General features: G+C 30.2%; 1 protein-coding gene across 1 annotated transcript; it reads right to left on the reverse strand.

Annotated features, from left to right (window-relative positions):
• Positions 1 to 28,314: 28,314 nt before the first annotated feature.
• LOC119604511 lies at positions 28,315 to 33,516 on the reverse strand. Its single transcript, XM_037957191.1, has one exon. It carries the CDS (start codon positions 33,514 to 33,516, stop codon positions 28,315 to 28,317), a length of 5,202 nt encoding a protein of 1,733 aa, XP_037813119.1.
• Between the last annotated feature and the right edge of the window lie 38,573 nt (positions 33,517 to 72,089).

Here is a 72,089-nt window from a genome sequence, read left to right on the forward strand (position 1 = left end):
CTGGTCCAGAAGATTTATTTATGTTGAGATCCGTTAAAACTCTTTTAACTGCACGGGCTCGGAAGAATATACTTGGCATGGTTACTGATACCCTCTCGAGCTCGAACAGTGGTTGATCGCATTCCGGCAAGCAAGAATTACATGCGAACATCTCAGCTAAAATGTTAGATTTACCAATCGGATTTGGTCGTCCTTGAAAAGTATCGGAATTGAAGAACTATCATTACCATTTACACTTTTTACGAACGACCAAAAGGTTTTGCTGCCTCTAGGGGCAGCAAATAATTCAATATCTTTGCCTTCTGTAAATGTGTGACTTGAATGGCGATGCCATGAGGAGTTGTGAACATTGAAATCACCAACAACTACAATTTCATTATTCGGACAACTCTCAATTATCTTTCTTTTTATCAATAACACGGGCCAATGATGAAAATTATTTGGTATTCTGATTCCGAATATGGAAATAAATAATTCGTATTACCCACCAATTTTATTTGTAACTGTATACTCGTGTCCCAAATATAAACTTCGGTAATTTTAAAGAAGTTGCGAAAAGTGGCCACCATCAGTATATATAAGTTTGAGGGTATAAATAAGTTTGTCATTCCGTTTGTAACACCGAGAAATATTAATCTGAGGCGCAACAAAGTACATATATATACATATATATATATATATATATATATATATATATATATATATATATATTCTTGGTCTTTATGAAATTCGGAGTCGATTTAGATATGTCCGTCTGTCTGTCTGTATAAAACACGCTCACGTTAAAACGAATGAAATTCACCCAAAATATTCATTGTTATCCTAAGCAGTTTCATTGAAAATCAGCAAGATCGGTAAAAAAGGTTCAGAGTTATGGGTAAAACAACCTCGAAAAAATTGTGATTTTTTACATATTTATTTGTGTTTTTTACAAAAACTATTGCAGATAAATTAATGAATTTTGTCAGAGATATAGTTCTTGGTGCCAGGATCAACATTGTTAAAAAAATTGGTTCACAATTTCATATACCTCCCATACAAATGTACATATTCCGGGAAATTAAATTATTGGTAATAACTTCCGTACTAATGGGGATATCTTTACTAATGGGGATATCTTTACAAATTTAAATTTTATGCCAATAGAATTATATAAAGAAACAATTTTCTGAATCGGTACATAATTGGTCATAGCTCCCATATAAGGTTCCCTTCCGAAAATCACTTAAACGCACATAACTCATTACCAAATTTGTATCCATACAAATATTGCTTTTATCTACAGAAATCTTACTATAATTTTTTTTAAAGATCGGTCCACAATTGGTTTTAGCTCCCATACAAGGTCTTCTTCAAATTCACTTAAACGGATATTTCTCATTACCAAATAAATATATCCATACAAAATTTAGCACAAACATTGCTTTTATATACAGGAATGATACTGTAAAATTTGTTTACGATCGGTCCGTAATTGATCGTAAATCCCATATAAGGTCCCCTTTCGAGAATCACTTAAACGCATATTACTAATTACCAAATAATTCAATAATTAATAATTCTTCAAAATCTTAAGATACGCATAAGCTAGAATTAGTCTAATTACACTTTTATAAAATCAATGTCTCATTGTAGGACTAAGACAACATTTCATGACTATAGTTTTCCTACATATCGCCCAGCACGTGCCTTTTTGATCCTATCCTCTAGGTGGTGTCTCCATTTTAATTTTCGGTGAATGGTTACATTCTGTCTATCACCAGTATTGTTCTTGCCCAAGAAACAGGGTTCAGTATTCTTAGAAATTGTGAAAAGACAGATACAAATTAATTAATCTTTATCTGTTTCACTTTTTGCCAACATTAAGAAAAAATAAAATAATAACTTTTATAACTAGAACCATTTTGTTTTTAATTGCAATGTTAATTTTTATAAACTGTAAAAAGTAGTAAAAGTTTTGTTTCAATTATAACATACCTTAATATTTCGAAGGCGTTGTTCACTATGCTCAACTGGCCATCGGTCGATCTCTTTACCAGGAAATTGGCTATGTCAACTGCAGCCAGATTGAGTGTAACTGGCAAATGGAAACATTGCTCCGTAGGCCATGCTAGGATCATAGATCTTATACCGAATAATCAGTACATTGTTGATTATTGTATTCCGGTACCGTCTCTAGTGAGAAAGTTCCATTATTATATCTCTTCGGAGTCTGAAGAATCTCTCCTTCCGCCAAATAATTGCTTCCGAGTGTATACAGACGGATCCAAGATGACGAAAGGAGTTGGTGGTAGCATTTTCATTGAGGAATTTGGAACGAAAATCTCCTTCCGACTAAATGATGAATGCAGTATCCTTCAGGTTGAAATATCGGCAATAAGGAGGGCGGTAAATTGGCTAAGGTACTATCGGATATCTAACAGGGATATCAGAATTTATACCAATAGTCAAGCTGCTATTAAATCCCTAACTGGTGTGTTCTCCACATCCAAAATTGTCCATGAATGCCGGACGTCTCTCAATGAGATGGCGAGACATTCGAACATCACCCTAATTTGGGTAAAGGGACACGGGATTTCGTATGGCTATGGTATTGCTGATACCTTGGCAAGAGCTGGCACTATGCTTAGCAGACTGTATATAGATCAGTTCTGCGGTATACCACTACTTGCAATAAAGAGGCAGATCACTGAAAACTGCCTCTGCATTGCTCGCGACAAATGGTCGCGTGAACACACGTGCTCAATATGTAGAGTACTGTGGCCACAAATGGATCCACACAGGTGTAAATATCTTCTTGGTCTCCAAAGACCGCAGTTAAGTAGGCTAATATCGATTATCACTGGCCACTGTAAATTTGGTAACCATGCTAGACGCATTGGTCTCCCGTCATCTTCTCTGCGATTGTCCTGCTTTGGCGGAGGCCCGTTTTCGGACGCTTTGATCGACCTATTTTAATGATCTATCCGAATTGTCAAACATTCAATTAGAACGTCTTCTAGAGTTCATTAATTTGTCAAAATGGGTGTGAATTCTATTACTCACACTATTAGTCCACGGCAGCTGCCCTGGCTTTCTTATTTCTCATCCTCTCCTTCTCTTTGCTACTGTCTCTGTTCTTCCACTCTTCCCTATCTCTCCTTCTCTTTTCTAACCTTATATTTGGATTTGTTTTACTAAATTTTAACATTCTTTCAATGATATGTATAATAAAATATTCGTAAAAAGTAACATTCAAATATTATTCGATTAATCGACAAAAATTGTTCGAATTATTCTTTATTCTAAATTGGAAATTTGTTATTCGTTCGAATAAAAACAAATTAATCGAAAAATTTTTATTCGAATGACAACCCTAGCGCCATAGGACCACGTTAACTGGTGGCACCACTGCTCCAAAGGGGAAAACAAAACAAAACAAAAATGTTGGCACTAAATTTATCTTTTTGGATTTTAACAACAAATAATTGGAATATGAGCAAATATGTATTTGATATGCCTGATACTAAGGTACACTGCATGTTTATATAAGTCGAAATAAAAAACTCATACTTCAATCTTCACCGCAAAATTATTTGAAATTTCATATCTCTTAGAGTAAAAAATGTTATTGTTTGGACTACTATTTATTTTTTAATATGTATATACGTAATTATAAATTGTCTTTAAAATAAATACTTTAATTAAAGCCTGAATGTTGTTTTTGCTGTAGTAGATTGTAGAGGTTTAAAAATTTAAAGTAACAATTGAATGGAATTATAAAGATATTTAAATTATTTATACGTTTGAGTACAATTTAGTTCTTGTTTATTGTTTGTATAATAAATGTTTAATGGCTTATATACAGAACAATTAAAAATAAATGTAGAATGTCTTTAAATGTAAATGATTTCTTAACACCCTACATGCGATTTTGAAACATTCTGTTAGATACATGTATACATGTCAAGGGAATATATTCAATAGTCTTTATCTCTCATGTTATGAGATTTTGATGGCAAAATATTTTGCAATCAATCCCACATCCGTAATATAAATTTTAGAGACAAAAAAATATTTTTGGCAATTTTATAGCATTTTTATATTTTTTTATCTTAAAAAAGAAAAAAAATAATGAAAAACTCTCTATCTCTCTAAAAATTGCATTAAACTCTATTATTTTGGATAATTTTCTGTTGTAAGTCTCTATTTCTCTAAAAAACTCTGTCTGTTATAAATTTGATAGGTATAAAGCCTAAATGGATTTCTTTATTTGTGCTGTCAAAGTCCAATAAAAATATTGGAAAAAGTCTAGGGCGTCAAATTTCTGAATTATTCATTAAGAAAATACTAAAAAGGTTAAAAATTTGTAAGAAAAAGTAGAATATGTAGAGCCATTTTTTATATAAACATTTTTTATTGGTCTTCCTCATAACCAGGGAAACCATAATAGGCAAATGTATGTTTTTATTGTGCTTCGTGTGGACTCACGGATAGGTAATTTACACGTTTCACACCAATTTAAGAATCTATATACATAAAAGAGTAGCTTTACTGACTGACTGATTCATCATCGCACAGCCCAAACGGCTGAACCTAGAATCATGAAATTTTGATAGTAGATGCGTTTTGGGTTATATTGATCCACTAAGAAGGGATTTTTGGAAATTTGTACATTTAAGGGTAAAAAAGGAAAAAAACGGGTGGAACAGGTTTTCTTATTTATCTTACCTAATATTAGTGATACAAGAAAAAATTTAAATGCACATGTATCTACTCTTGAAATAAGCAGATGGGTGTCTGGTACTTTTTTGAAATTCGTACTTTTAAGGGGTTAAAATGTGTAACAAAGGTGATTTTGGTACCTTTTTTGGCCCTTTAAAGCTTTTTAACTTATAAACAAAATAAATTTTTTGTAAATATTTTGAATATATCTCCTAAAATTAGGAGACACCTGTTTCGTACTCCTTTAAAATTCAGTCCTTTTTGGATGTAAAAGGGAGAAAACAGTATTTTTGGTACTTTTTAGCACATTAAGAAAACTTTTTCGATTTATTTAAGTATTAAATTACGGACTATTTGAAGTATTAAATTACGGACTAACTCTTTAATATTTGTTGAAGCAAAATTTTTGCTATTTCACTGGGGAAAATTTTTCCAAAAAATTTTTCAAACACATTGAGCCAATTTTTATAAAATTTGAAAAAGTAGTTTTTTTACTCACACAAAATAAGCTATTGGTATATTATTTTGGAACTCGACTACTAAGGCCTATATAGGACCAAATTCAAGTAAATTGTTTGGTACTTTTTGAAAGCACAATTTTTCTGGAACAAATGAATGCAGATTTGAATCGTTTGAGTTTTATATGTGATATATAGATTTAAATGCGGAACATTTTGTAAACTTAATTCTCAAAAAAGTTTATTTCGAAGCGAAAAGGGGAAAAATTGTACTATTTTTATTAGTACCTTCCACTAAGGTAGAATCATTCCACTTTTGGTACTTTTTCTTTATTCAAATGATATTCTTTGTGTGTGTTTTTTAATACTTTTTATCTCATAAATGGTACTTTTTTAATTTTCTAAAATATTCAACCTAGGAACATTAATTTTGAATTTTTTTACTAAATAATATTCTGTAAGTGGGAACTCTTTGGTACTTTTCCATTCTTCAAATGATACTTTTTGGATTATCTATAATGGTTAACTGGAACACATGACACACGGTCCATATTAAATGAGAATTTATTGAAAGAGATTTTTGTAATTTTTCGTTTTTCCGATGGTACATTTTGATGTTTTTACGATATTGAAAATAGAAATATAAAATTTAAAATATATAGGGATCTTAGTGAATGAGAATCTACTGATAGTGTCTTTTGGTACTTTTTCATTCATTCAAATTATATTTTTTTATACTATATACTTAATATTGAACATAGAATTTATAAGAGTTATTTTATAGTACTTTTTTCAAATAGTACTTTCGAAATTTTCTATAATGTGGAAGCTAAACGAATGAAACTAAAAATACAAGCTTCTTACTGAATGCGAATATATTCACTTGATATTGAACGTAAAGAACTGAAACATTAAAAATTTTTAATTAATTTTAATTTTCTATAAAAGTAAACAAAATTTTGTATGTATTTAATTATGGTTAGGGTAGCGAAGCACCCAGGGTATGCTAGTAAGAGCATAAATAAGATGCTAAATTAAAATCACTTTATCTCAAAATTTCGACGTATAGGAAAAAAATTATTGTGCGCCAAATAATGGTTTTAATCCAGAAAAACAATTTTCTTTTTGTGTGTATAAAAAACAGTTGATAGGGCCCGATCCAATAAAATAAATAAAACGGTAAAACTCAAAATAAAGTACTTACGTATCTAATTATATGTAAGTCATTATATGAGTACTTAAAGGTAATAGAGACGATATGTAGTAGTAATTTAAAAATTAAGTGGTTATATAAGTACAAGTCATTACCAAGTTTTTGCTGGAAATCTTTGCTATAGAAATTAAAATACATAGAATACTAAATTATATGGTTATCACTGTTGTCTGCTAATAAAGTAGATAAATAGTTAAAATTATAAAATACATAGAGTACAAAAGATTCGATAATGCCAAGTATAAAATTAACTCTTATTTTATAATGAGCAATTTATTTTTTACTCATGCTTACTCACACTACTAGTGTTATTGCGGTTGGCGTGCAGATGGAATTAATAAAAAAATTACTTGAAATAAATTATGTAGAACTCGTTATAAAATGTTCATAATTATTATACATTTTTGATTTGTTTAGTAAAAAGAGTTTTACCAGAAATTAGCTTGTATTTTACTATGTATGTATTTGTTTTTATACTTGTAACCACAAACTGCGTTTATGATTTGTTATTCTGGCGCCGCGTTTCTATTTTTATCCTTTTTTACTTACTACACTCCCCTCAAACATTTTAAAAACAATACTCTTGCGGATTACCAAAGGCGCCACGTCGGAAACACTTCTGAACGATTGTTAGACGAAAACACAGATTTAACAAAAACAAAATACATATATTGATTTCCAATTTTCATCTTCTAGAAATAAACATTTAAGCCTGAATGTTAGATAATGTTAGTTCAATAACAAAATACATTGTTTCCGAATTTTTATCTTCTTTGTGTGTATGTTTAAGTCACTTCTGGAAGATAGTTCGAAGAGTGCACACATAGCTATTTCATTTTAATCAACTAATTAAATTTTTTTAGGAAACGTTGGATAATATTGTACCTTTAATTAAAAGTATTTGTATGTGAATTTAATAATATAACATTTTGCGAAAAAATTATCAGGTATGTTACATAACCCTTATTTCATTATGTGGTACCATAAAAAAAAAAAAATATATATATATATATATATATATATATATATATATATATATATATATATATATATATATATATATATATATATATATATATATATATATATATATATATATATATATATAGAAAATAAAACAATGGATTTGACCATAAAAATAGTGAAAACAATTTTGTAAAGTATTATAAGCAATCTTAAGAAATACTAAAGTTTATTAGATATTAAATATAATTTTATTTTGCTTCATTTCTTTAAAAGATAATTGCGTTCTAAAACACAACAACTCTAAGAGAGTTGGATTGATCATATGCGGAACTAGGAAGTAAAATTGATTCCAATTTAAAATTTTTTGAAGTATACATGTCAACAGTTTAAAGTTTATTCAGATTTACTGCAATTTTTCTCATTACAAGGTACAAATTATAAGTTTTTTTATAACCACCATCAAAAAAGATGGATGATATATTGATTTTGTCACTCCGTTTGTAACATATCGAAAAATTGGTCGTAGACCTACAAAAGTATATATATTTTGGGTCCTTATTAAATTCTAAGACGATCTAGCCATGTCCGTCCGTCTGTCTGTTGAAAACATGATAGGGTTCGAACGGAAAGAGTTAGAGGGTTAACATTTTCCACAAATATTCCTTATACGTAAGGCTTGTTTGGTATTGCAAATGGCATAGAAGTGGCACCCCGAAAAACAGCTTTAACAATCCAAACTGTTTTAAAAATAAGAGTATAGCGATGAAATTTGACATAAATAAGTTTTATATGCGTCAAAATACCAGTATAGCGATGAAATTCGACATAAATAAGTTTTATGTGCGTCAAAATCTCTCTACCAAATTTTATACGGATCGGTACATAATTGACCCTACCCTCCATATAAGGTCCCCTTCAGATAATGACATTAACGCTCATTACTGGCTTAAAAATAAGAGTACAGCGATGAAATTCAACATGATCAAGTTTTGTATTAATGAAAATGGCACTACAAAATTTTATGAGGATCGGTCCACAATTGAACCTACCCCTCATATATAAAGCCAAAATGAGAAAATTACGAGTACTTCATCGTTGTTTTTTATTATAATTCTTCATTCCGAATTTTATGAGGATTGGTATAACTGACTATAGCCAACAAAACTAAATCTATGTACACAATTTTATAGGTATCGATTCATAATTGTCCCTACCCTCACATATGGTCCCCTTCAGATTATTACTTTCACGCTGATGACAGAATTAAAAATACGAAAACAGCAATGAAGTTCGAAACGAATTTCCCATATATGTTCATGGTTAAAAAATTGGACAAAAATATTTTGTTTTTAAAAATTAATATTTTGTTAATTCGAAGATCACGTACATTATTGACTTAAGCCTGATCGCCCTGATGTTTACAGAGGAGCATTCCTTTTACGGCATACGATTTGATGGTGGGTATATATGTAAGATTCGGCATAGCCGAATATAACACTCTTACTTGTTGATTTATTTATTTTGTTTTTTAATTATTGTTTATTAGATATCGATATAATATTTTTTCTGCTATTCCAATATGTGTTATTTAGCTTTATTTTAATTGATTTTATGTTAGCGAGTGAAAACTCATCTTCTAGAATATAACTCATTTTCTAGAATATAGATGTATCCCTAATCTAGATGACTTTGAGGGAATATAGAAGAGTCTTTGTCAATAGCTCACTTCCTAGAATCATCTCGACTTTTTGTTTCTGCGGGTCTTCCAGAAGTATCTTCCACTTTACGCTTAAAAGTTTCCTAGCTCGGAATCAGTTCTTGCCGACCGGTGACAAGAATTCGAATACATCTGCAATATCGCTAACGAGCTTTTTGAACGTTTGGAAGTTTCACACGGGTAACTTCCGCAATAGAAAATGTTTTCAGGGCTTTATTTCGTTTTTATATAAATATGTATGTAAGTGTGTATGTATTTATATTAGTATGTGTGTATTCGTATGTACATTTTGTTTTTATTATTTGGGGAGTCACCCCCTTCGGTTTATTTTATTATTGTAACTGTGTGTATTTATTATAGCTTTATGTTGTTGTTGTCTTCCATCATGCTGTACGATATTTTAATGGAATAATGAATTAATTAAAAGAGATTTGTTTGTGGCTTTTGAAGGATTGCAGACGCTATAGAACGGAACCTCACAAATTAATTAATTTCAAGAGGAAACTTCTTACTTATTTACTTATTTCATGTAGAAGTAGAATTATTATTATTATTGTTACTGCTGCTGCTTTAGTCGATGTCCTTATTGTTGTTGTAGTTATTTCTATTGCTGCTCCTGCTGCTTGATATTGCTGTCATCTTACTAGTTACCAACATTGACTGTATAACAAACCCATTCCCATTATAAAAAATATGACTGACAGTCGAAAGACCACTCGACTCAAATCTACTAGTTACTCCGTTCAAAATGTGTCTGCAATTTGTGGTTATAAAAAACATGAATGAAATGTACTTAAGAAGTATTTGTACTCGGATTTTATTTTAGTATAGTACCATAAGTTCTTATGATGACTGTAAAGAATGTAGTCATTTGATTTTAAACTTTTAAGTGTATGAACGCATTTTTGTATGATTTCGAAAATATGTAATTTGTTGCATAGAATTACCTGTCATGAAAAGTTTTTTTTTTTAATTTTTAATAACCCAGAAAAATTTGTATTAGTTCCACAACGCATTTTTAAGGCTGTTCTCGTTCTAGTTTGTCGTTCAGACCAATTATTTTTGTTCGAAACTACTAGTTTTTTAATCAACAAATTTGTCAGCCTCGGAACTAGTTATATTGGGAAGGTTATCTATAGCTTCCCTATATAATACGCTATATTTATTTAAAAATAGTTCTATTATAAGTGTTTTTTATTCGAAATTAGTAAGATTAGGACCAATTTTGAGAAACTGTTAGGGAATTAAATTCCTTATAGTTTAGTTGTATGCAGAAATATACGCATGAATGCGATTTCTTCTTCGATAAAAATATGTTTTTTTAAATTATATGTAATTTTTAATTTTTTCAACTGATTCTAAGATGTTGTTCAGGAATGAGTATGCGTTCCATTTAACTAGTGTAGTACCGATGTATAACTTACGTCAAAGACCTAGTTCCTTGAAAACTCGTTAAAAGTATTTTAGAACCACAATATTCCGAGGAACTAGTTCCAGAAGTAATAACAATATCACTAGTTCTAAAGTTGTTTTTTAAGAATCTGAAGTGATTCTATTTGCACTCGTTCTGGAATTAGTTTTTATAAAACAACTTCTAAAATTTTTGCTGGGTATTTCCTTTTCATACCCTCCACCACATCAGTGGTGCATTATTTTTTCATTGCAATGATATTTTGATATCATAATATTTTAAACTCGCAATTTTTAAACCCTTGATGGTGGGTTACATTGGGGGGTTACATTGATTTTGTCATTCCGTTTGTAAAACATCGAAATTTTGGTCATAGACCCATAAAAGAATATATATTCTGAGTCCTCATTAAATTCTAAGACGATCTAGCCATGTCCATCCGTCTGTCTATTGAAACCACGATAGAGTCCGAACAGAAAGAGAGTTGAAATTTTCCAAAAATATATACAACGATGAGATTCGACATAAACACTCTTGACTAACGGATCAGTAACTCACCCTACTCCCATATAAGGCCCTCTTCAGAAAATTACTTTAACGCTTATTACTTGCATAAAAATGCGATTACAACAATGAAATTCGATACCAACACTCTTGACTAAACTAAAAATACGAGTTCAGTGATGAATTTCGAAACAAATAAATGTCATACGAACCGAAATCTATCTACCATATTTACGACAATCGGTCTATAATTGACTCTACACCCATGTATGTTCATGGCTAAATATTAGATAAAAATATTTTGTTTTTAAAAATTAATACTTCGATAATCCGAAAGGGATGTGTCCATAATTGACTTAAGCCCTAATCCAAATATCAACCTAGTGTTAACAGGGGAGCATTCTATTTACGTCATATGGTTTGATGGCGGTTATATCGTCAACTAAAATGCAAAGGTGCGTAACAACCAAAAATATGAAAATTATTTAAAACTCCGACATTATTATCAAAATTCAAAAGGGCGTAATAACAAATTAGTTTTTTCGCAATTAAAAGGGCGTAACAGCCAGATATTATATACAATTTTGGCAGAACTTTCGAAATAAGATCTTTTTCTTTGTGTTTTTAAATAATGAAATAATAAAGGTATATATAGGTATGCTCTATCGAACTTTTTCATAAAATCGATATTAATAATAGAGTTTTCAACATCAGAGTAATTTTTAAAAGAGGTCCTTCTTTGAGGTCTCAGTTCAATTATAGGCTGAACTATACAGGATTTGAAAGACAAAACAAAAAACAAATTTATTTCGAATATAGAATTCGAATTCTAAAGTAAACTAATTGTTATTACCTTATAGCTGAGTCAATTATAGATATTATAGGTATTCATACAATTTGAGTGATATAGTTCACATAAAACGTGTCTTTGTTCCACTTTATCGCGATTCACATATGCCTTTGTAAGTCAATTATAAATGTTAAAGGCGATATGGCAAGAAAGAAGATGTCTATGTGAAGATCATTAGTATGTATTATTGCGAGAATTTAATGGTGTAGTGGATATGACGTAAAAAAGCAATCGAGAGGATTTAAGAACAAATCCTGTTTCTTTCTTGACAATCTTTATTTTTTTGTGAAAAACAAAACAACTATTTTGGACGTAGATTTTGTAAAAAGTACACCGAAATGGGCGAAAGAGATAGATTTTTTTGAGGTTGTGTGAAATTTTTACTCATATCTCGGAACCTATTAAACCGATTTTACTGATTTTCAATACCAAACTGTACAGGATAGCAATGAATGTTTTGGGTGAGTTTCATTTATACAGACAGACGGTCATGGCTAAATCGACTCAGAATTTCATAAGGACCCAGAATATATATACTTTGTTGGATCTCAGCTGAATAATTCTTCGTGTTACACACGGAATGACAAACTTATATATACAGTCTATCACCACTGATGGTGGTGGAGGGTATGACAAATAAAACCAATGTCGTGTCCCGCGTCCTGATTAATGAAAATGGTGATATTTTATACAGTCTATCACCACTGATGGTGGTGGAGGGTATGACAAATAAAACCAATGTCGTGTCCCGCGTCCTGATTAATGAAAATGGTGATATTTTAAAACCACACTTTGATTCAACAGAACTTAATCTATCATAATCATGAATTAAAATTGAGAGGAGCCATGCTTATGCTTCAATAATCTGGTGGAATTCATTGGACAAAAAGTTTAATATTAAACTACCGCAGGTAGTAGGAGAAGCCTTTTCAAAATGAGCAAGTCTGAGGTTTGTATGATGGTACGTATTCTGAGTGGAGACACAGGTTTACGGGCACAGTTATACAAAATTGGACGTATGGATTCAGACGAATGTAGAGCATGTAGAGAGGACAGTGAATCTCTGGAGCACTTTCATTGCCCCTGTCAAGCTTTCGCCGAAATTAGATCCAAATATTTATCTTGTGAGTAATATTATTCCGGATACTGATTGGAAAATTCTTAGGAATTACGTCCAGGAAACTGAATTTCTGAACATCGGACGATAATACATTCAGTGAATACCATGTAAGGTTTTTGTTTTTTATCAACAAACATTGTCCATGAAAAGGAGCGTATAACAGTGCGATAGTGCCCGAGGTGTATTTCTTCGGATTTGGTGTTGATACATCCTAACCTAAATGCTTAAATTCAAGTTGTTTAGACTGTTCTAAGAATGCATGATACTTTGAGGAGTTTTTATTCAACGTGTTTACAATTTCCTGCAGTTTCTACATTCATACAAAAACATTAAGCATTACTTCGAAGAAAATGTCCAAAAACATTAAAAAGACAAAAAGAAAAAATTGCATGGCTTTAGAATATTTTCGTTGGACCTACATTCATATATTTGTGTATTTTTTCAGCTGATAGCAGCAATTTAGACGATTACAGCGATGATTTCTGTGCGCGAGGATTTTATATGGCTCATTGGAGAGTTGTCTTGTTGGTTGGTTACATGACTGGATCTCACTTCTGTGTGTTGCATGAACATGCATTGTAATGTAAACACTGTTCCATGCACTACATTTTCTTCTTCCCACTACACCCTATCATGTTATATATAGTATATATGTATATACATATATAATCTTTCGTGGTAGTATCTTAAGAATCCTTGCAAAATAAAAAAGAATGACATACATCTGGTCACAAACACTAACTAATATTGTTATGTCATACAGTTCTCATTCGTATGAAATACACTGGGGAATTTTGGTAAGATTGGCAAGACACGTACCTACATTTAAATGTATTTGTTAGTGGTATAAAGACTTTTATATCAACGTGTGTGTAGTAACATCCCAGCAAAAAAAGTACTCCCAAAGAAGTAGAATTTACTCTATGGAAGCACTGAAAAAGACCTGTGGAAGCGGTGATTTTAACACAGGCTTGTCATAGGAGGGATGTCCTTTTTATTTGATTCCAAATTCACTACTTCTGAAGTTATTCTCAAGATGTAATTTTTATGTTCTTTTTTTTGAAGTAAAATTATAGCATTATAGAATACAATTAATTCGACTTAAATAATATAGGGAAATAGACACATTTAATACAAAAGCCACATAGAAAAAAATATATATTTTCATCATTGAAAACATATAATTATTTTCGCTACTTCCACAGAAGGTAAAAAATTTACTTAGTGCTACTTTTCAAGTGGTGATAAATGTTATTCTTTTGGAAGTACTTCGTTTTATTTTTGCTGGGATACTAACAGCATTGTTTGTTTGTAGCTCATACATGTGTATGTTTAGTTGAATATGTATGTATGTATGTACTTCAAAACAAATGAATTTACCATGCCCAGATCTTGGAAGGGGACTTAAGAACATTTTCTACACTTTAAGTATTGTGATATCATCATGGATAAAAAAATGCAACATCATTGTCAGTTGTAGGTGATCGATACATAAGGCTTGGGTTTAATCATCGTGTTTCACTATTTCTTGTTAATTTTTTACAAAAAGTAATGCAGATCAATGATGAGTTTTGTCCGAAATTAATAAAGAATTTATAATTATATCTCCACCACCATCAGTGGTGATAGAGGGTATATATAACTTTGTCATTCCGTGTGTAACACAAAGAAATATTCATCTGAAACCCAACAAAGTATATATATTCTTGATCCTTATGAAATTCTGAGTCGATTTAGCTACACATGTATGTTTTATTTCAATGTTGCCAGTTCTATGTTCTGACCACTGCACCATTCATTACATTTCGTATTGTTTGTTAACTGGTGATTTTTACATAAAAGAAGAAAGATTACAAAAAAATTCGCACATTGGGAAAACGTAACTGTTTCATTTTTATGCAATTCAGCAAGATCAGTGTCGACAAATGGTATTCAGCAACTGTTTTTTACACACGCAGAAAAGAATATAGTATTTTTATATGACAAACATTAGTTATTGAAGGGAAAAGTAAATCAGCAGTGTTGTGGGTAGAACAGTGAAATGAGAAGTATTGCATAAGTGGTTCGAATCTAGGTCAGCTCAGTCTAAAAATATTTTAATTTTGTAAGAAACAAAATTAATTGTCGCAAAATTTATAAGTACTTTTGTAATTCCTCTTCCAAAAATTTGATTTCTGAAAGGAAATCTTCTGTCTCTTTTCAAAATTTTATTATTATAACCTCCACCACCATCACTGGAGCATGCTTGTTATTCTGGGTGTAACACTGAGAAATATTAATCTCAGACCCAACTAGGTATAGACATATACATATTGTGGGTCCTTATGAAATTTTGAGTCGATTTAGCTACATATGTACGTTTGAATAAATAGTGTTTAAATTTAGTGAATCAAATTAATTCTTTAAAGTATTTTTTTTTTCATACATGGGAAAAAATCAGAAATCACACTTCCTTCAATTTGGAAAATACAGCAAAAATAAAACTAATTTCTTCAAATGAATTAAATTTTTCTGTCGAAATGATGTTAAATGACTTTCGACGAAGCGAAAATAATCATATTTTTGATCTTACATTTTTATGAGTTAAAAAATATTATTTTTGGGCTTTTATGTTAAATGTGTATATTTCTCTTATTAATGTTAATATTATTTCTATCAAATTAGTAATATTCTATAATACTACAATTTCAATTCCATATAACTTCCGAAAAATAACATAAAAATTACTTCTTGAGAACGACTTTTAAAGTACTGAAACTTGAATCAAAATTGTAATCCTATGACAAGTCTGTTTTAAGATCATCACTTCTGCAGGTCTTTTTTAGTACTTCCATAGAGTAAATTCTACTTCTATTTCGCTTATTTGGAATTCTTTTTTGCTGGGTAAATGAATTTATATAAGGCTGAGGTTAATCATCGTTTTTCACTATTGTTGTGATTGTTAATTTTTTACAAAAAATAATGCAGATAAACAATGATTTTGTCCTACATATACATAGATTTTGGTACTAGGATAAACAATGGAGAAAGTTGTAAAAATCGGATCACATGTTTTTACAAACAAAATTATATAAAAAGTTTTGTAATACATAATTTCCATTTTCACACAGATACACAACATTTATCATAGTTTAACATTTGTTAAATTTAGTACATTATGTAACATTCTGTTAAGTGTTAATTCCGTTTTACATGGTATATTTTAAGGCGTAATGAAAATGAAGGATATATTATGCTGAATTGAAATCATCGTTAAAATTTGATGATTTATATAACCTGTTTATGGTGAAGGGTATTTAAGATTCGGCACAGCCGAATATAGCACTCTGACTTGTTCGTTCTACAATTGAATTTGAATTTTCCATAATATTGAACCCAGAAACATGAAATTTTGCATGTAGAGCATTTGCCAACTTTTTTCCCAAAAATATCGCTAAAGTCGACTGAAAAATAGCTAGAAAATAGCTAAATTAAAGACATTTTGAAAAATTTAGCGATAAATCGTCAAAATAATATTTATTATATGATTCTGAAAAGAAATAGCTAAAAAAAACTAGCTAAATTTTTCAGATTTTTTATATTATTCCAAAAAGTCAGCGATTTATCGCTAAAATCTATATACATACGTAGGAATGGGATAGTGATACAAATACATCTTATAACAAACACATAAGAGAATCTTTTTTTATGTTAAATATTTACACTTTGGGTTAGGAAAAATGTCAAGTTGAGGTTAATTTCCATATGCGACCCTATACAGATTGCTTTAGAAATGTTGTAAAGATAAATTGAATTTCGAAATGCTGGCCTTTATGGATCGATCCTTTATTTTCGGCATAAGAGTATTATTTATTTTTCCAATTCAATACAATTACAAATTATATTCTAACCTAATTTACCGAGCAGGGTTACGATAACCATACGACCGTTGTAGTGTAGCAGACCATGATCTCTGCTGGGAATCGAACCCACAACCCCCAGACTGACAGGCTAGCACACTACCAACTAGCCTACCGGGGCACCCAAGATTATTATTATACACTCCTTTTGTGGGAAGTTTATCTGCAATATCGATATGCGGCCCTATACGCCTTAGAAATGTTGTAAATTTTTAGGACTTTATGGATAGATCCTTTCGTCACTTATTTCTAATGTTCACTAATTTTTAGAATTATTGTAAATTTTATTATCATATCACTCATTTACTAAAAGACTCATTTACTAATATACCCCTTTTAAAGTTTTTCGTATAACTTTACCTGTACGCACAAATATTTGCTCCTAATTATGTTCTTCAGAACATTCAAAATAAGTATAATACACACAGCTAGAACTGAAATAATTTACATTGAATGCATATTTTTATATACATACATATATGTAAATATCGTCATTCGTAGCAACTTTTAAGCGATATTATCAAAATATAAATGAATAAAAAATGCCTTAAAATCTAAAGAAAAATCGCTAGATTTCCCGCTAATAGCTAAATCATATTTTTCCCCGCAAAATGGGATTAAAAATCGCTAGATTTGACCAGAAAATAGCTACATTGGCAACAGTGATTGACTAGGTAAGAACGTATAAAAAGGACTTTTTGGTACTTTTTCGCTCTACAAAAAGTACTTTTTGAATTTTCTATAATATTGAACCTAAAAACATGAAATTATGTTTGTAGAGCCCGGATTAGGCCAGAACACATAAAAGGGAACTTTTTGGTACTTTTTTGTTCTGCAAATGGTACTTTTTGAATTTTCTATAATATTGAACCCAGAAACATGAAATTAAATATGTAGAGTTTGGATTAAGTGAGAACCCATAAAAGAGGACTTTTTGGTACTAGTTCGTTTTCCAAAAGGTATTATTATACTTTCTATAATATTGAACCTAGAAATATGAAATTAAGCATGTGGAGCCCGGATTAAGTTAGAACGTATAAAATGGGACTTTTTGGCACTTTTTCAGTCTTTAAAAGGCACTTTTTGATTAAGTGAGAACCCATAAAAGGGGCTTTTACCTTACCGTTTTACAATTGGTATTTTTCTAATTTTTTGTTATAAAATTCGTACTGACAGTTTTTTAACACATCATGGTGAAGGGTATAAAAGATTCGGCACAGCCGAATATAGAGCTCTTACTTGTTATACCCTCCACCACCATCAGTGGTGATATATAACTTTGTCATTCAGTGTATATAACTTTGTCATTCAGTGTGTAACACCAAGAAATATTCATATATATATTCTTGATCCTTATGAAATTCTGAGTCGATTTACCTATGTTCGTCCGTCTGTCTGTCACACTCAGGTTAAAAAGAAGCTATGGAAATTCACAAAATTCACCAAAAACATTCATTATTATCCGGTACAGTTTGGTATTGAAAATCAGCAAAATCGGTCCAATAGGTTCAGAAATATGAGTAAAAATTTCAGACAACCTCTAAAAAATCTAGCTTTTTCAATGGTTTTTTGTATTTTTTACAAAAACTACTGCAGATAAACTAATGAATTTTGGAAGATATATGAGCAATTATCAAAGTTTTATAATTTTAAATTTAAAAAAAATCAAAAAAATTTTTTGATGGCACACACAAAATATTTTGTGTGAATACAAACAGACCCTAATACGGATGAATCCGTTCGCGTTAATCATTTTGATCGAGGGGCGCAAAAGTTATATCGGTAGTCACTTAAATATTTAAAAAAATTTAAAAATGGTATTTATATATGTAATATTTGAAAAAAAACTTGCACATAATTGTAAAAATAAAATTTATTTAAAAAATTTTTAAAAATACACAGTAAGAAATTTCATTTCAGTAATTTTTTAACTTGTTGCTTATAGTTTTTGAAAAATCGCGAATTAGTAAAATTTAAGAAAAAAACTGTTAATATCTGAATTCTAGGAGGTTGATTTATAAGGGAATGCAATTAAAAAATTATAGTTTGAAGGAATTAAATTTTTATAGAGTGATGCTTTTTGATGCTAGGTACATTTTATTTGGCCCACAAAAGCTACAATTATTTAACTTTTTTGATGCGCCCCAGTTTTACATTAAAGTATTAAGAAAACTTGCAAATGGTGATAATTTTGATGAATTTTGAGCATCATCCATGATGTGCCTTGGCAAAATGTGTTTAGATAAAAGTGACGTCTTTGTAGCTTACAAGGACATTTTAAATACATTTATGATCCCAAACCATTGTGTTTATCATTATCTTCATGTCTATTCATTAAATGTTTGTATAATTCAATGTTTTATATACATATAAAATCGCAAAAATAAAAAAATGAAATTTTGCAAAATTTTCATAAAATTTTTGCATTCGAATATTTTTGCATGCTCCTCCGATTTTATATTTCAAAATAACAAAAAACTCAATTTACGCAATAATTCAAATTATTTCCTATATAAGTGCGAATGTGCCGCGCCAAAAACTGATATTTTAAAAAATATCAGTTTTTGGCGCATTAACGAGATATATACCATACTGTGTATAATTACATCAGCTAACCACTGTTGTCCCAATTTTTGTATTTTATTAAGAGGCGCCAGCGCCCGGTTAAAAAAAACTGTAAAAAATTCAAAATTGGAAAAAACCTGGTGACAAATTTCAACATCCAAGTTCTAATACGTAAAGTGATATCACACGGATAAGCTTGTAAAGAATTTATCTTCTAAGTGTCTTTAGTTAGCACTATAACGAATAGTGTCCAAAAGTTTAAAGCTATGGACCAAAAAATAAAAAGAAGGTGAACAAATTAATTAGTGATACACGTTTTTTTTTTAATTTTGTAAACTTTCAAAACCGATTACGTTTAGAAATGAAAACATAGAGTTTTACAATTTTGCAATTTTTAGGCTGGAAGTCTTGTGTATATAATCCTGTTTGACATTTTACTCTTACCAAAGTTATTAACAATTTAGTTTAATTTCAATGGAATTAAAAAACTTTGATAATTGCTCATATGGCTTTATATACAAGGATCAACTATGTGGAAAATCGGACCATAATTTCACATACCAACCATAATATAGGTCTAAAAGGGGGCTCAAACATTTTTTTTATTTTCCAAAAAAATAAAAACTTTACAAGCATACTGGGTTTGAACCTAAGCCCCACAGTTGAAGGTTCTATGGCTTGACCACTGCACTATTAATTACATTTGTTTTTTTGTTAACTGGTGGTTTTTACATAAAAAGAAGTGGAACATTAAGGATTCGAATCTTTATGAAGTCATTCTTTTTATTAAAAATATTTAAATTTTTTAAGAAACAAAATTAATTATCGCAAATTTATAAGTACTTTTATAATTCCTCTTCAAAAAAATTGATAGCTGAAAGGAAAACTTCTGTACCTTTACTTTATATTTTGTCAATGCTGAAGTTATATATTTTGGTCTTACATTTTTATGAGTTAAAAAATATTATTTTTGGACTTTTGTGTTAAATGTGTCTATTTCTCTTATTAAAGTTAATATTATTTATGTCAAATTTGTAATATTCTATAATACTACAATTTCAATTCCAAATAACTTCCAAAAAATAACATAAAAACTACTTCTTGAGAATGATTTCAAAAGTAGTCAAAGTGGAAACAAATAAAAAGAACATCCCTCTTATGACAGGTATTTTTTAGTATTTCCATACAGCAAATTGTATTTCTTTTTCGCTTCTTTGGAAGTTCTTTTTGCTGGGTAAGTGCATTTACATAAGGCTGGGGTTAATCATCGTTTTTCACTATTTCTTGTTCATTTTTTACAAAAGTAATGCAGATTTTGTCCGACATACAGATTTTGGTACTAGGATAAACAATGTTGAAAATCGTAAAAAATAACAAACAGAATTGTATAAAAAGTTTTGTAATACATCTTTATTCCCATTTTCATGCAGATACAAATAATGTTAAACATTCCCAGCTAAATCTTTACTTACCCGGTAAGTAGACAAGTAATATTGGAGCAAAGTGTAAGTACTTTCTTTTTGGGTGAATAACTACTTATTTTTGTTTGACGATGACCAAAAGATAACTGGTTACAAATCTGCTTATCCGACTATTCCGGATTTAAAACCGGCTTTACAGTTATTTTCTGTGTTTCTTAGTCTATTCTATTAGCCAATGCTCCATTAAAAAGTTGTTTTATCGTGCTATTTGGAATAGTTTTTACACAAAGGTACAAATTAATATTTTTTCAAAAATCTTCTAATATCGACTAGGTTTAAAACCCTTAACTAATTCCTTATTAGACATACGCTCTATACATCTGGCTACATCTGTGCCAAATTTCATCCAATTATCTTGAAAATTGTGACCTCTACCTTGCGCACAAGGTTTACATGGACAGCCAGCCAGCCAGACGGACGGCCGGACATAGCTTAATCGACTCAGAAAACGATTCTAATTTGTATATGAAATATTACATTAGAGTGTCCCGAGGAAAAGCCTTTTTAAGAATTTCATGTAGGAATACCACTCAATCGATGCGTATCGATGTACTGAACACGAGAAAAATAAATTAAATAAATAAATTAAATAAATTCTGTAATTTTGAGCTGATTACAGGAAAAATAATTCTACAATTTTTGTAGAATATTTTTAGTCCAAAAAATGATATTTGGTGGGTTGGAGAGTCATTTTGTTTTCTCTTTTTATCTAAATGGGAGTTAAAATCAAAGTCGTTTTGCAGACCAGAAATATACGCGATAAGCTCAAAATTACGGAATTTTTGACATCCAATTCGAAAAGAGTCCTAATGAAATACTGAGTCGTTTTAGCAATATCCGTCTGTCTGGTTAAAACGCGCTCATGGTAAAAAATGAAATCAACTAAATTCACTAAGAATACTAATATGTTTGGTATTGAAAATCAGTAAAATCGGTTTCCAACGTAGAAACTTATGAGTAAAAATATCAGACTACCTTGAAAAAAAAAATGTTTTTTTCCTAATTCTTGAGAAGTTTTCTCAGAAACTACCGAAGATAATTCGATGAATTTTGTCACAGATTATTTTTTTCATCTAGTGATTAATTATGTTTAAAATTGTAACAATCGATCCAAAATTTCCCATAGCCCCCATACAAAGGTACAAAGGAAATTTATTTATCGTTAATAACTTCTTCGAATATATCGGTATCAACACAAATTTTGTACATACCGACGTAATGTGAACAGGAATCATACTAATGACTTAGAGCTATATCGATCCACAATTGGTTATAGCTCCCATATAAGGTCCACTCTCGAAAATGACTTAAATGCACATATTTCATTGATAAATAAAGCTATTGGGATAAAATTCAACATGAGTATTTTTGCTGTATATATAAATCACTCTACCAAATTTTTTCCGAATAGGTCTATATTTGGTCATAGCTCCTATATAAGGTCCACGTCCGAAAATCACTTAAACGAACTTAATTCATAGATATGTAAAGCTATATGGATAAAATTCGACATGAATGTGTTTTGTCTCTATATGAATTACTCCACCAAATTTTTTCCGGATCGGTCCATAATTGGTCATAGCTCCTATATAAGGTCCACATTTGAAAATCGCTTAAATGCGCATAATTCATTCAGAAATAAAGCTATTAGGGTAGAACTTGACGTGAATACGTTTCAGTAAAATTTTTTCCAGATCAGTCCACAATTGTTCCTAGCTCCCATATAAGGTCCACATCCGAAAATCACTTAAACGATCTTAATTCATTCGTTGATAAATAAAGCTAACGGGATGAAATTCGATATGAATATGTTTGTGTATATATGAATTACTTTACGAAAATTTTTTTGGATCGGTACATAATTGGTCATTGTTCGCACATCCGAAAATCACTTAACTGTACATAATTCATTGATAAATAAAGTTATCATGGTAAAATCCGACGTGAATATGATTTGTATATATATTACAAATTATTAAGCGAAATTTTTTCCGGATCAGTCCACAATTGGTCCTTGCTCCCATATAAAGTTCATTTCCGAAAATCACTTAAACGTACATATTTCATAATTTGTAAAGCTATCGGCCTAAAATTCGATTTCAATTTGTTTTGTGTATATATAAATCATTAAGCTAAATTTTTCCATATCGGTCCATAATAGGTTATAGCTTCCATTACTTATAATCACAATTTCATTGACAATCAAAGTTATCGGAATAAAGTTCGACATAAATGTGTTTCTGTATATAGATAATTCATTTTGCTTAATTTTTCGAATTTACCCATTATTGGTAATAGTTCCTATATAAGTTAGTTTCACGAAATTTTTTAGTATCGGCATTCCTTAGTATAAACTATAAATCCGGTCATTCTTACTTGTTGATAAATCAAATAAAATTTGAAAATTTCTAGTAGTAATTGTTAGTAAATACAATTAGTAATTGTTAGTAGATACAATTATTAGAATGGAAAGGAAATTAAAGCGCACAAAGTATAATCATTATTAAATTTAAATAGTCAAGTAGTCAATTATAATTGTGTAATTTACATATATATTGACTTATTTCATTGGATTACATACATATAAAATATATCTGGGAAAATGTTTCACAAAATTACAAAACTTTGAATGCTTATAAATTAAAAACGCGAGCAAATTTTTTTTATCCATTTAGAGATTTTAGTCTACTGATGTTCTACTTTCATTTCCCGTTGGTCTCATTTGGAAAAGATTTTCTTGTTGCACAGTGTTATATACAAATTTTATTTAACTTCTTTTTTTACATAATTTTTTCTAAAATCAAAATTCAGAATCATATAAAAGAAAAAATCTTTCTTATTTTTGTTTAATTTTGTATATTATGTGGCATTGGTTTTCTAGCTTACCAGAAAAATTTAGATTGGGATTCCTACTAGTTTCCGAAATATGACCAAAAATGTCCATGTATCTTTAAAAGAATGTGTGTAATTGTGAAATTTGAATTATTCCTAAAGTTCTTCTGCTTTTAGCTAAAGTTCGTCTGATTTCAGTTTATTTTAACACGTTCGCTAATTTTGTTTTAGTAAACTATGGTATAAAATAAGCCAAAAACCCAACCCCATCCGTCGAGTCCTAGCCCTTCGAATAACATGCGGTCTTAACCCATTAATGCCCTCAGTTACATATATGTAACGCAAATTAATTAAAATTTGGACTCGAAATGCACAGAAATGGAAAATGCAAAGTTACTTTTTTCTGGTGGAGAGGTTAACTTAACATGTTCTTAACGATTATAAATCGAATTTAAGTAATTTTTGCCTATAGAATTGTATTTTTGGGTTATTTTGTAAAGTGCCTATTTCGTAAACCTGTAAAAAGTCATATTTTTCGAGGAATGAATTCTTAGAATGTTAATAACTTCTATGTAGTTAGTTTTTAAAAAAAGTTTCTGGCGTAAACTTATAAAGAAGTAATTAATGTTTATTACCTAATTGTTTACAAACATATACCATGTCCTTGCGGAGACTTATAAAGAGGATAATAAAGGTGTTACGTATATGTAACAGTGGGCAGTTCTCAGTACTTTTTGTCCCACTCTACATACGATATAAATAATGAACAACTTACTTACTTTTTTATGAAATCTGCCTCAAAAATAGTTTTTTATCAGAGGAATGGGTTTTTAACGTAATAAAAAACAACATATTTTCTTGAAATATTGATATTTGATGACAAGCAATATATTTTTAATGTAAATGTTTCTATTAAATCGTCCTTTCGTGGATATTTTAAATTTTTTAAGAATTTCTGTAAAGGATATGCCATTTGACCGCATTAGAAATTGTTCAAGGCACAGTTGGCGAATCTTAAATATATATTTTTACTAGAAAATCGGAATATAATTGCAATTATCCTTCAAAAATTAAACATCGGTTGAAAATTATTACCATTTTCTTGGGATATTAGGGAAATTGCAAGGATACTAGTGCCAAGGACCTTTGGTAAATGTATGCAAAATGTGTAACGTTAATCAATATATCTGTTGCTGCAAGAAAATATACACATTTCTTTAAATTCATTAATTGACATTACAGAAATTACAAAATTCCACAAATTAAAATTTTATACTTTTAAATAATTTTTTATTTTATATGAAAAAATTTTGTATGATACACCAAATTAGCTAATCCAAGCTTAAAACTTAATAATTAACCAGTTTTTTTACAATTTTTTTGTAAAAATATGTAACTTTTACTTAAAATACTTAAGGGACAAAAATTCGTGGGTAATGCCCACTGTTACGTATACGTAACGTCTTCTAAAATCCAAACAAGGCAAGATAGAAAAATGTTTTTAATTAAAATCGGTTTATATTCACAAGTAAACTGTCATATCCAAATTTCACATTTCTACCTTACCGAGATCGCCGTGGGCATTAATGGGTTAATGTTATACTTTTATAAATTTGAATTGTTTAACAACACCTCTGTCAACAATCTACTATTATAGTTTGTATACTCAATTTTTACCAAGTTCCCTGGTTAACCGAGTATGAGTATCGATATACATAATTATAAATAAAACAAATCACAAACTTTAATAATGTACCGACCTTACGTAAATATAGGATTTGCATAAATTCATAACAACTTGTACTTAAAAGACTAGAGTATTAAAAGGAATATGAAACAAAACTTAAATTTTATTTTCCCATACTGACCCTTAATGCCTAATAACATTTCCATTTAAAGCACAAATACATACATACATATGTATGTAATTATATTTGCAAATTGAAAATATATACGAAATTCCTTTTACTATTTATACAAACAGACAAACCCACAGATATCAATGGATTATATTCCTAAACATACAACATTCAAACGCATTACAATCAAAGAACCTTTTAAAATGGAATTACCCAAAAAAAATATAAGTCAGTAAAAGAAAATAAATCCCAGAATGGATAAGAGTTCTCTTGCCACAGAAATATCCTGTTTTCATAATTAGTGCTCTTGAATTTTGTATCTCTGTATTTCCTCTTTCATTTATTTAAATTTTATGTTTTTTATCTCAATACGTTTTTACATTTGTGAATGCTCATTTATCTGTAATGGTTGTGTGTGTATGTGCCATGAACAACACATTGAATAAAGGAAATAAGCATTGCAAACAGGAAACGGAAATTAAAAATCCTCTATGTACTACTACAGCTGCTTGTTCACTGTAAGTCAAAGAATGAATGAAATAAAGAATACACTCGTTTATACATTCATTCAAACATACAAACGTATGTACATTTTCTATATACATATTTATGCATATTTGTATAAATATCTGAATGAATCTTTAACATAAACAGTTTTTTTATGCAAAAAAATGAACTTGTTCACTTATACCCACACTCACTCAATTACATTCACAAGAAGATAAACAAGCCATAAATTAATAAATGCATACATACATATGTACATAGATAAAAAATGTTCTACTGATGAACAGCGTGAGGAGCATTAGTACAATATGAATTCATGTATATGTACATGACTTATATGAATAGTTTAAAATGTACATTTTTAAATCGCTTTTCTATTTGGATCATTATATACACAAAAGTAAATATCGGATTACTTACATACATATGTAGGTCAAATAGACTAGAAACCCAAATTTCTAATGAGATCTTAACATCTTTACATAGAAGTTCTCCAATAGGACCGAACTAGGATTTTTATGCCATTTCCTAAACATACAACATATAGGCTGATAGGCGGTTAATAGGAGGATTTTGATCCGCTGTTCAGAATCTTAGTTTCCTGGACATATGTAATTCCTAAGATTTCCTAAGAACGATATAATGCTTCATGCCATTTAATTGGGGAAATACCATCCGGTCCTGCAGCTTTATAATGTGATAGGCTTTTGACTGCCTCCTTTAGATACATGGAAATCGAATCATAAGTCCTCGTTTTTAAACTTCTATAAAGTAGTAATTTAAAAGTTTTCCTCCGTGAAATTTTGAACCAGTATAATATTAATTTTGCAACTAAGTACATCTATGTATGTGTGTATATGTGTAATTATGTAAATTTGATTGTTTATATTCATTAACGTGTTTGCTGTTGTACCTTAATTTAACTACATTTTACTTTGTGTGCGATTGTGTATCTAAGTCAGTATATACTACATACATACATATGTACCTATATTTGTATATTTGTTCATGTGTAATTACTTATTCACATCTTTTGGCTGCTGTGGTTCCTCTTATCATACTTGTTCTCACAAAACGGTAATTATGCAGAAGATGGCGCATAATTTTGCAATATTCTAGGAATGTTGCATAAGCTGTCATAAATTTTGTACTTCATTTTAATTTTTTTTTGTATAGAGAAAATAAAACGAAACATTCATTTCGTCGTTACTTGCCATAAGAAATATATGAGAAAATATTTTTTGTTATAAAATTACTGTAAGAACATACATTATAACCTTACGTAGGTTTATTTATAAATTAATTTAAAAGAATAAACCAACCGATTTCAAATATATGTATGTATGTATGTATGTATGTATGTATGTATGTATGTATGTATGTATGTATGTATGTATGTATGTATGTATGTATGTATGTATGTATGTATGTATGTATGTATGTATGTATGTATGTATGTATGTATGTATGTATGTATGTATGTATGTATGTATGTATGTATGTATGTATGTATGTATGTATGTATGTATGTATGTATGTATGTATGTATGTATGTATGTATGTATGTATGTATGTATGTATGTATGTATGTATGTATGTATGTATGTATGTATGTATGTATGTATGTATGTATGTATGTATGTATGTATGTATGTATGTATGTATGTATGTGTGTAGATTTGATCGTTTTCAAATCCCTTGGTTCAATCCAAAAAAATAGACCTTTATTCAATTTAAAATTAATACAAAGTTCTTTATTGTTTGCTTTTCCTTTATTTACAATGAATATTTGTTACTTGTCTCATCAGCAGCTAAAAATTTACTAAAAAAAATCTGTATACATGTTTTCTTCATTTGATCTACATTCTCTACTGGAAAGTTGCAATAAAGAAGTTAACCTTGAATAATTTGTATTTTAATATGCAATAACGACAATAATATTACTTAATTCGTTGTTGTAATGCACCATCTACAAATGTGTGCTAACATTGTGTAGAGTGGATGCTTACGGTTGTTAAAGTTATTTTGTTGTTGTTAAAACTGATGAGACAATTTCCAAACAATGTATAAGAGAAATAATAATGGTAAACATTAGTGAGTAAATACTAAATACATATATTGCAAACATATGTACATACGTATTAAGAGAATAAGGAAGAGGAATAATAAAAATAATAAGATTAATTAACCCACTAAGGGCTAAACATACTCCCCCGCCATATGCTGGTTCAATTTATTGGTAATTTACATATTTTTGTAATAGCTCTTTTGTGTTGACCATCACTAGTTTTGACAACAACAACTCTAACCTTGTCATCTGGGCCCTTTATTGTCTCCACTATGCGACCTAGATGCCATTTCATTGGTGGCGAATTATCTTCTTTAACTAGTACCATATCATTCGGCTGTAAGTTTACAAACTGGGTAGTCCATTTACGTTTTCCTTGCAACTCATTCAGATACTCCCTTTGCCATCTTTGCCAAAAATGTTGCTGAGCCCATTGAATTTGTTGATATCGTTTAAGTGTTCCTGACACAAAATGTTCGACAGAAGGTTCTGGTACTGTTTGAGCTGTTCGACCGATGAGGAAATGTGAGGGAGTTATTGCGCGAAGGTCATCGGGATCACTGGACATTGGTGTAAGTGGTCTACTATTAACTATTGCTTCAGCTTGGCAACATACGGTTTGTAGTTCATCATACGAAAAGAGATAGGTGCCCACAGCTCTACGAAGAAAATATTTTGCTTGTTTTACTGCACTTTCCCACAAACCTCCAAAGTGTGGGGAACGGGGAGGTATAAATTTCCACTTTATACCTTGTTGGTTACAGTTCTCGCTGACGGCAGCTATGTGGTCCGATGATAGGAAATGTTGAAGTAATAATTTCAGTTCCTTATTTGCTCCAACGAAATTGGTAGCATTGTCTGAATATATGGTATTACATTTGCCTCTTCTGGCTATGAATCGTTTTAGAGCAGCTATGAATGCTATTGTGGTAAGATCCATTACAACCTCCATATGAATAGCCTTTGTTGTGAAGCAAATAAATACGGCAATGTATACCTTTGTTGGTTGCTTACCTCTTATACGATGAGTAATTGAAAACGGACCGCAATAGTCCACTCCGGTAATAGTAAATGGGTATGAAGGTTCGACTCTATCTCTAGGCAATGATCCCATTATTTGTTGACATATTTGGGGTCGACAACGATAACAAATAATGCAATTGTGTATGGTGTGGCGAATTGTGTTCCGAGCATCTATAATCCAAAAGCGATCACGAAGAAGACTGTTGAGTGTTTGAGTTCCAGCGTGCATGTGGATTCGATGATGGTGATTAATGAGTGTTCGAACAAATGGGTGATGATTAGGCAATACAATCGGGTGAATGGCATCGAAAGACAACGATGAATTCTGAAGACGACCGCCTACACGAATAAGACCATCTTTGATGAATGGTGAGAGTTGTACTAATTTTGATTGGTGATTTATAACGTTAGTTTTGGACAATGCCTTATATTCTTCAGAAAAGGATTCCACTTGAATAATAGTACAGATTTTTAATAATGCTTGATTTTCTTCATCAAGTGTGATATGACCCCTTTTAACTTCCTTTGTTTTTTTAACTAAAGCAATAAATCTATTCACATAGGCAAAAATTCTTAGAGTCTTTTTGTAATTATTGATGTATTTAAAATCGAAGAATATATTTGGTGATTGATTTACGATGAGAGTCGCAGCCTTAGTTTTTTCTTCAGGAATATCTTCATAATTGTGATGTGGTAATTGTGGCCAATTATTGCGTGTTTTTAGGAGAAATTCTGGGCCTTCAAACCATAATTTATTGTCTATGAGATCAGCAACTTTTACTCCTCTAGACACTAAGTCTGCTGGATTTTCTGCTGTTGGGCAATAGTGCCATTCAAAATTTGACGTAATATTTTTGATTTTTTGAACTCTGTTAGACACAAACTGGTTCCATTTTGCTGCATCTCCTTTTATCCATGATAGTGCAATTGAAGAGTCACTCCAGCAATGAATGTTATTAGGGGAAACATTTTTAATGTTGCATACCTCGTTAAGTAGCTCAGAGGATAGAAGTGCAGCTGATAGTTCAAGTCTGGGTAATGTAATTGGTTTAATCGGAGCAACACGTGATTTTGCACACAACAATGACGATGTACCATCTATTCTGGAAACAGCATATATGCATGCTCCATAGGCCTTTGTACTTGCGTCAGCAAAGGCATGAATTTCAGTATCAGAATTTATTTGTACTAACCTTGGTATTTTAACTTCAGCTATTTGCGGCATTTGTTGACAAATATCTTCCCATTGTGTGGCAATCCATTGGGGTACGCTTTCATCCCATGAAAGTTTAAGTGTCCACATGTGTTGCATTAAAATTTTACAACTTACGATGATAGGATTTATCCAACCCAATGGATCAAAAAATGTGGCGATGTGGGATAAAATTTTACGTTTCGTTGTTTTTGTCCTTGATAATGGTATTTCGTAGTTAAAAAGAAAATTGTCTTCCTTTGGTGACCATTTTAAACCGAGTGCCTTTATGAACTCTGTGCCATGTATTTTTATTAATTGTTCTTTATCTGATGAACTAATATCTTTAATAATATCAGGAACATTTGATGCAAACTTTCGTAATGGAAATCCACCAAACTTTAACAATTGAACAACTTGATTTTTTATTTCGATAACTTCCTCTATTGTATTAGCACCAGTCATTAGATTATCTACGTAGAAATCTTTAAGGGTAACTTCAGCACCTGTTGGAAAAACATCTACATTATCCTTAGCAAGTTGCTGTAAACACTTTGTAGCTAAAAATGTGGCACAGCTAGTGCCATATGTAATGGTTTGTAATTGATAAACATCCACTTCTTCCATCGATGAATTACGCCACAAAATACATTGAAACCTTAAATCATCTGGATTGACGAAGACCTGCCGAAACATTTTTTCAATGTCAGCCATTAAAACAAAACGATGTAAACGAAAACGAAATAAGATGGTGAACAAGTCATCCTGCAGTGTAGGTCCAGTAAGAAGAATGTCATTTAGCGACAGACCATTAGAAGTTTGGCACGACGCATCGAATACGACTCGAAGTCGTGTTGTAGAACTGTCGTTTTTAATTACACAATGATGAGGAATATAATTTAACAATTTGGATGACACCTGTTTTCTTGGCAGTAATTTCATATGGTTCATTTCTATATATTCATTAATAAATGATGAATACTCATCATTAAGTTTTTTGTCACATTTTAATCGTTTTTCTAACAACAGAAATCTTTTAAGTGCGATATCATATGATTCCCCCAGTTTTTGAGCATTTGGTTTAAATGGAAATCTAACAACGAATTTGTTTGTTTGTGGACATCTATACGTTGTTTCTTCGAAATATCGCTCACAATCATTATTGTTTTCCTCCTTGTTTATTCTGTGGTGATCTTCAATTGTCCAAAATTTTTCTAAACAATCGTTTAATTTATCGAGAATTGTAGCACTAAATACGGAATTTTTTGGTGGTACTGATGGTGAGTGCGCTATCGATGATATTGCGCCTGCTACTATCCAACCCAAGGAGGTTTTTTGCAAAATAGGAAGATTATCTCGAAGTTTTATTTGACCTACCATAAGAAATTCATAAAAAATACTGGCACCAAGGAGTATATCAATTGAACCGGGCTGATTAAAATTGGGATCAGCTAATTTTATGTTTGCGGGAATATTCCAAGATTCTGTATTAATGTATTTTTGTAGCTGACATGTTGTTATTGAAGAAAGTATTATAGCATTAATAAAAGATATTTGAGGGTAATTCGTAGACTTGAGTGTAAGTGAACATTGGTAATATGCTTTAATCGAATTATCACCAATCCCTGAGATATCTAAATCAGTTTTTTGACGGGGTAAATGAAGAGTTTGGGCAACTCTTTCAGTAATAAAATGTAATTGTGAGGCTGAGTCCAACAATGCTCTAGCCACCATTTTTTTTCCAGATGCAACAGACAATTCCACCAAAGCTGTAGCCAGAACGACATCACTTCTGCTTCTTGATACATTTAGTACAGTTGGAGTGTTACAATTTGAGTTACCTTCATTTGTGGTAACATTGTCGGCAGCAATTGGATTTTGTTTAGCCTTTTCTCTGTGTAGTAGAGTATGGTGGCTTACTCGACAGTGTTGACAACGATTACTCGAAGGACAATTGTTAGATATGTGGTTAGGGAATAAACAATTTAAACATAAACCCTTTCGTTTTACTAATTCATAACGAGAAATAGGATCCATATTCGTAAAAAATGAACATTTGAAGGGGTTATGATAATCCGAACCTTCGCAAAGATTACAATATTGATCACCAGAAACGACGAATGAAGTTTGTTTTCTAGGTATGAATTGAGATGATCTGGATGTTGTGTTGGTTGCGATAATATCGAAGGATTGACATCTTCGTTCAAGAAAATTTGATAACTCACCCCATGTTGGTAAATAAAATGAGTCTGTACTATTTTGCTTAGCATTGTTAGAAACTTCTTCTTCCCATTTTGTTGCAACTTCTATATCTAACTTTAAGACAATTAATTGTAGTATTATGCCTTCTGAAATCTGATTTTTTGATGCAAATGATTGTAAAGCTCGAAGATTTCCATTAATACAGTCAACGAAGTTTCGTAATTGTATTACGTTTGGATTTGACATTCTTTGAATTTTAAATATTTCTTGAATATGAGAATTAAATATGTAACGTTTATTGTCATATCGTGATATAAGCAGATCTAAAGCCTTGCAGTAATTGTTTGCTGTAACTTCTAACGATTGAACTAGTTGAGACGCATCGCCGGTCAAACATGACTTTAAATATTGAAATTTTTCAACATTTGATAATTCATCATTTTTATCAACCATTACCGAAAACATGTTGAAGAAATTGAGCCACTGATTAAGTTGTCCATTAAACGATGGTAGCTCAAGTCTAGGAAGACTCACCTTAGCTCTCGATGATGAAGGTTCGTGTTGATTAATTTGAGTACTCGACAAGGGGTTAGTTGTAGTTTTGTGTAGCGACAATTTGTTAATGATTTTTGCTTTAGCTGCGCAAAATATATCCTCAAATTTGTCTCGAAAATCTTCCTCGATTTGTGACTCATCAATGTTTTCTAATTCTGATTGTATAGTCTCAAATTGTTTGTACTTTTGTTCGAGCAGTTCTAATTTAACCTCAAGTTCTGTGTATGACATCTCTTCAAAACATTGGCAACTGATATCTGTAACACGTTTTATAAGTCGATTCCGTTGCAAAATTTTTACACGAAACTTATTTATTGTTATATCAAATTCAGATGGAGTTTGCTCTAGTAAACTTTTATTAGTATTGTTAGGAGTATTATTATGAGACATTTTGTTATAATTTTTATCTATTCAAAACCTTTATTTAAATCCGGGATCCGGTTCGAAGGACCTTATGTGTAGATTTGATCGTTTTCAAATCCCTTGGTTCAATCCAAAAAAAATAGACCTTTATTCAATTTAAAATTAATACAAAGTTCTTTATTGTTTGCTTTTCCTTTATTTACAATGAATATTTGTTACTTGTCTCATCAGCAGCTAAAAATTTACTAAAAAAAATCTGTATACATGTTTTCTTCATTTGATCTACATTCTCTACTGGAAAGTTGCAATAAAGAAGTTAACCTTGAATAATTTGTATTTTAATATGCAATAACGACAATAATATTACTTAATTCGTTGTTGTAATGCACCATCTACAAATGTGTGCTAACATTGTGTAGAGTGGATGCTTACGGTTGTTAAAGTTATTTTGTTGTTGTTAAAACTGATGAGACAATTTCCAAACAATGTATAAGAGAAATAATAATGGTAAACATTAGTGAGTAAATACTAAATACATATATTGCAAACATATGTACATACGTATTAAGAGAATAAGGAAGAGGAATAATAAAATAATAAGATTAATTAACCCACTAAGGGCTAAACAGTATGTATGTATGTATGTATGTATGTATGTATGTATGTATGTATGTATGTATGTATGTATGTATGTATGTATGTATGTATGTATGTATGTATGTATGTATGTATGTATGTATGTATGTATGTATGTATGTATGTATGTATGTATGTATGTATGTATGTATGTATGTATGTATGTATGTATGTATGTATGTATGTATGTATGTATGTATGTATGTATGTATGTATGTATGTATGTATGTATGTATGTATGTATGTATGTATGTATGTATGTATGTATGTATGTATGTATGTTTTATGGACATCGTTACCCTGCTCGGTAAATAAGCTTAGAATTTAATTTGTAATTGTATTATAATGGACAAATAAATAAATAAATACTGATTCTATTTCAGAAATGTTACTGTGAACGTATGTATGTACATATATTGCTGATTACCAGGGCAAGGATTTCTGTGCATATGCAAGTAATTCTGTACATGGTCAATTACAATTACTTCTAATGTGTAATTGAGAAATAACACATTAAAATTATTTGTAATTGAAGTTTTTCCAATTACAATTACTTGTAATGTGTAATTGACCAATAACCAATTACAATTACTTGTAATTATAATTGAAGTTTTGCCAATTACAAATACTTGTAATTGCAATTGAAGTTTCCAATAAAAATTACTTGTAATTGTAATTTAGGTAATACTAATTACAAAATTACATGTAATTATAAGGAACAAAATTTACAAATACAAGTAACTGCAGATTCTTCAATTACAGTTAAAAGTAAATGTAATTGGCGAAACTTCAATTACAAATAATTGTAATTGGATAAACTTCAATTACAATTACAAGTAATTGTAATTATGTGTTCTTTTGGTACATTTTTTGTACTTTTATGAAATTTGAGAAATATTTAAATATGTAAATACTGGCCTCCGGTAGGTTAGTGGTTAGTGTTCTAGTCTGGTAGACCGGTGATGGTGGGTTCGATTCCCACCTGAGGCACTGGTTAAGGAGCGCACAACAGGCCCGATAGAGGCCTAGGTGTATTTCTTCGGATTTGATGTATATACATCCTCCTTTCAAACTAACTAACTAACTAAATATTTTTCCGTAATCGGTCAAAAATTTTTTGCAAAACATCAATAAAGAGGGAAAGATAGGAGAAAGAGGAGATACGTGATTTTTCTTAATAAATGTTCTACAGCACTCAAATTTTCAAGATTTATTTCTGAAATGATAAACAAAATACACTCGGAGGCCTTGTGGCCCAATGTGATACCCTTAGAATTGCTATTCCCTCATGTTGAGAGAATGGTTTCCTCCCTAATTTCTTTGACTACTTGGTTCCTGCAGTACACAGTGGGGCAGAATGGAAATTTTTTGGAAATAAATCTGGCATTTCTAAACGGCTGATCCGATCGGAATAAAATTTGGCGTGAGCGTAGCCAAGGAGTATTCGAGTTTAAGTTTTGAAGATGAACCCTGCAGATGCCCCAGGGACGGCGCTGTGGCGGCTCAAAGTAGGGTGCCATTTTTTTGTTTTTCATCCAAATACAAAGATTTTTATATTTTCTGAAAGCGCTCGACGAGATCTTGAAAAAACATGCTTGGACATACTACTTATCTCTTATAATATCCGAGTTATAGGCATTTAAAAATTTAGTGATACAAAATTTACCATAACTTGGTCCGCCTTTTTTTGAATACCGGGCGTAATTTTGGACCAAATGGACTCAATTTTTTCTTGTTAGTTAGACAACAAAATTTCCAATAATATACAAAAAATTTCAGATCAATATCATTTACAGATCCAAAAATATACGTTTTTTAATTTAAAAATTCAAAAAATTTTAGATTTTTGCCGTTTTTTTGCCCAAAATGTGTCTTAACTCTTTTATTAATAAAATAAAATTTTCTTTAAGAATATATCCCAAAGCTGGGATCAGAAAACTGAAAGCAGTTTTGGAAACCTCAATATGTTTTATATTTACTCCAAAAGTATTTTCCCAGCCCTGAAAGAAATGTGGACCCTATGGGCAAAAATGTAAAAAATCCCATTTTTGGGATTTTCATTCCTATTTTTGGGAATTGCGGGATGCCCTTTGACCTTTTCAATTTTTTTTTTGCATTTTCTTATTTGAAATGACAAATTTAACAAGCGTTGAAAATTTCATTGAGTTTTGTTCATAAATAAAGATTTTGTCTTATATTACATATTTGTTAAATTTCTAAAACTATGATTTATATCAAAATTTTAATAGGGTCGCAGATAGCTACAACTATTTAGTCCATATTTATCTCTTAATATCATTTTTTAGTTAGATATGGAAATTCTCGACCCTTTACAAAAAATTTCAAGCCAATATCTCAATTACATTCAAAAATATGTTCATTTAAACCTGTGTCCTTTAATTTCATCTTTTTCATATTTTAGTATTAAGTATGACAGAACATACATTTGGTGTTGAATAAAATATTTGGACAATTTTTAAAAATTATTTAGTTAAGTATTTTATTATAATATTGTATATAAAATAAAAAAATTATAATTTTATTATGAGCCACGCACAACAACACCTAAATCACCCCACACAAATTACCTTTCCCGCCCACCGAAATATAAAACACAATTTAATACAATATCATCAGTTAGTATAATAGCTTTTTTTATTTGAACTGTTTATCTTAAACATAATACAATTAATTCTTACAACCTACTTATATAGTTAATTCCTAACACTACTTATTTTCTATAAAATAATCTGTCATATCGGTATACATATCCAGAAGGTAATATAAGTCCTTTAAATCTTCCTTGTTTTGAGATGATAGAGTTTCATAACAAATCCATCTTTTTCGCATAGTTGAAAGAACAGGATCAGAAGATAGAAGTAAACTATTAAAAATATCTTTATTCTGTGATTGCCTGGAGCATTTTCTTGAGCTGAATAGTTGAACATGCTTAAAATCTCGATTCCTCGCTTCCTGGGCTTCTTCTGTTAACTCTCCAAGTGGAAGAATATTCGATTCAATTATTATTTGACCATGACACAATACTTTGTGTACTGTTGGTGTTAGTTCCCTCCATGGATACAGAGATACAAGTAATTTAGAAATTTCAGATGTGTATTCCCCAAATCGATTTTCATTAATTTTATGTTTACTATTCAGTGCCATTAAAATAGTTTTAACTCTTCGAAGCAACTCCTTGTCGATTCCAGTTATTTTTGAAGTAATTTCAAAATCACGAAAAAACCTTCTCGACGTATTACCGTCATTTGTACTACCGCAACTTGAAAGTGGTTTGTCGATGTTTAATCCCATCTGAACTTTAAATTCTTCTTGGATTATGCTTTTTTCCGCAGCTCTCAGTTCTTTCAATTCTTCATTATTTTTTGTTGATTTAGTAGGATAGTTTGTTTTTTTTTTTCCTGGATCGCCTTGTATGATGGTAATATATTGTGTCCTTTTTCATGCAGAGCTTTCCTTAATATTTGGTACTTATTTCGACTGAGACCCAGTTCCAACATAAGCACTATTGCTTCCTCTTCAGTAAAATTTGATTATGATGTTGGAGTTGGTATACTTTCCACAATTCGCTTAAGTCGTTTTGGTGATGCATTAGGAAGAATAGTTGCAATATGTACGACATCCATATGTTGGTTTTCCTTTTTCAGCATTTCGTTAAATGTATCAGCAATTTCCTCATTTGAGATTGAAAAAAGTTTTTGTGTGACCCTCTTTTTTTTTACCTTGAACATAAGTCTTCGTATGACTTGCAAGGCGCTCCTGTTGATGTGTTGTAAGTTGAGATTTCCGTAGTAGTTTCCATCCAACTACAAAATTTTAATCGAAATTTCTTTTGATTTCCATCCACAGACTTACTTTTTACATCAAAAAGTTTTAAAAAGTTTTCAATTTTTGATATGCCTGTTTTGTCTACTTTTCTACTATATGTAGTTTTTATATAATTTGAAATGTCTTCAATTCTTTCTGGCCCTTTTGAAGATATACTCCATAAAACGGAACACAACTCTTCGTACTTTAATGTAATCTTCATTGTAGATTTATTAAATATGGTACTTAAAATCTGAGAAGTTTACTTATATACCAATTCTTGTCATTTCCGATACAGCTATTCCAAAGTAAAAAATTACGAATTGTCTACCTATTAACATTTAGGACTATATTACTATAACCTGTAATTCAGTCATTGATATTTCTTATTAGTGAATGAATCGAAATTATCATTACCTGTATATTTTTACCTACATGATCATAAACGAAACAGAACGAAATGATCTGTCGAAAAAATTTAGGTAAAAAATGGTTATAAATTTTTGAAAATTCAAGCATAATAGGACCTTTCAATTATAAGGATAAGCAAACAAATAGAAAATAGGTAAATATAAGATTTAAATATGTGCTGTCATACTTAATACTAAAATATGAAAAAGATGAAATTAAAGGACACAGGTTTAAATGAACATATTTTTGAATGTAATTGAGATATTGGCTTGAAATTTTTTATAAAGGGTCGAGAATTTCCATATCTAACTAAAAAATTATATTAAGGGATAAATATGGACTAAATTGTTGTAGCTATCTGCGATCCTATTAAAATTTTGATATAAATCATAGTTTTAGAAATTAAACAAATATGTAATATATGACAAAATCTTTATTTATGAACAAAACTCAATGAAATTTTCAACGCTTGTTAAATTTGTCATTTCAAATAAGAAAATGCAAAAAAAAAATTGAAAAGGTCAAAGGGCATCCCGCAATTCCCAAAAATAGGAATGAAAATCCTAAAAATGGGATTTTTTACTTTTTTGCCCATAGGGTCCACATTTCTTTCAGGGCTGGGAAAATACTTTTGGAGTAAATAGAAAACATATTGAGGTTTCCAAAACTGCTTTCAGTTTTCTGATCCCAGCTTTGGGATTTTAGAACATGTCGCCCAAAGTTGAAGTTTTGATAAAAGATAGGTCATATTCGGAAGGACGCAGTGGCAACATTTTCAAAAAATAGGACAAGTTTTTTACGCCAAAGCGTTCTGCGTAAAGATACCTTTTAGAAAACTATAAAATTGTTATATGTTCTTAATAAAAATTTTATTTTATTAATAAAAGAGTTAAGACACATTTTTGGCAAAAAAAACGCCAAAAATCTAAAATTTTTTGAATTTTTAAATTAAAAAACGTATATTTTTGGATCTGTAAACGATATTGATCTAAAATTTTTTGTATATTATTGGAAATTTTGTTGTCTAACTAACAAGAAAAAATTGAGTCCATTTGGTCCAAAATTACGCCCGGTATTCAAAAAAAGGCGGATCAAGGTATGGTAAATTTTGTATCACTAAATTTTTAAATGCCTATAACTCGGATATTATAAGAGATAAGTAGTATGTCCAAGCATGTTTTTTCAAGATCTCGTCGAGCGCTTTCACAAAATATAAAAATCTTTGTATTTGGGTGAAAAACAAAAAAATGGCACGAGTTTAAAAATTTTACATGTCGTAGGTACCCTACTTTGAGCCGCCACAGCGCCGTCCCTGGGGCATCTGCAGGGTTCATCTTCAAAACTTAAACTCGAATACTCCTTGGCTTCGCTCACGCCAAATTTTATCCCGATCGGATCAGCCGTTTAGAAATGCCAGATTTATTTCCAAAAAATTTCCATTCTGCCCCACTGTGCAGTATCCGTGAAAACCAACCGGTATTTCTAATAAAACCAATTATGTTTACTAGTGACACATCTCTGAGACAGTTCGGATCATGGAAAAGAGCTCTACACTCTATCTTGGTAGAGCTCTTTTCCATGATCTGAACTGTCTCAGGTCTGTGCTCTTGTAAGGTTGGGCAGTCACAAAGAAGATATTGTACCTATTTCTCTTCTTCCTCGTCCAAACCACCTCTGCAGTAGCTATAACATGGGTAACCCATACGTTCCGACATATGTTCAATCATACAGTGCCCAGTAATTATACCAGTGAAGAGCCTAATTAAGTTCTTACTAAGATACAAGAGAGTCCTAGTCCTATACGTTGTCAGAGTGGGCCAGAGCAGTCTCGATATTATACAAGTGCTAATATTTGACCACCTGTGTTTCGTCTCACTCAAAGCCCAGTCATTTATGAATTTTGATAGGGTCACCAGGGGAGTGTGAAAATCCCTTTGCGTAATGGAAAAGTCTAGGGACGACCTATTTGTTGAGCATTCATCAGATATTTCATTTCCCCGGATACTTTCATGTCCTGCAATCAATATCAACTCAATGTGATTTTGTGTTGTGTCAATGATTGAATACAATTGAAAAGACACTTAGACTTAATAACATCGCAGTTAAGAGCCTTGATTGATGCATGGCTCTTCTCGCGGCTGTATCGATGGCATATATCTCTGCCTGAAGGACCGTGCAGGTGTCAGATAGTCGAAGAGACAGTAGTAGATTCAGTTTTTCGGAGAAGATTCCCGATGCCGTGCCCACTTCTGTCTTTGAGCCATCAGTGTAGATTGAGATCACGCATCCCTTAGGACAGTGTTGGCGGCCCAATTATCCCTTGTCGGTATTCTGGTCTTGAATGACCTATTAAAATTCAGTGTAGTAGTGTGTAGCCCATATCTTTTGTAGGATGGTGCCATAACCAATACGAACATGCTTCAGTTCGTTCGAATATTAAAGTCGTAGAGCAGATTTAGCAGAAATGCATTAACTCAAGGGGAGTTATATTTAGCATCGTCTCTAGACAAACCTGAGGGGTGGAACTTATACAGCCAGTGATTGCAAGACATACTAATCTTTGTACCTTCTTTATAATAGAGTGGTGAGTCTTGGTATCCACCGCACTCCACCAAACAAGAGCTCCGTGGGTCAAAATAGGTCTTTTGACCGTGTTGTACATCCAGTGTACAATGTATGGTTTAAGACTCCATCTTTTCCCAAAGGTTTATTACATATATAGAAGCACATAGTGCCTTCATCATTCAACGTGAGCTTACTGTCTAAAATTACCCCAAGATATTTGGCTTCGCTTGAAGTATTCAGAATGTAGCTTTATAAATTGTTATGTACTTTCGAAATATCTTTTAGTGAGAGATAAAAGAGTAAATTTTTTTAATTCGTAAATGTTATGGAAGTTATATTAAGTCAAAAAAAAAATAATATTTTATTTTTCTAAAAGTTGAAAAATTTCAGAGACGCAAAGTAAATTAATCAAGCCCGTAGATTAATTTACTTTGCCGATTTTATAGTGTACCCTAAGGGACAAAACTTAAGTATAATGTTAAGAAACCACTTAAAACCGCGGGCCACGCCGGGTACAAAAATCTAATATGTTCATAATTGTATTTGGTAAAGAAAATATGTAATTGCATTATGTTTCAATAATATACATGTAATTTGTAATAGACACTGTAACAAATTACCCCAATTCTGATTTCATTTAATTCTAAATAGGGATACGTATTACATACATAAGTATGTATGTGTATGGAGAAATATGTATGAATTTATGTCAATTTAAATAAGTACCCTATATGTATAGTAAGTATGTCTGTATGTATTTTCCATGAACTTTTGGTATCTACTATAGTCGATTTTATAATGACTTAATTATGTATGTACATCACACCTTTACGGATCGGTTGAGACACAAATAATGTACCTCTCACGTTGTTCTTAAGTATTTAATTGCTTTGCAAAGTCTTTCATAATACTTTTATTCCAAGCGTGTAATATGGTTGTAGATAGGCCAACAAGAAGATATTTTACTGAAAATATGCAATGAACCACCATTAAAGTTAAATTCAGTTGACACTTAAGAGAAAAATCAACAAAGTTTTTTCTTTAACTCCTTTTTATATTGGTCTGTCATAAAAATAAAGAATGGCTGGAATATGAAGTGTTTGCACGTTTTTACTTTTGTTAACGACTGAAAGCGCCAGTAGAGGATACATACATATATTTTTTGTAGAGGGAAAAATATGTGCTTGTACTATTTTTGTGCAAAAATATAAAAAATACATTACACTGGTTTAATAATGTTTAAATAAATATATGTCTGTATTAACTTTTGAACTTCGTCTGTAACATCTTGTCCAAATTTTAGATCTAACGATAAAGAAATGTTGGTGCATCGATCTCTCACGACAACGTTAACATTTTTTTACTGCAATTTATAAGACGTGGGTATTAAGCCTCTTAAAAATAAATTGTTTTAAGATGTTTCCCAGAAAAGTTGTCCAGCGATGATCTAGATCGTACACTTTTGTATTTTTCTTAACGCATATAGAATATAAAGTTCATTTTAAAGGGAGTTGAAGTTGAGTCTTATTTGTTATTGTAGTAAAATTTTTTGCCTAATATTAAAATCTTTTAATGTGATATTTTAAATACACATATCCAAATAAAATTATATTTTTAATCGTTTTTGATTATTAATTTTAAAAATCATGTTAGTTTAATCTGAAGCAAAGTTTTAGCTTCCATCCGATACTACCTACCTACTGTGATAAAAGGAAGAACGTTTTACTCTGTTTAATACTACTTTGCTCAAATGTTTGGTAGTAAGCCCTTCGGAGCGTGTTAGCGTTTTATACACTCACACTGCTCCGACGCCCACGAAACGTAGAAACTGAAAACAATAAAAAAAACTTTCTCATATACCTGTGCGTTAGTTGTCAAATCAATAAATGTGAAAATTAAGCTCCTTAATAGTCAGATTAAAACGACGTAGAATTTAATCGGATTATGAAAAATAAATGATGCTTCACAAGACTGACGTTGGTAATATATCAGGAAATATTTATAATTGAATTTTAAGTTTATGCTTTTAATTTCGTATTATAATCTTGTCTAAAGTAATGGGAGATTTAAAATAAACAAGTAAGGGTTGTATATTCGGCTCTGCCGAATCTTATATACCCTTCACCATGATGTGTACAAAAAACAGTCAGTACGATTTTTCCTGCAAAAAATCTCTTGTATCCATGATGTGTACAAAAAACAGTCAGTACGAATTTTCCTGCAAAAAATCAAAAAATACCAGTCGTAAAACGATCATAAACAGGTTATATAAATCATCAAATTTTAACGATGGATTTAAATTTACAATAATATATCCTTCATTTTCATTACGCCTTTAAATATTCCAAGTAAACGGACATTGCATAACAGACTGTTGCATAATGTACTACATTTAACAAATGTTAAACTATGGTAAATGTTGTGTATCTGTGTGAAAATGGAAATTTTGTTTTTAAAAACATGTGATCCGATTATTACGACTTTCTCCATTGTTTATCCTAGTACCAAAATCTATGTAGGACTTAACAAGAAATAGTGAAAAACGGTGGTTAGCCTTATGTAAATACCCAGAAAACAATAACTTCCTAAATAAAAATAAGTAGAATTTACTCTAAAAAAGACCTGCAAAAGTGATGATTTTAACACAGACTTGTCATATGATTCCAATTTCACTACTTTTGAAGTTATTCTCAAGAAGTAATTTTTATGTAATTTTTTGGAATTTATATGGAATTGAAATTGTAGTATTATAGAATATCACTAATTTGACATAAATAATATTAACATTAATAAGAGAAATAAACACATTTAACACAAAAGCAGAAAAATAATATTTTTTTAAATCATAAAAATGTTAGATCAAAAACTATAATTATTTTCGCTTCTTCGAAAGTTATTCAACATCACTTCGACAGAAAAATGTAATTCTTTTGCAAGAAATTCGTTTTATTTTTGCTGTATTTCCCATATTGAAGGAAGTGCGATTTCTGATTTGGCCCATGTATAGAATAGATACTTTAAAGATTTAATTTGATTCTCTAAATATAAACACTATTTTTTTTGAACGTATATAGCAAAATCGACTCAAAATTTCATAAGGACCCCCAATATCAGCAACTGTTTTTTGTACACACAGAAAAGAAAATAGTATTTGTATATGTATGAAAAACATTAGTTATTGAAAGGCCAGAAAAGGCAGTGATGTGATGGGTAAAACAGTGGAATGAGAAGTGGAACATCAGTGGTTCGAATCTTGGTCGAGTCAATCTTGTTATTAAAAATGGTAAAATTTAAAAAAAAAAACAAAATTATTTGTCGCAAATTTATGAGTACTTTTGAAATTCCTTCTCAAAAATTCGATTTCTGAAAGGAAAACTTCTATATCTTTACTACTTCTTTTTCGCTTCTTTGGAAGTTCTTTTTTGCTATGTAAGTGCATTTACATGAGGTTGGGGTTAATCATAGTTTTTCACTATTTCTTACTCAATTTTTAAAAAAGTAGTGCAGATCGATGAATTGTCCTACATATAGCTTTCGGTACTAGGATAAATATTAAATATTATGCTGAATATATTAAATATTATGCTGAATTTAAATCCAACGTTAAAATTTGTATAACCTGTTTAATTTATATAACCTGTTTATGGTGGAGGGTATTTAAGATTCGGCAAAGCTTAATATAGCACTTTAACTTGTTAATAACTAAAAACAGTTACGTTTTCTCAATGTGCGCATTTTTTTTGATCGCGCTTTAACAGTGAAAATCATATTTTTATCTAAAAACCACTAGTTAACAAACAAAATCAATACACACAGAAAACAGATCGATAGGAAATCGGTTTCCATTATAAATATTTGGTAAAGTTAATTAAAATTCTATCGCTCATATTAAAAAACTATAAATATGAGTGATTTTCTATGTTAAGAACCGAAAAATCATGATTGTAATCAAATTATGGCTATAAAAATTTCCGAATTGGTAATTTCAACCGAATTGTATCTTTTGTGAAATGGTTTTTATTAATTCAGTAAATACAGCAGAATTTTATTTAGCATTCAAACTTAAGAATTCTGAATATTAGTAGTTGTAACCGAAAAATTTGTTAAAGCGAAAATTTTGAGTCAAATAAACAACATACCATCATTGCAACTAAATATCAATAATAAATACTTAAAAATTCGATTGTGGTTAAAGAACATAAATAAATTCGATGTTTCCAACCGATTGTTGACATTCACAAAAATAATTATTAAAGAAAATAAAAGAATTGTGAATTATGTAAAAATATTTTAAGAAATAAACGGAATTGCGGCTTAATTTTAAAGGATTTATGTGAAAAGGTAATGTTCAACATAAAATAAAGTTTGTACTTAGTTGCTTTTAAGATTTTTAATGCGTTTGCAGGAATAAAAGCAAGGAATCCAAATCTCCAATGAAATTCAAATCATCCAAAGGAATGTTTTGCAAAAACTAAAGGAAAATCTTTTTTTACGACAAAAATAAAGGTCAGGCATGTAATGTATCCCAAAATCTGATGCAAGAAGTGTTTTATAATTATTTTTATCTGTAAACATTTATATTTTATAAAATTTTATTGTATACAAATAGAATCCACAAATATGTGTATAATAAATAATATTTCAAGTAGTAATACTGTTAGTTTCTATTTATATTACCGAATTTCATCTTGAAACTATTATGATTTCCATATATTCTATATTGCCAATCGAATTTTTCAGTCATCCCAATAGAATTATGGGATAGTTGTGGGAACCGAATAAATTCGATTGGAAAGAAATTCGGTTACCACAACGAATCTGTTTTCTCTGTGTACACACAGAAAACAGATCGTTTGAAAATCTGTCAGTATTACAATTATTTGGTTACTTTGAATAAAATTTTATTGTTACTATTAAAAAACTATAATGGTAGGCGATTTTTAATTATTCAAATGGAAAGAACGTAATTGTAATCGAATTGAAGCTATATCAATAGTTAAATTAGTTATGCCAAACAATATCAAACTTTTCCACATTTATGTCATCAATTCTTTATATACAACCAAATTTAATAAGACATTATTCATTTCAACTGAAAATAATGGTAGTTGTAATTAAAAATTTATTATTAATTATTGGATTATTATTACTTTATGGATTAACCAGATTTTCAGTTGCTGTAACCGTATTATTGTTTGTAATTATAATGAATGTTCGGTAGATGTGAAAAACTTAATTCGGTTTTCCGAATCGAATGAAATATAAAGATTTTACATTTGATTTTGACATTCTATAAATATAAATAAAAATAAAAACTACAAATCTAAAAAAATTGAAATTATGAAAATTATACCACAAAAGAAGAATTTCTTTTTATGGCTTTTATATTTGTTTGGAAATTAGCTTACAGAAACAAACTCATGTTGGATCTTTTTGGATGGCAAAACCAAACCTCCCGGGAAAAAAAGGTATGGACTAGAAACCAACGTTTAAATTTACTTATATATTAGTAACCACTTGCAGTAAAATACACTTATCTATCAATATAATACTAAAAGTATTTAAACTTCTTCACATTCTAATATTATTGCTACTAAAAATTGCAACATTACTTTGAACTTACTTACATATTCACAGTATTCGTTTTCTGCGTTTGTACAACAATCGAAATATATTTTTTTGCTATAGTAACGCACACACGCCATCGTTGTGCTGCTAATTTCTTCCTAGCTGCAGTATATTGTTTTGGTTCTGCTACTGCCAGTAGCAAAATGAGCAACTGCCAGTTGCAATTTATTTATTTTTTAAACACTTAGGATGTTACTTTTTGAAGGTATTTTGTATGCAATATATAGTGTAAAGTGTAAAAACTTGTTAGTAAACAGTATATGTATATTAGACCGACTCACAAAAAAAATGGTGCTTGAGTTACACCCCTCAAAATATTCATTGTTATGTAATATGATGTTACCCAAAATATTTTGGGGTTAGTGTTTTCCGATAGTCGATGGTCGTTCGCGAGCTGGACCAATTACAAAAAAGTTCCTTTTTAGTTATTTTTTAACATTTTACAGTTTTTTCTTAAACAAAATATACAATATTTGGTATCATTTTAAACCTTTTTTGTGCTTACATTTTATTTATATTAATGGAAAAACTAACAATTTTAATTTTTTTGGAATATGACAATTATGAGCAGACTGTTATTTATTCATTGAACGCGGCTTTAAACCCCCTTTCAAACGATATCCCATATTATATATATTGTTTTAAAACGAAACTAACATTTTAAAGAAATAATTCACAAATACCTTTTTTCAATTTGGCCCAGCTCACGAACGGCCATTGCTAGACTTAAAATATTTTGGGAATCATCATAAAACAAAGCAAGGTACATTTTGAGTGGGGTAACAAAATCACGTTTTTGCTTTCCATACAAAGTGAGTCGGTCTAATGTATATGGTTTTACTCAGTGTTTAAAAAACTAGACTACAAGTAGCTGTAGTAACGAAAAATAACTACTTTTGTAGTTAGAAAATGTTCAAAAACTAGCAGCAAATCATTTGCTATTACTACTGCTACCTTTAGATTTTGGTAGCAGTAGTTATAGATGTTGCAAAAAATAAAAAGTTTGATAGCAGTAGTAAAGTCATAGGTATATAGATTTTTCAATGTAGCAGTTGAATACTTCAAATAGTAGCAGTAAATATTTTCCTGAAGTAGCAATAAACGATATTATATTTTTTAACAATCAAAAATTTGGTAGCAACTGCTACCTAAATAATGTAGCAATGCTACCAAAATTTAGGTAGCATTGCTACTACATAAAAAAACAAAATTTTATTAAAATACGAAAAAAAACAAGTAGGAAAGTATAGTCGGGCATGGCCGACCGTATAATACCCTACACCATGAGTATATTTAAAAAATTTTTATTTTTCACAAAGAAACTTTTATGTTGAATTTTACGTTAATTCCAAAGTATTTAAGCAATTTATTGATAAAAAACAAATTTTGTAAATGAGGCTTTATATAGGAGTATAGGTCAAATATGGGCCGATCCTCATTAAATTTGGGAAAAGGATAAATTTTTAAATAATAGTTAATTATGTTGTGTTTCATTGCGATACATTTAAGACATTTTTTGAAGGGGGGTTTGTATGGTTTCATTGCGATACAAATGGTTACAAGTCAATTTTAGACGTTTAAGACATTTTTTCAAGGGGGGTTTGTATGGGGGCTAGGGTCAAATAAGGGCCGCTCATTACGAAAATCTGCAGTGTCATTTATACTTATATAAAACTTATTTGTGCCAATTTTTAGAGAGATAATAGTATATTTGACGTAATTATGGCATAAAAAGCCCAAATCGGGAGGTACGGTTGTATGGGGGCTAGGTGAAATAATGGACCGATTTCAACCATTTTCAATAGGCTTCGTACCAGACTTGTAACCATTTCTATCGCAATGAAACACAACATAATTAACTATTATTTAAAAATATATCCTTTTCCCTTTTTTTAATGAAATTTGGTATGCACAAAGAGGAGGTGTTGTCGAGTTTAGGTTTTGAATTTGGACCTTACAGGCCAACCAGGGGCCCGGCGGGGGGTCCTCAAATTAGGACACCTCGGCTATGTTAAATTTTTAAAACGATCCTATTTCTTCATTTGAGTTCCGATTTAAAAAATATATATAGAATCTCCTCATCGAGCACTATAAAAAATGTCGTCGTAGCAGTAAATTATCTCTTATAGTTTAGGAGATATTCGCATTTGAAAATTAAAATGTTAAAATTTTTACCGTCCTTACTTTAGTTTTTTTGATAATAGCGGGTCCAAATATTCCCGATTTTCGCCATTTTTTTTATTGGCTTAACAACAAGTTTATATATCAAGCAGTGAAAGAATTATGTAAAAATCATGACTGAGTCCAAAGTTATAGGCATTTTCATTTTAAAAAATAAAAAAAGGCGATTTTTTGTCATTTTTTTGGGAAAAAAGTATCTTTTTCTTTTTAAGTTATCTAAAAAGTTTCTAGGAAGATGTATATAGAATTTATACTTTTTAGAAAGCTGACTTTACATAAAGTACGATAAATGAAACAAAACCTAAAAATTTTTGATACCGAGGGGACCAGGTCCATCCAAAAAAACCCTATTTTTTATGAAAAATTCAATTTTGAGCAAAAATTCTAAAATCGCATAGTCGATATCAAATTATAGTGACCTGTTTTATATGACCCAATATGTTCTTAATCATTTTGTAACGGGTTTCGATAACCCCGCCCCTGGTATGGATATAATAGGCAAAAAACCAAAAAATCACATTTTTGGGATTTTTTAAAACTTTTTTGGGAATTCCGGGATTTCTAATAAAAAGTATAAATTCTATATACATCTTCTTAGAAACTTTTTAGATATCTTAAAAAGAAAAAGATACTTTTTTCCCAAAAAAATGACAAAAAATCGCCTTTTTTTATTTTTTAAATTAAAATGCCTATAACTTTGGACTCAGTCATGATTTTTACATAATTCTTTCACTGCTTGATATATAAACTTGTTGTTAAGCGAATAAAAAAAAATCGGGAATATTTGGACCCGCTATTATCAAAAAAAACTAAAGTAAGTACGGTAAAAATTTCAAAATTTCAATTTTCAAATGCGAATATCTCCTAAACTATAAGAGATAATTTACTGCTACGACAACATTTTTTATAGTGCTCGATGAGGAGATTCTATATATGAAATTTATTTAAATCGGAACTCAAATGAAGAAATAGGATCGTTTTAAAAATTTAACATAGCCGAGGTGTCCTAATTTGAGGACCCCCGCCGGGCCCCTGGTTGGCCTATAAGGTCCAAATTCAAAACCTAAACTCGACAACACCTCCTCTTTGTGCATACCAAATTTCATTAAAATCGGATTACCGAATTATTTCCCTCTTTTTTTTTCCTATACCACTGTGCGTTGCGAATATTAGTCCAGAAGGGGGCAAAAAAGGCCGACTTGAATACATCGGTGCTTTAAGACTGATTTGTTCTTTTCTAAAGCCAAAATATTTTAGACTATGAGTTCTATAATCTCAAAAATTGGAAAACGGAGAAAAGGGAATTTAAACTAAACGGGAAAACTGGTAATTTTGTATTCTTTTGGTACTTTTGTGAAATTTAAGAAATAGGTGAGTTTTTTATAAATATTTTTCTGTAATCAGTAAAAAATATGTTTTTCAAAAATGGTTTTGCAAAACATCATTAAAGAGGTAAAGGGGAGATTTGTGATTTTTTTTACTTAATTTATTTTTCCTCATTTTTATAATCATTTTACAAAAACACTATAATTTCCTAAAAACAATTTGTTTATCAACAATTAAGAGTTCTATATTCGCCTTAGCCGAATCTTAAATAATACCCTTCACCATAGTGTGTTTAAAATAAGTTTAATTTTATAACATTTCAATTTATTTTATATTTTTCTTCTCTACCGTTACTTTAGCAATAACATATCAAACAAAACACAAAACAAGCAAGAAAGTATAGTCGGGCGTGACCGACCATATGATACCCTACACCAGTTATGAATATTAAATGTTATTTATTTTTCATAATAATTCATTGTTCCGATACATATAAGCAATTTATGGATGAAAAACTAATTTTCTGAAAGAGGCTTTATATGGGGGCTAGGGGCAAGTATGGACCAAGCCCGATAAAATTTATATCTACATAATATTTTGTTATGCTGATTTTCATCGCGATATTTGTGTTTCATTCAAGTGATTTTCTGAAGGTGACTTTAAATGGGAGCTAGGGTCAAATGAGGCCCGATCTCTATGAAATTTGACAAGGTCATCAAGGCTTGTATAAAACTTGTTGTGTCGCTTTTTATCAATATACAGGTATAATTAACATAATTATGAGCTCAGAAGCCCTTTTCGGGGGGTTCTGTTGTATGGGGGCTAGGTGAAATAATGGACCGATTTTAACCGTTTTCAATAGGCTTCGTCATTGGACCGAAAAAAGAGTGTGTGCCAAATTTCATCTAATTTTCTTGAAAATTGCGACCTGTACCTTGCGCACAAGGTTTACATGAACAGCCAGCCAGACGGACGGACGGACAGACGGACATAGCTCAATCGACCCAGAAAACGATTCTAAGCCGATTGGTATACTTTAAGGTGGATATAGGACGAATATTTTTGTATGTTACAAACATCAGCACAAACCCAATATACCCTCCCCACTAAAGTGGTGTAGGGTATAAAAACAAAATACACAAAATTATGAAACCAACAGCGTTGCCAATTTAGCGCTTTTGGCGCTAGATTTAGCGCCTTTTAACAATCCAAAAGTCGCATTTTTTCCTCTTAGCGTTTTTTTGGAAAAAATGCGCTAAATTAGCGCTTTTTTCAAGAAATGAAAAATCTTTTTAATAACATAAAATTATTCTAGTTTAAAAATAAAGATAAAACAGAATAATTTTAAACAGTACTCTGCTGTACAAATTTATTAAAGCTCCTTTTTCTAAACTTTCCATACTATGAGTAATTCAAAGATCTTTTAGTGTGATGAGTTATTTTAAAACATAAAAAAATCACCTCTTTCGCCAAAAGAATTGAAATTTGTTTCTTCTTAAATTTTCATTCCCTTCGAAGGGAAAATTGATTTCGTGAAATTCCACAACAGTTGATTTTGTTCGTAACAGCTTTTTATTGATTAGAAAATTCTACAAAAAATTCACAACAAGGGAAGTTTTTCACGTCAAAAAAGGGAAAAGTTGTAAATTAACTTAACTTTAGTTAGGTTAACTTGAACTTAAAATTGCATTTCGTGAAAACTATTGATATTTTAATGTGAATAATAAAAAAAATAATTTTGACCGCACAAAGTTTGATTCACAAAAATTTAGCATTATTTTTTGATAACTTCACTGTGAAGGAAACAATTCCTTGATGATTACTTCAGTTTTTTTCACAAAGTTTTGGCTCTTGGTATATTTGGAAATGAAGAGTTTAATTAAAATTTATTATGGGGAATTTCAAAAAATCTCTTTGACTAGTTATTGAGATCTTGATCGATGATAGCAATTAGTCATTGAATAAAAAAATCGAACATATTTGTATTAACCTTAATTTTTTAAATTTCGTTCCCGAATCAAAATTCCAATTAAGGAGTAATTTTTTAATAAACAAATTTTATCTAAATACCCATTGGTTTTTTTCTTTGCATACACCCAACCACACATACGTTTTTTCAATAAGTGTATGTTTGTTGTTGGTATTTTCGATGAAATTTTTATACCCTACACCACTTTAGTGGGGAGGGTATATTGGATTTGTGCTGATGTTTGTAACATACAAAAATATTGTAACATACAAAAATATTAAAGTATACCAATCGGCTTAGAATCGTTTTCTGAGTCGATTAAGCTATGTCCGTCCGTCCGTCCGTCTGGCTGGCTGGCTGTCCATGTAAACCTTGTGCGCAAGCTACAGGTCGCAATTTTCAAGATAATTGGATGAAATTTGGCACGCACGTTTTATTTGAAGCCTATTGAAGGATGAAGCCTATTGAAAATGGTTAAAATCGGTCCATTATTTCACCTAGCCCCCATACAACAGAACCCCCCGAAAAGGGCTTCTGAGCTCATAATTATGTTAAATATACAGATATATCGATAAAATACGGCACAACTAAGTTTTATAGAAGTCTTGATGACCCTGCCAAATTTCATAAAGATCGGGCCCCATTTGACCCTAGCTCCCATACAAAGTCCCCTTCAGAAAATTACTTGAATGTCCCAAATTAACTTATAAACACAAATATCGCGATGAAATTCAGCACAATAAAATATTATGCAAATATAAATATATTCACAAAATGTTATGGGGCTTGGTCAATATTTGCCCCTAGCCCCCATATAAAGCCTCTTTCAGAAAATTAGTTTTTCATCCATAAATTGCTTAAATGTATCGGAACAAAGGAATATTGAAGATAAATGCTTTATTATGAAAAATAAATCACATTTAATATTCATAACTGGTGTAGGGTATCATATGGTCGGCCACGCCCGACTATACTTTCTTACTTGTTTAGAGGTTGTCTTTTGGAAAATGTGATAAATTGCAACTGGCAGTTGCTCATTTTGCTGCTGGCAGTAGTAGAACCAACACAATTTATTGCGCAATTTTTCCATGGCAATAGTAGTTCTATCGTTCAGTGCGTGCGCTGCTAAAACGGAAAAATATATTTTGATTGTTTTGAAATATTTTGCGCCTGCTAACCAAAATTGCAAACAGAACAAATATTTCCAGTATGGAAGTGACGGAAAATTTTAAAGTTTTATATTTATTGCATTGCTAAAAACATTTACACAAAAAACATGATATTTTTTCCAAAATTTGTTTATGTATCTTTTTTTTATTTCTTAAGAAATTGGTTGACATAGACAATAATGATGGATCATTTGGCATTGCTCCTCTACGTAAGAATTTCGCAACTAAAAATCCCGTCAAATCGGTACGCTTAAAAAGTGTCGACGTGGTGTCGATTGAAATCTTTTAGGAAAGATGGTTAAAGTCTGGTTAGGAAAACACAAATAGTTCCTTCTCTATACTAGATCGTGTCAATAATTTTTAATTACTTAAGATGTTATGTAATTTTAAGAATTAAAGTATTTTGTAAAGAAATATAAATGTTTTTGTACAAATGCACATGACATTATAAAATAAACAAAACAAAAAAATCAAAAAAATAAAAAGAAAAAGAATCAATTCACAATAACAATGTATTTCAAATTATACTACATACTAATTTGTCAGTGCCTACCACCGTCAGTCAAAATTTTGTATAGAAGAGAAAGGATGGGATCGTCTAAACGCAATATGAAATGAAACCATCACACATTGAGAGAAAATACGGATGGAAAATTTGACAGTCGTATGGCTCTCTTCATTTTTTGAAATGATTCAAAAAACAAGCAAGTCGCATTATATCAGAGATGTATTTTTATGTAAACACATACAAAACAAGTTAGAGTGCTATATTCGGCTGAGCCGAATCTTAAATACCCTCCACCAGCAACTTTTGTATTAATACATTTCTAATTAATAAAATATTTGTAGAAATAAGTTTTCTCATGTCTTAAATAGAAAAATCCCAAGATTTAAACAGCTTAAATCTACTACAATTCCAAGATTTATTGAACATTAGAAACGCCACTTTCATTTAAATTTTTATAGCGCCCTAATATATGCTTTAGCGATATCTCGTATTTGCATGTATGCATGTGTGTGAAAGATTTAAGGATTTTAAAAATACATACATATATATAATTTTGTTCTACACAAATTGATAATGCAAATAGTTAAATACGGTTAAAGCGCTTTTAGGGGCAGGACCTAGTATGAGAGATATGACCAAATATAGACCGATCGTGATTTTTGAAATAACATTAAGTGCTTTTTGCATTACAAAATAGTATTTATGAACAAAAATAGTATTTATTTATATCATTATTTGGTAATGAGTTATGTGCCTTTAAGTGTTTTTCTGAAAGGGACCTTGTATGGGAGCTATGATCAATTATGGATCGATAGGAAAACAATTCCACAGTAATATTTCTCTGTATATGAGCAATATTTTTGCCAAACTTTATATGGAATGAGTAATGAGTTATGTGCGTTTAAGTGATTTTCGGGAGGGGACCTTGTATGGAAGCTATGACCAATTATGGACCGATCGGAAAAAAATTTTACAGTAATATTTCTATGCATATCGGCAATACTTGTACCAAATTTTATATGGATATCTTAATTTAGTACTGAGTTATGCGCGTTTAAGTGATTTTCGGGAGGGGACCTTGTATGGGAGCTATGACCAATTATGGACCGATCGGAAAAAACTTTCACAGTAATATTTCTATGCATATGGACCGATCGGAAAAAAAAATTATCTGTAATATTTCTGTGCATATGAGTAATATTTGTACCATATGGGTATCTTAATTAAGTAATGAGTTATGCGCGTTTAAGTGATTTTCGGGAGGGGACCTTGTATGGGAGCTATGACCAATTATGGACCGATCGAAAAAAATTTTCACAGTAATATTTCTGTGCATATGAGTAATACTTGTGCCAAATTTTATATTGATATCTTAATTTAGTAATGAGTTATGCGCGTTTAAGTGATTTTCGGGAGGGGTCTTGTATGGGAGCTATGACCAATTATGGACCGATCGGAAAATAATTTTCAGTAATATTTCTATGCATATGGGCAATACTTATACCAAATTTTATATGGATATCTTAATTTAGTAATGAGTTATGCGCATTTAAGTGATTTTCGGGAGGGGACATTGTATGGGAGCTATGACCAATTATGGACCGATCGGAAAAAAATTTCACAGTAATATTTCTGAGCATATGAGTAATACTTGTACCAAACCTTATATGGATATCTTAATTTAGTAATGTGTTATGCGCGTTTAAGTGATTTTCGGGAGGGGACCTTGTATGGGATCTATGACCAATTATGGACCGATCAGAAAAAAATTTCACAGTAATATTTCTATGCATATCGGCAATACTTGTACCAAATTTTATATGGATATCTTAATTTAGTACTGAGTTATGCGCGTTTAAGTGATTTTCGGGAGGGGACCTTGTATGGGAGCTATGACCAATTATGGACCGATCGGAAAAAACTTTCACAGTAATATTTCTATGCATATGGGCAATACTTATACCAAATTTTATATGGATATCTTAATTTAGTAATGAGTTATGCGCGTTTAAGTGATTTTCGGGAGGGGACCTTGTATGGGAGCTATGTCCAATTATGGACCGATCCATAAAATTTTTCCTTTGAAAGAATTCTAATGACATAAGATTTTAATTTGTAAAATTTTGTGAAGATATCGACATTGTGGCGGAAGTTATTAACAAAAAACCCATTTTCCGGGAATATGTACTTTTGTATGGGAGGTATATGAAATTGTGACCGATTCTGGCAATTTTCAGCAGGGATCAAGATCTTGTGCAGAAACGAATGTATGGTGATTTCCATGGAATTATCTTGCATAGTTTTCGAGAAAATTACATCAGAATGTGTAAAAAATGTGTGAAGGGCCCTTAAAATTAGTTTGTACATGCCGATATATTTAGAAACTTAATCGAATTATTCAGTTGTATGGTAGTTGTCGTAACCGACCAAATTCGATTGGCAACAAATTCGGTTATCACAATGAATCTGTTTTCGATCGGAAATCGGTTACCATGATAAATATTTAGTTGAATGAATTAAAATTGTATCGCTGTTATTGAAAAACTGTTTACTTAACTGATTTTCTGTATTCAGTATTAAAAAACAATAATACTAATCGAATTGTGGTTTTAACAATTTCTAAATCAATAATTTGAACTGAATTGTATCGGTTATTATATTCATTTGACAATTCAGTAAATGCAGCCGAAAAACAGTAGAAAGTAAAAAATATTGAGCACTGCAACCAATTATCAATTGAAGAAATTATTTAAAATTTAATTACGGTTAAAGGAACCAAATTCGATGTTCACAACCGATTAATTGGTAATTATAGTTGACGTATACAAAAATAAATAAAATAAAACGAATTTATAATATAAAAAAACCTAATTACATTTGAGGATAAATTAATGCAGAAATTTGGATAAAAAAGGTAATGTTTGGTATATTTTATATCTTACAATCTATTTTGTGTTATTTTTCTATAATTTTTAATAATTTTACAGCAGCGGAAAGGCGTGGAAAGATAGTGTTCCTTTGAAAATGTTGAGCAGAATCAAGAGCAAAATCCCTGGTACATAAATGCTATGTTTATTACCATGAAAATCTCAAAGCAAAAGGGGAGAAGTTATTTTATATTTATACGTTTTGTAAGTTTATACATACATATTTATATTTTATTGTAAATACTTTACAAAAAATAAATATATTTTCAAATACACATAATCCACAAATTGTTTTTCTATAAATAATATTTCAGTTGCTAATACCAATAATTTCAATCCAGATTACCGAATAATAAATAAAAGTAGTTGTGTACACCATATATTCAGTAATACTAACCGAATTATACAATAATTACAATCGAATTTTGGGATAGTTGTTAGAACCGACTGAATTCGATTGGAAACAAATTCGGTTATCACAACGAATCTGTTTTCTCTGTGTGTGTAGTAATTAATGGTGCAGTGGTCGTGACATAGAATCGGCAACTTTAAGGGTCTAGGTTCTAACCAAGTCTGCTTTGTTGATCCTTGTATATAAAGCCATATATCTTTCAAAATTATTGCATTAGTTTATATGCAGTAGTTTTTGTAAAAAATACAAAAAACCAGTTGAAAAAGTAAGTAAGGACACTAAAAAACCTATGACCACAGCATCAGTAGCAACTACTGATAACGTTAAGGAGTCAAATCCTAAAAGCGAGTAAGGTACCACTAACTCGTCAAAAGAAGGTGCAGCTGCCCTTCCCAAAATTGGGGAGACGCCGATTGAAAGTGCTGTCAAAACCGGCCCCGATAAGGACACTAAAACGCCTAAGATGGTACCCAAAGCATCATTAGCAAGCACAGGTAATTTTTAGGAGTCAAATCCTAAAAGCGAGAAGGAAATCACTCCCTCGGCAGAAGACAGAACAGCAGTGCTCTCCAAAATTGGGAAAGTGTCGACTAAAAACACCGTAGTGCCATCATAGTACCCACTGCATCAATAGCCACTTCAGGTTACCAGGAGGAGTCAAATCCAACGAGCGGGGAGGTTTAAAAGGATGACAATGATTGAGGTTATCCAAATAAACCTCCATCGGATCGAGACGGCTACCAACGCTCTGATGGCTAAAATTAACACAGGTAAGATACATATAGCTTTAATCCAGGAACCTTGGACGATTTGCAACAAGGTTTCAGGATTAAATTACGTAAATTTCCAAATTTTCTACGTTGATACAGGGTTTCGACCGAGAACATGTATCTTATGTCACAAGAACTTATGTTTTCTCCTCTCAACAGGATTATCCACATTGGATGCAACGGTGCTGAAGCAAGGTCGTGGCAACATATACTTTGCATATGTCTACCTGGCTTTCGATTCTCCGACACTACCACCAACGTCGGAGCAGAGACACGGCTCAAATCGGCGGCGGCTGGCCGCCGGTCAAAATCGGCTGAAAATATTAGCCGGCTTAATCGTAGACGCCTATAAAAAACTGTTAGATTAGTGGACACGGACAATGTTTTATTTTCCAGATGTGATTTATTGTGGAAAAACATATGTACTTGCAAAATGATTTTAGTATTTTCCAAAAGCACTAAATATATTAAATTTTTTTGCATTGATGTAATTTTTTTCTACAAAGTGCCGTTGGTTTTTTTATTCTGCTAAATACATATTTAAGTACAAAGTGTTCCAAGGAGAAGTAAACATTAAAGTGAAAAAATTACAGATTTTTTTTAAAATGTTGGAGATTATGGATCAGAATCTGAAGTTAATTCAGATTCAGATACCAATAATACCAACAAAGATTTGAAATATTATCAATATTTAATAAAACAAAAAGAAAAAGTAAAAAATTTTGCTAATATTAAAACTACATGTGGCGGAGCAGAGTGTTGGAAATATTTCGGAGACTTGTATGTGTCCAACAAAGTAGTGTTACAGAAATACAAATTTTGTAAAATATGTTTAAACTCAGATGAGTTAATTTTGAAAGGGTAAGCAAATTAAATAGTACATACATATGTACCTACATTCACTGTCGAACAAAACTAAAGCACAAACTTTCACTTGTTAGAAAAAAGCTTAAAATTAAGAAAATAATTATTCTGTAATAAAAATTATTAGTTTAGGAAGAATATAGTCCAGAAATTATAAAAAAAAATTAAACATAATGTTGTTTAAAATTAATATACATAAGGTCTGTTTAGAGGTTTAAATTTAAACATAGTGTTCTTCCTAGTTCGTAATTGGACTTTGGAGAAGATAAATGAGGAGTTTAATGGTTTTCCTTGGACACAAGCCGCTCTCCTTAAAGATTTTGAGTGACCACTCTGTACGTTTTTTCTAATAATCCTGCGTGTCATTTCATCTATTACTATATTTTATACTTTTAATTATATTGATTAAACATCTCTTAGTTGTATTTTATTGATTTACACTTGTTCCAAAAATTTTAACTAATTTTTTATATTGAAATTGCATCGTTATTATCCTTTAAACATTTTTAACGTAAATATATTCACAGTTTCATACAATGAGGACATGATTTTTGCAAATTTCAATTCAAAAATACTTAACACGTGTTCTTTTAATAATAAAACAATAAATTCCAAAAAGTAATTAAAAATTAATTCGAAAATCCCAAAAAAATTAACTGGTATTCTAAAAATGCAAAATACTTTATTGACCTGCAAATTCTGATGAAAAATAATAAAATGCAACAACAAATTTTCTTGGTTTTCCCATTTTACACAATCTTTATTTTCAATTGGAAAACATAAATTTACTTTTTACCTGTTTTTTTTTCTAATTTTATTTACGAACATAAAACAAAATTCTTGTAAAGAAAGGTAGGCAAAAAACTTAGTTGATTCACTGTAGGTATCTATATAAAGTAAAGTTCTTCTATACAATATAAAGATTTTTTTAAAAAGAAAATAAAGTTTATTCTATACAAAATAACGTTTCTATCTGAAGTAGTTATTGCTTTTTGTATATATACTATTATAGAAAATAAAATAAAGGTTTTTATAGAAAACCCAACTTTAATAGAAAATTGTGTTTTTTTATAGAAAAAACTTTATTTACTATAGAAAAATCGTGTTTTTTTTCTATGAAAGAAACTTTAATTTCTATAGATTTTTTTCTTTTGAAACTAACGCTTTCTTTTGAAAATTTCTTCTAAAAAAAGTTCTTTCTATATTAAATATAGTTTTCTAGAAAAAATTGAGTTTTTCTGTAAAAGGTAAAGCTTATACAAAAGAAATTAAAGTTTTTGGACAATAAAAGCATATTTCTATAGAAAAAACATTACTTTCTATAGGAAATCATTTTTTGAATACAATATATTTCATTTATTTTCTATAAAAGTTAAAGTTTTTTGCGACCTGTAGTTTGATTACAAGGTTTACATGGACGGACAGACGGACGGACATAGCCAAATCGACTCAGAAAATGATTCTAAGCCTATTGGTATACTTTAAGGTGGGTATAGGACCAATATTATTGTGCGTTACAAACATCAGCCCAAATCCAATATACCCTCCCCATTAAAGTGGTGTAGGGTATAATGATTATATAAAAGAAATCATATATATTACTATTTATCATAGATTCAGCGCAACCACAAATTTTGCGAACCACCTTAGGGTATATCATGATATAGACATAAAAAGTCAAAATTACATCAAAACTAAAGATTTGACAAATTCATGCCTTATAAAAACAAAGTTTTCTCATGCAAGGCGACTGGCGGAAATGTGTGTTGCATAGATCTGGAAGCATTCAACACATGTCAAAGAGTAAGATTTCAAAAATATGTGAAGCATTTGGATCCCAATGCTTCATTTCCTACATCTACCACTGTGGCAACAAGCGCCTTGGATGATGCATATGATGTATATCTTACATCCGTAAAAGAAATATTATCAAGCTGCCCAAGAAATATTAATGTAGTGTTAGATATGTGGACCGACAAATATAAAAAAATTGCATACATAAATATAAAAGTACACGTATCAGATGATTTCAAGTTAAAATACATTTATCTAAAAACAGAATATTTTCCCAACCACATACGGGAAAAGCTGTAGCAGAAAAATAGAAAAATAAAAAATATATCTGACGGAGGCTCAAATATAGTGGCTGCAATGAAAATTAGCAATATCGAACGGCTCAATTGCATGGCTCTCTCTCTTTATAGATTTATTTCACATGATTTATTAAATAACTCTCTTTTTAAAGACTTGAGTGACATAATTTTTAAAATTAAACAAATATTTAGAGTTTTAACATACAGTGAAGAAGATATCCTTGAAATTCAAAAATTAAAGGAAAACGAACAATTATATGCCATGCTTATAAACATTCAAAATATCACCAACTGTATAGAAAGCGATGAAAACATTATGATTGGTGATATAGAAAAATGGAGGTGGTTCTGAAAAATGCACATTTACCAACACTCAAAAATTCTGTGGAAACGAGGTGGAATTCCATCCTAAATATGATCAAAAGTTTTTCCCAGAATTGTGATGTTATTAATATAGTGCTGTTAAAAATAAAAAAATAATATTTACTAATTCCTGCAATGCTAGGGGAATTAATAAAAGAGTTTGCAGATTTTCTAGAAATTTTCTCCGAAGCAACAATTTATATGCAGGGACAGGAGTATGCAACTACATCTACCGTAATATATTTTTACGAAAATATTTATAAAAATTAGGTAGAAAAAGGCGACAACTCTTTCTTTGGCATGATAATTAATTTGTACAATTTTACAAAACAAAAATTGTTTAAGAGATTCAAAATAACAAAATTACACGTTGTAGCCGCTCTAATGGAGACATGCCAAAAAAATTGGGCAAATTTAAATAAATATATAGAAAAAATACCAGCAAATAAAAACGTGACGGACACTTTTGTTTTAGAAAATAATGTCGAAAATTACATCACAAAAGAGCAATTAATTATACAAGAAATAAACAATGAGCCACCGGTAAAAAAGAGGTAATTTTTTAAAAATTATGAAATAAATAAATATAATATAATAAATATATAATAATATAAATAAACAAATAACTAAATTTAATAAATATATTAAGAAATATATATATGAATAAATTAATGAAAAAATCAATAAATATATATGCAAACTAATAAATATAATAAATTAATATATAAATAAATAAATAAATAAATATATAAATAAATAACAAGTAAGAGTATTATATTCGGCAACGCAAAAGAAATGCTCCTCTCTAACCATCAGGGAGATATATTTAACATTGCTTAAGTCAATTATGGACGTGTTCTTTCGAATTAACAAAATGTTAATTTTTAAAAACAAACTATTTTTGTCCAATTTTTAAACCATGAACATATATGGACGGTAAGGTCAATTATGAACCGATTGTCGTAAAATTTTGTAGATAGATTTCGGGTCGTATAACAAAAAAAATAAAAAAATTATTTAAATAAAGAAAATAATAAATGAAATAATTAACGTATTAATCAATAAATTAGTAAAATATAATGAACAAATAAAGGAATTAAAGTTTTTTAATTTATTAATGCTGAACTTCCTCACCGAGTCCCGAGGGTGTTTGCATAAAGACTCAGTTTCCTTGGAAATTCAAAATTATTTTGATATTCCAGTTTATGAAACTGGCGAGAAAATAAAGTGGTATTATTTATTATAATGCATTCTTACTAATTAAAAACTATTAATATTCTTAATAATTTAAAGGTTTTCCCAAGAATTGCGGAATTGGCTAACATTTATTTTGCTATACCAGCGACATCGGCTTCTTCCGAAGTGGCCTTTTCAATGGCAGGGTCCTGTATAACACAGAAGAGGAGCAAGCTTAACCCAACAACTGTAAAAAACCAGTTGTTTATTCATGACAATTTTAAAATAATAAGTGGGAATTAAATTACATTTTTTAAGTAATGTTTACTTAATCTTTTTAGTATTTCAATGTTTTAAATTTAACTTATCCAAAAATTATCAATGTATTTTAGAATTTCTTTTAATATATATTAAAAATTACGCTTTAAAATACGGTTTAAAATAAAATATTATTAATATATTATATTTACTTTGGAAATAAAGCTTTTCCTGTCATATCGTTCTGTGGTTTATGTGTAATCTAAAAATAAGTAGTGTTATTTTTTACTAAATTATATATTAACTCTTTATAGCATAACGTTCTATAATTGGACATCAAAATTTCGAACATATTTTTCACAAAAATATGTATTTCTTGGCAATTTGTGTTTCCGCATTACCAATACTGTGGAAATTTTAAAAATATGTATTGTTTTATGTTAAATATTTTTTATTTATCGTTTTATAAACCATTATAGAAATGTGATATATTTTTAAGCTTTAATAAAAATAACATTCTTAAAAAAATATTTATTAAACTATTCACTTTTAAACTTTATTTTAGTTTTTGACAGATTTATCGTTATCTTTAAATTTGTCAAAGATTTTAATATAAAATTCAAGCCGACATTTTAGCCACCGCCGGTAATTTTGAATTCAAGCCGCCGCCGACCAAAACAGAACCTGCCGCCGCCGCCGATCATTTTGCATCGGCTTGTATCTCTGTGTCGGAGCTGATGAAATTTGGTTGAAGAGGAACAAAGGAAAAATAAGAAAATTGTACTAGGTTGTGATGCCAACTCCCCCCATGTAGCTTGGGGTAGTACAAACACCAATCGCAGAGGACAAGTCCTCGTGGATTTCCTTAATACTAAAGATTTGATCACATCGAACTTAAGTAATAAAGCTACCTTCGTCAATAGAATCAAAGAAGAAGTATTAGATATAACTATATGTTCAGAAGAGCTTATAAACGAAATTCAGGATTGGAGAGTTTCGGACGAGCATTCCTTTTCTGACCATCGGTACATAAGATTCAAAATACTACGGCCGCCACCAAAGCCAATAAAGTTTCGGAATAAGTCTAAACCTAATTGGGCAATGTTCGGTTCCTTACTAAAGAACATTTTATGTCAGGACACTTTACAATGTCGAAATTAAGAGGACATAGACGCCAAAGTAGAATTAATCACAAGTGCCCTGGTTGAATCGTTAGAGGACAGCTGCCCTCTGCGAGAGCGGAGATCTGCCCAAGAGAAACCCGATGATTAAACTCAGCCTTATGTAAATGCACTTACCCAGCAAAAAAGAACTTCCAAAGAAGCGAAAAGGAAGTAAAATTTACTTTATGGAAGTACTAAAAAAGACCTGCAGAAGTGATGATCTTAAAACAGACTTGTCATAGGATTCCAATTTCACTACTTTGAAGTCATTCTCAAGAAGTAATTTTTATGTTATTTTTCGGAAGTTATATGGAATTGAAATTGTAGTATTATAGAGTATTACTAATTTGATATAAATAATATTAACCTTAATAATAGAAATAGACACATTTAACATAAAAACCCAAAAATAATATTTTTTAACTCACAAAAATGTTAGATCAAAAAATATAATTATTTTCGCTTCTTCGAAAGTCATTTAAAATCACTTCGACAAAAAAATGTAATTCTTTTGGAAGATCTTCGTTTTATTTTTGCTCTGTTGTAACTATTGTAATGTAAATTGAAGGAAGTACGATTTCTGATTTGGCCCATGTATGGAAAAAATACTTTAAAGAATTAATTTGATTCTCTAAGTTTAAACACTTAATGTTTAAATAATTTTAATAAAAAGATTTAGTTAACCTAGATACCACTTATGATCCACTTCTCAATCGTACATTTATGTAAAAAGCACCAGTTAACAAACAAAATCAAGTGTAATGAATGGTGCAGTGGTCGGGACATAGAACCGGCAACGGTAAGGGTCTGGGTTCAAACCCAGTCTGCTTGTATATTTTGTTGTAAAATAAAACAACTGTTTTTAACCCCCTTTTAGACCTATTTTATGGTTGGTATATAAAATTATAGTCCGATTTTCCACATAGTTTATCCTTGTATATGTATATTATCTGCAGTAGTTTTTGTAAAAAATACAATAAACCAGTTGAAAAAGCAATTGAACTGAAATTTTTACTCATATATCTGAACTTATTGGTTTTTGTTGAATTTCAATACCTGTACCGGATAATAATGAATGTTTTGGATGAATTTCGTGAATTTCCATCTTATTGGTTTTTGTTGAATTTCAATACCTGTACCGGATAATAATGAATGTTTTGGGTGAATTTCGTGAATCTCCATCGTTTTAATGTGAGCGTGTTTTACACAGACAGACAGACGGACGGACATACAGTTTGTGAAATCTTCGATTGAGTAAGAAATCATGGAATACTTTTTTTAAAATAAAATAAAACAAGTAAATATTTACAAAAAACTGATCTTATTTAAGAGGGATGGTATAGAGAATAGCGTAAATTATGGAACGAATCTCATAGCAGTTAGTAAAAAAAAATGGTTCCTTTCAAACTTGTTAAAGTTGAATTACATCGCTATACTGCTATTTTTAGCCAGTTGTGCGCTTTAAAATTGATGGGCGTAGGGTCAAACATTGCCCCATCCTCATAAAATGCCGTAAATAGTTTTTGGGTCCCATAAATCTTGTTTATGTCGGATTTCATCACTATTCTGCTATTTTAAAAACAATTAGAGGCGTTATAATAATTTGTTCAAGGGTACTTTATATGGGAGCTATGGTCAAATATGGAGCGATACCTATAAAAAGTGGTTTATTTATGTTCATTAAAGTTTTGTCTATATAAAATTTTGAAGCTGTACTACATTTAGGAGCGTTAAAATAATTTTCTGAATGTGATTTTATATGGGGGCTAAGATCAAATAAAGTCCGATTTTCGTCATTCTTTACTATATAATTTTTGAATACAAAAAAAAAATAACTTGGTCTAAATTTGATCACGATTACTAGCTATTCTTCAATATGGGGAATCGTTTGAAAGGGATTTTAAAGCCGCGTCCAATGATGTACATTCCAAAAACATTAAAATTGTTAGGTTTTTCATTAATATAAATAAAATTTATGCACAATTTTGCAAATTTTGTACACCACTAGAAAGCGGCCTTTCAAATGATACCACATATTGAACATTTTGTTTAAGAAAAAACTGTAAAATTTAAAAAAATAACTAAAAAGGGACTTTTTTGTAACCGGACCAACTCACGAACGGCCATCGATAGAATATTTCGGGAACCATCATAAAACAAAACAAAGATTTTTTGAAGCTAAAAGGTAAAATTTTGCATTGAATATGAAAAATCGTGTCCCCCATAGGATATTATCTTGAAAAGTGTTCAGCTCACAAACGGACAACAATAAACCCAAAATATTTTGGGTAACATCATATTACATAACATCGGATATTTTGAGGGAGGTAACTCAAGCCCAATTTTTTGTGAGTCGGTCTAATGTACATACGTTTGAATCAATAGTGTTTAAATTTAGAGAATCAAATTAATATTAGTTATGTATGTCAAATTTGTAATAATTTATAATACTACAGTTTCAATTCCAAATAACTTCCAAAAAATAATATAAAAATTACTTCTTGAGAATGATTTCAAAAGTAGTGAAATTGAATTGAGAACATCCTTTTTATGACTAGTCTGTGTTAAAATCATCACTTCTGCAGGTCTTTTTTAGTACTTTCATAGAATAAATTCTACTTATTTTAAGCTTTTTTGGAAGTTCTCTTTTGCTTGGTAAGCGTATTTTCATAATCATCGATTTTCACTATTTCTTGTTTTTCACAGTTTCTTGTTAATTTTTTACAAAAAGTAATGCAGATCAATGATTTTGTCCGACATATAGATTTTGGTACTAGGATAAACAATGTTGAAAATCGTTTTGTAATACATCTATAATTCTATCTTCACACAGATGCAAATTATGTTAAACATATATTATTTGTTAAATGTAGTACATTATGTTGGTTCCGTTTTACATGGTATATTTTAAGGCGTAATGAAAATGAAGGATATATTATGGTGAATTTAAGTCCATCGTTAAAATTTGATGATTTATATAACCTGTTTATGGTGGAGGGTATTTAAGATTCGGAACAGCCGAATATAGCATTCTTACTTGTTTTGTAATAAAATTCGTACTGACTGTTTTTTAACACATCATGGTGAAGGGTATATAACATTCGGCACAGCCGAATGTACAACTCTTACTTGTTTAGGTTCTCATTAACTCCGGGTGTACATGCTTAATTTCATGTTTCTAAGTTCAATATTATAAAAAACTCAAAAAGTATGAGTTAAAACACAAAAAAGTACCAAAATGTTTTATAGGTTCTCATTTACCTACTCCGGGGTCTACATGTTCAATATTATAAAAAACTCAAAAAGTACCAAAAATTCGCCTTTTATAGATTCTCATTAACTCCGAGCTCCACATGCATAATTCCATGTTTCTAGGATCAATATTATAAAAAATACAAAGAAAATGTACCAAAAATAGCATATTTAATGTTATGAGTTTGAATTTCCCCATTTTGGTACTATTTTTGATCTACTCTAATAAGAATTTTATTCCAATTCGAAAAAGTACCTGTACAGTACACAGAAAAAACTAAAAATATGTTTCAATTATCAAAATAATTGTATCAAGCAAGTTTTGCACCTATCACCAAAATGATGATATCAATTATCAAATTTGTAAAAAAAAAATAAAAAAATACTTTTTTTTCCAAATAACGAATTAATCAGAACAATTAATATCAATAATTGAGACAAAATTTAAAATTGATTAATTCATTAATTGTATAAATTAAATATTTAATAAAAATAAAATCTAATTTTTATTAATTTATTAATCAAATGAATTAGTTTGTTTGGTAGAAAATGTATTAAAAACCAATTAAGTTGATGATTAAAACAATCAAATTATTAACTGATTACTCACAATGTTAAAGGAATGCTTGACCTTTAACAATGCTTTGAGCATTTACAAAAAATATCACTTTATTATCAAATTTGAACATATTAAGTGTTTTATAAAATGTCAGGAAACTTGAATATTATATGCCTAAAATCGTATTGACTATTTAAGAATTATAAACATTGTTAGCATAAGAAATCAAAATAAAATATTTAAAAAAAGTTAAAATAGAAAAGTTGGCCAGAAAATTTTTTTCAATCAATTAAAAAACTAATTGAATCAATTAAAAATTTAATCAAATTTGTAAACTTAGGTTTTAAACAACGAGATAATTAAGACAAATAAAAAATTGCTTAAATTAAAACTAAAGAAAGAGAAAAACATGTTAATTGAAAATAAACTACTGATAATTTTTTCTGTGTACCTGTACAGTACATTCGAATTTAGAAAAATCCCGTCTTAGTGCATCTATTTGTTTGGAGGCCAATCTCCTGTCCAAATTTCAGCTCTTTCGCTTCAACTGTTTAGGATGTGCGATGATGAATAGCTATCTAAACTCCTTTGGACAATTTTTGCTAGGACCAATGGGTGAAAAGTTACACTAATTTGAAAAACCCTGTATGACGAAAATGTCCAACTTTGACCCCCTCTAACTCCGGCAGTCTTTGTGCCAGGCTTATTATACATACATGTACACTTTTCCCAATATTCAATTCTGCACTTTTGCAAAAGTTGTGAATGTTGACATGCCACAGTTGAATTGATTCTGTGGCTAGTGGTAACACGAAATATGTATGTAGTAGGTAAAATTACTAGTTCAACACTGACAGCCCGTACTGCAGGGCATATAGAACTGTTATCAAAACTAACAGATATACATACATACGTACATATGTACGTGCGTTACTTGTTTTCTTCATTCATGCATGTGTTACATTTTCTTAATAATACAAGCATGAAATGATTTATTTCCTCTTCTGAACAGGATGTTTATGTTGCATAAACTAAATTAAATATTTACAACAAAGTTATTTTATTTGTTTATTTATACCCAATTCAATTTTATTAAACTAAAGTTAAATATATTTTTATAAGCATACAGCAATCTTTGCACGTAAATACGAATATACGAACATAAACGTATGGCAAAATTTGATTTGGAAATGATTCTAATATCCTTGTTGTTGTCATTACACTAACAAGCGTTATACTAACGTAAAAAAAGAACGATCCATGGCATTTCCGTTAACAGGTTACCTTAAACTTCCGTTTGCGTACGATGTTACGTAATCTAACTGAATATTACATATTTTTTTCGCAACAGTGGAGTGCAAATATGATTTGTTTTTAAATTTTAAGCGTAATGTTTCCATTTTAACGTAATTACAACAAGTACGTACATATATCATAAAAAACTTTTTATATAATTTTGTTTGTAAAAACTTGTGATCCGATTTCTACGATTTTCAACATTGTTTATCATAATACCAAAATCTATGTACATTAGGGTGGCCCGTTTATATGGAGGAAAAATAAGGTGTAAATGTTCCCAACTAAAATTAAAGAGAGACGCTTTAAATTCCATATCAGAAATTTTTGCGTAACAGCAAAAGTAGTCGAAATTTTCTAATTTTTTGAGAAATTTTCAGATTTTTTTGCATTTTAACACAGACGAATTTAATAAAATTCTGTAAAATTAATACATAATTATTATGTACGGAAAAGGCTTTTCCCGTTTTTCAAAATTCAATCTAGATCGAAGTTTATTTGATTTTATAGACCCCTATGTACGTTACCAAAACATTGCAAAGTAATTTAAACAACAACATACAAACCGTTGTTAACAAAGCAAGCATAAAGTGATTCTCTTAATTTTTTTAATGTTTGCAAGTGAAACAGATAAACATTAATTAATTTGGTTCTTTAAGTATATGTCTTTTCACAAGAAAGACAGCAATTTCTAAATATACTGAACCCTGTTTCCTGGGCAAGAAGATACCGGTGATAGACGGAGTGTAACCCTTCACCGAAAATTAAAATGTAGACTAATTCTAGCTTATGCTTCAATAATCTAGTTGACTTCTTTAAACGAAAAGTGTAATATCAAACTACAACAGGCAATTCAGCGTACATGCTGCTTGGGTACAAGCAGTGTTTACTTTTACTAATATATTAGTCAGCATTTGCCGCAAAATACACATTTTTATCACTAGTCATACTAAAAATATTTAAACTTTTTCAGATTTAAATAACATTGCTACTAAATATTGCCGTTCTGTTTTTATGTTTAACTAGAAAAATTGCGACGTTACACTGCAATCTCTAGCAGCACGAATGAACAGTATTAATCTCTTGTTTTTGTACAAGAAAAATATATATTTTTGTGCTATATCAGCGCACACTCAAATTTGTTAAACTAATATGGCTAGTATTGATGATATTTTTATTTGCGCTGAGTTTTTCCTAGCAGCTATTAAATTTTGTTTTGTAACTGCTAGCTGCAAATTTATTTATTGTTTTTTTATATTTTATTTTATGAATAAACAGTTATACCAGTGTTACCACAATCTCTAATTAAGGATAATTATTTTTCGCAACATAAAAAATAGTTTGTAAAATATACATAGTGGCACCTCCCATATGAATTAAATACAGAAATCGTTTTTCTCGGAAACTATTAGAGTCAGAATCTTCTAATTTTGACGAAAAACTTTAACTTCATTATGAACATTGGGAAAAAATGGGAAGACTTTTATTAGGGGGCTTGGAATCTCCATATGAATTAAATAAATATGTATATGTTATTGAAAATATGGCTACCCCATAAAACACAACTCAAATTAAAAGCGTTCTTTAGATGTTTTTATTATTTTGTTCTAATGAATAAACATTTTTGAGCAATGTAGTTGTAATATAATATGCTTATACTTATAACAATTTTATAACCAAGTGATAGTTTTAAATATTTTTTGTTGTAGAAATTAATAAATTTATAATCACCTTGTATAAAACAGGGTGAACACACATAATTAAAATATTTTTCGTTGAATTCTAATGAGCTTACTTTACAAATTATTCAAATCACACTGTTAAAATGTGGAAGATTATTATATATATATATTTTTTGGAAAAATGTAGTTAATATTATTTTGTAATACATTAAGGAAAAAACAAACAAATATCAAGGTAGTATTTTCTGTATTATATCGTACAGGAACTATGAGAATATTTAAACTATATTTTAATAATTAATATGTCAATCAGTACAGGATATTATAGGCCGAATATCATCGATATATGGATGATAATAAATATACATATTAATATCGACATACATACATACATACATACGTACGTACATACATACATACATACATGCATACATACATACATATATATATACATACATACATACATACATACATACATACATACATACATACATACATACATACATACATACATACATACATACATACATACATACATACATACATACATACATACATACATGCATGCGTACAAATGTGAAGTGTAATACTGAATTTAAGCTCATGAAATGTCATAAAACTGTCAGTGTACTTACATACATACCTACATATGTTTATTTACAAATTGCAGCATCAATATTGCCAAAAAATAATAAATAAAACTACAACTGGCAGTAGCAAAACCAAAATAAAGTTACATTGCTGCTAGGAAAAACTAAACGTAAACAAAAATAACATCAATACTCGCCATATTAGTTTAACAAGTTTGAGTGTGCGCTGCTAAAGCACAAAAATATATTTGTGTTGGCCTGCAATTATGTCTGCCTGCTACTAGAAATTGCAAACACGAGTTGCAATTTTTATATTAATACGAATATATATGACTGCAATTTTTAGTAGCAAAGTGATACAAAAATGATAAATTTTCATATTTATTTTATAGTTATATACAAGAGAGGTGGTGCTAGTGCTGCATATTTAAACGCTGGGTACAAGTGCCATAAGCACAACATCAAGCAAAGCTGGTTAGATAATCCACCCATTGAAACATATTTAAAATATGAGGCGGCACTTACAACCGAACGGCTCATAACCTTAGGTGAACTGGCCAAAAGCGGTTATAGAACAAGTCATCAATATATAAGTTTACTGGACACATTGGAAGGTTATAAACATCCTCGGACGTGCCTGTTCGCATACCAGACACAGAACATGTCGGAAACTTTGAAACACTGAGCCAAAATATAATGTCTTGATCAAGCGTATTCTATGTTGTTTTTTTTACCAACAAATCTTTTTCTTCAATGAAAGGCAGCGCACAAGAGGCCCGTGACTGTATTTCTAATCAGTGTTGCCACGACAAAATTTTTTTCTAACCAAAATTCGAATAAAAAATAACCAAATTAAGAAAAAAGTAAACAAAATTATTTTTATTTGTTTCATGTTTACATTTGGACATTAAAATAACAAATTCATTTTCTGAAGTGGAACTATGTTAAATTTCGTCGCTAAACTGGTATTATGAAGA

The sequence above is a fragment of the Lucilia sericata genome, unplaced genomic scaffold, assembly GCF_015586225.1.
Source record: "Lucilia sericata isolate MDLA Ls3-8-SP2 unplaced genomic scaffold, ASM1558622v1 Contig000400F_arrow, whole genome shotgun sequence".
NCBI classification, from domain to species: domain Eukaryota; kingdom Metazoa; phylum Arthropoda; class Insecta; order Diptera; family Calliphoridae; genus Lucilia; species Lucilia sericata.

Excerpts from the sequence above, each read along its gene's own strand:
- LOC119604511 (XM_037957191.1), bottom strand. The coding sequence starts at position 33,516 with ATGTCTCATAATAATACTCCTAACAATACTAATAAAAGTTTACTAGAG.